The sequence below is a fragment of the Lytechinus pictus genome, chromosome 3 (genome assembly GCF_037042905.1).
Source record: "Lytechinus pictus isolate F3 Inbred chromosome 3, Lp3.0, whole genome shotgun sequence".
Taxonomy (NCBI): Eukaryota; Metazoa; Echinodermata; class Echinoidea; order Temnopleuroida; family Toxopneustidae; genus Lytechinus; species Lytechinus pictus.
In genome coordinates, this window is record NC_087247.1 from 78,334,129 (window position 1) to 78,406,217 (window position 72,089).

At 35.9% G+C, this 72,089-nt stretch overlaps 1 protein-coding gene across 1 annotated transcript; it reads right to left on the bottom strand.

Annotated features, from left to right (window-relative positions):
- Nucleotides 1-23,691: 23,691 nt before the first annotated feature.
- On the bottom strand, nt 23,692-49,363 carry LOC129256667 (heat shock 70 kDa protein 14-like). Its single transcript, XM_054894830.2, has 13 exons — nt 49,352-49,363; nt 48,960-49,040; nt 45,083-45,320; nt 38,152-38,242; nt 36,958-37,062; nt 35,530-35,691; nt 35,111-35,266; nt 34,622-34,724; nt 31,824-31,952; nt 31,152-31,241; nt 30,497-30,670; nt 27,921-27,991; nt 23,692-25,626 (listed from the first exon to the last, which is right to left on the bottom strand). The coding sequence occupies exons 1-13, from the start codon at nt 49,361-49,363 to the stop codon at nt 25,539-25,541; spliced, it is 1,500 nt and encodes a 499-aa protein (XP_054750805.2). The 3' UTR covers nt 23,692-25,538.
- Between the last annotated feature and the right edge of the window lie 22,726 nt (nt 49,364-72,089).

The following is a 72,089-nucleotide window of genomic DNA, read 5'->3' on the forward strand; positions in this document are numbered from 1 at the left end:
CCCAAACGTTACCTTTTATGTTGTAATTAATTGATAGTTTATTGAGGAGAAGATCATGGGGCATACGATCGAAAGCTTTACTGAAATCTAAGAAAACAGCATCTAGCATAGGGGTGGGGGAGGTATCAAGAGAAGAGAACCAGTCGAGGGTAAAGTTAAGTAGTTGTGTAACACATGATCGTTTAAGGGTGAATCCGTGTTGTTTGGGAGAAAGTAGACCATATGAGTCAATATGATTTACTATAGATTTATCAACGAAAGATTCCATCATTTTACAAGTAATTGAAGTAAGCGCCGCTTGGCGATAATTCCTAAAATCAAAGGGGTTGCCAGATTTATGAAGAGGAATCACAATTGTTTCCATTGTCTGGGTAGCTGCCCTTGAGAAAGTGAAATGGCGAAGAAGAAGCATTTTTAAATTGTGGACGGACGACAGACGACAGACGCCACGCCACGTCATAAGATCATTTGGCCCTTCGGGCCGGATGAGCTAAAAATGAAAAGAAAGGGAAAGAACGAAAGAACATAAATAGGGAGAATGGAAGGAAAGTGGAAAAATTATGCAAAGAAGAACATGTGAGGAAGTACACAATATCCTGAAATATTTTATACATTAGCATAATAACAAGAGAGGGATATAAAATCAAAAGATATGACTCAATGGCACGGGCAAGAATGACGGGAAAATTTAAGAAAGAGGCAAAATGAAATGGGAAATGAAGGTATAGAGCCAAAAGCTAAACTGGAAAATAGAATATTAAGAAAAGGGACAAGAAAAAAAGAAAAGAACTTAATAACACGACCGGGCTCCCGATGATTGACAAATATAAAGAACGGGAACAAAGGTGGATGGTTTATTATAAGCCTGCTAATTTTTATGCAATAATGGTCGCAATCAGGATAAAAATCCTTAGCCAAGGGTTTGCCAAAGGCTAGTTATATCCCCCTACATTTTGTCTTTATCTAAGTAAAGCTTTACGCTGACTAGATATACCGCAAAAAACCTCTTGATGTTTACTTTGGATAAATTTCCAAAGCTACTAGTACATACATAGAATTTGATTTTTTTTTAGAAGCCAATTTTTTCTGGCTCGATTTGCTCGAGACTTTTACATTTTTCCCCACATTTGCTGTGTTGTGCTGCCTAAAAATATTTCGTTTATTATCCACAACTGCATTGAAGTTAATATGTGTTGTGTATGTACCCGCGATTTGATAAAACAGTGGCCATCTGCAATGTTTAAAAATATCACGAGGTTCCGGGGGCTCCGCCCCAGACCAGTGGCGGCACCAAGGGGGAGGCACGGGGGGTATTTGCCCCCAGTGAGTTGGCCCCACCCCCGAAATTTTGAGAAAAACAATGTAAAGAATATGTTGTCATAAGCATCCTACTAAAGCTGCAAAGTGCTCCGATATTTATTCGTTCTTTAAATTTTGAAAATTTTATCATCAATTCACTTTTAGCTCCCAACAATTTTTGTCACTAACATAAATCTTTCGGGTCATTATATAAAATTCAAAATGTCGCTCGCGCCTCGTGATCGCAGTAACTGTTTACTGATATAAGTAAATTATCTGTTCACATGGGGCTTAAAAATCCAATGTAAAAAGTCAATTATTATTTTTCTTCCGGGGGTCATGTTCGCGAGACTGAGTCAAGTTGTGCAAGGCCCTGGCATGGAGGATCATTATATTGTTACTGAGAATGCTGGGCATTGTCAGAGCACCCCAGTAACAATAGATAATCCTCATGACAAGGTCTTCGAAGTGGTGTGTGTATATGTACATTACATGTAGAATTTAATATTAATGTTTAAGTCATTATCACGTCAAAATACGTTAAGATATCAGAATTGACTATAAACGACGTCATATTCATTTCAATATGCGACGTCAATATGATGTCTAGTACTTGTCAGAAATATGTTGCAAAGTCGTCATTAAGATGTCGTAGTTAACTTATAAAGACGTCATAACTACATCAATATGATGTCTGAAACTGGTCAGGACTACGTTGCATGGATATCATTAAGACGTCGTAGTCGACTCTTGAAGAAGTCATAATCACGTCAATGTACGACGTCAATCTGACCTTTGATACTGGTCAGGAAAACTTTGTAAAGACGTCATTAAGACGTCGTAGTCACTCTTGGATACGTCATGATGACGTTATTCACGGGTGCAAGATCCCGTCTTTAGGACGACGTTAATATGACGTCATTTTTACCAGTTTCTGCTATCAGGGATACTACACAAAATCAGTACATTCCAGCTTCACTTCATTAGATATATATAATTAATAAAATCATTCATTCAAGATCTATAGGCTGATATACAATTTGATTGAATGGAGTATTTAATGGTACTTACATCAACCTAAAAGGGCAGTACATCCTTGTTTTAAAGATAAACACCAGTTGTAATAATGATCTCAACACGAGTTCGAATAGAATCCAATAAAATAACTACCCAAGTGTTTGTATGTATTCAATTCAATTAATTTATTCACCATATAAAAATATTTAAATACAATGTAAAATAACATAATATATAAATGCATAAATATAACAAGACATACAACAAATAAATATACAACTAATAAATATAATTTATACATTTATGTAAAAGAAAAATCAACATATGGTAAGAGGCAACCAAAAAGATTAGAATCTTGTAAGCAGTTGCCCCTTTACAAGTACTCAAATAATCATTAATAATCATAACGTAATCAAATATACATTCACACATCAAACACAGAATCACCCACACTCAACACACATCCATGACCCATTGCACTCAAAAAAGGAGAGAGAGGGTGAGAAAGAGAGAAGAGAGAGAGATGGGTGAGATGAGGGGATATTTAGAAAACAGAAAGGAAATCAAGATGAAAAAACTACTAATTAATTGTCTTTTAAGTAAAATTTTAAATGAGGAGGCAGTTGAACAGGAACGAATTATAGGATCTAAATTGTTATAAATTCTAGGTCCTGCATGTTTAAAAGAATTATGAATTTGATTATTAGAGGTCAGTGGAAGATTAAAATGTTTGTATGTATAAATAAACAAATATTTGCCCAATAACTCTAGAAAACAATGTGTAATTGCTGATAAATGAGCAAAATAAGCACGGAATTCCATAAAATGTGGGCTATTTTTCCAAGCAATATTAATACACTGTCCCACGTATACTTTTTTGTAGTAGTTATCATTGGAATTATCGGTTTTCAGCTAATATTTCATAATTTCACAAATATGAGTCGATTTCAAGGTACCAGATCTCGATCTATGATACAGTCAGACCGCAGGTCCCTATGCTAATGAGCAAAAAGGCCAGATTCATCCAAATCATCTCGTGGCTGAATCCTCCTCCTTGCAAAATCTCGTGATTCGTGAGATTTTCTTTCTCTAAGAATTTACCTGTTTTAACCTCAAGTTAAATGAAATATTATTGCACCATCAGATAGAGTAAAAGTTACTCTTTCATATTGGTCATTTATTTTGTATACAATATTTTGTTAAATAAGTAAATTTCTGGCCTGAAATTGTGCCTCAAAACTGAATTTTCTTCCTCTGTTTTCTTTTGCAAATTGTGCAAAACTTTTTATTTTGAGCCTCAATGATATCTATATCACCATAAAGCTGAACTTCTGTACTTTCTCACAATGCCACTCTTGATATGCGGCACCTTTTAATCGGGTCAAGATCACACTTTTCCCACCAAGGTACAAGACGAGATTTCTGAAATTTTGTACTTGCATGAAATCCAGAGTTCTGATTGGCTGGATAAGGTTCACAGAACAACAGGCGCGGGGTATTTGAGGAGATTACCACATGGGAAGTGTGACCTTCCCACGAACCAAAGCACTGGAACCGTTGGAATTTGCCATTGTGTGGTCTTTTTGACCAATCAGAGTGCAGTATACTTGTTTTCAAGCTGCTTTATGTACTTGGCAAATGAAAAGTGTGATCTTGACCCGATTAAACCAATTCTTATTTTGAAACCTATATCATTTCAAAGCATACATATTCAGCTTTATCATGATATAAAAATCATTTGGGCTCAAACAAAAATAAAGTGTGAAAATAGCAGCTTTTGTCAGGTGAAAATATTTATTTTGTAGCATATTTTAGATCAAAATTTTAACCTATATTACAAAATCTTTGAATAAATCCAAACACATGACCTAAAAGAATGATTCTTCTTCTTTACAATGGTACCAAATTCATGAAATTCGATGCATAATTAGAGCAGCAATGACCGAATGAAAAGAGGTGTTTTGGTCCGCATCAAGCTTATTAAATATGCAAAACATCTCAAGTCATGAATATCACTTGGATGAAAGAAGCCACTTTCTTGGGACATGCAGTCTGACTGGATAATACGGTGGTAATTAAAGGCTTTCGCATGAAATAATTGTTTACTGCAACTACTTTTTTACCATTACGATCTAATTTGGACCAACTTTAGATCTACTGAAATTGAAACAATACTATGCAATCCTTTGTCTTTTATTACTTTATCTTTTTTTTCAGTTACCATCATACTAAGTGAATGCTCATTTCATTAACTTTATTATTTTTGTACTGACTTAATTCCTCGCATTTTATTCACTTGACAGAACAAGATACATATTTTTTTCTTGAAATTTGATTTAGTCTTTGTTTTATTTGATTGTATTTTGATATTCATTATATCAATTTTTTTTTAAGGACAGCAGTATAATTAGGTCACCCTGATTTAATAAAAGTGAAAAGAAAACAATAAATAAACAATAAAAATTATTTGCCTTATATGGTAAGTAGTAATAAAGAAACTTACTCAGAACAGTGTCATCCTGTTAACAGCAAGTAAACTAGGTGCGAGTGTATATCTGTACACTGATCAAAGACTAATAACGCTGAGAAGGGAGGCAAATAAACTCGATGCATTACCAAGTCAAGGTCCGTAACCATGACAATACCTTGAACTATAACTAATGTGCTGGAATCCCTGCTACAATAATAACCGACAAACAGTCAAAACTACAACGGGTGTTTGCAGAGCTATAGTTTACTCACGACCTATTCACACGTAAATCTTGAATCATCATTGTAGTGATGATTGCAATTCGTCTTTAGAATCATCGGACCTCACACGATTACTCGAAAACTGATTTGAACTCGAATTCCCGAGCGAAGGCGGTATGTGTCTTTGGTCTATCAAAGCACTGCATCGCAAATATAAACTACGATGAGTGCATGACAACTGCATTATCTACGGAAGTGCTTGAAAGGTCACGTAAGCTCCCCCCCCCCCCCCCCCCCCAAAAAAAAAAAAAAAAAATTGTTTTGGAGGTGAAGCCTTTCACACGTAAAATTCGTATCGTAATTTGAGTGAAACTTTACTGGCCGCCCTTTCACACGGTAAAACAAATCGTAATTTGAAGGATGATGTGAAACCAAACTAGAACATGATTGGAATCACGAACGCTAATCACTATCACGAATTCAAATTCTGCTCTGGAGGTGAATTCCAGTTAAGTTTCATTCAAATTACCGTACAAATTTTGCAATTGAATTGCTTGACCTCCAAACATCTTTTGGGGTGGAGCTTACGTAACAAGTAATAATAGTAAATTACATGACAGATAGCGTGAACAAAAAAAACAAAAAAACACGCACCTCCATTTCTAACCAATAATCTCACTGCCTGTCCATATCACCAAGCAACAGAAAACAATTTAATTGCATTCCTTTTTGGGGGAAGGGGGCATAAAATTACTGTGAACTATTACCTAACAATGCAGCGACCTCATTTTGTGTCAGCTCTGTGCAATGTAGCAGAAAGGAGAAGAATTAAGCTGAAAAGAATAGTGTGCAATGCAGCAGCCCTTTTTGTGTGCGAGCTCCCTACACTAGCTACAGCACATAAGGAATGTATGCAGCTGATTAAACGTTATAACAAAGGAGTAAGATTAGGAAAAATAAATGTCTTCACTAGTCCGAAAAACAATATCATGTCCAAGGTGACATAAATATATTTTTCATCATTAAAATCAATAATGTGATCGCAAAGCGCGAGCTGAAATATTTGATATTCCTATCTGAAAAGGGGTCAATTTAAGCACAATTTAAGCACTTCTTGAAAATCAATGTATAAAATTAAACAAAATAATGAAAGCTCGATGTCGGAGCTGAAATATGTTTTGTATATTGACTTCAAAACTTGATATTTTATGCTCCATATCAGCCTTTTGATGAAGAATCTCCTTTAGGCCTATCTCATCAAACATGCAATGCGAACGCGAAGCGCGAGCAAAGGCACAAAAAATTGCATCAACAATTGAGCATTCCATGCATCCGTTATGTTAGCAATAATAATTATACATAATAATGTAGTATTTTACATTAAGGAAGGCAGAAGAGAGAGAAAAAAGGTTCAATAGTTCAACTTATAAGTGGGCTATCACACCAAAAACAAAAAAAAAAACAGATGGGTTGAATATTGGGGAAACAAATTATAACTTAAGATTGTGTACCTTATCCCAATGCTGATCCTTCCTACTGTAAAAAATAACAAAAGATGATAAAAGGGCATGCTTACTTATGATCTTTGTCAAATTCCTTGGTCTTAAGGTACAAATACACATCCGAATCATTGTCTTAACTCTTGCTATGTTCTCATTAGATATATGACCTCTTGCCCCTATTTCGATGACTTCAAAAGGAATAGAGTAACCGGTTTCGTTTAAGTCAGATAGCAAACATTTGTAGCGTTCGCACGTTTCATGTGAGTCTTGAACATTAAGTCTCAGTCACATACAGACCCCGGACCACCCCGGACGACCACGGATCTGATCCGGGATGGTCCGGGGAGAGATCCGTGTTGGTGCCTTGGGCATCCTTGGTGGTCCGTGTTGGCCATTGAACGTCCGGGAGGTCAGCCCAAAACTCACAGGAGCTCTAGCAAAAAAGGGGACTAGCCCTAATGGGAAGCTGGTCAGACCAGCGAGTGATAACAAAAGATTTAGAATAACAACAAGAATTATAAATCAAATATAACTCTTACAATTTTTTTGCCATATTATCAGATATAATAATACATACATAATATAAAGAGGCATATAGGCCCATTTGTATGCATAAATTATACTTTCCAAAAAGCCTATGTATCAAATGGCGTATATATTAGTGGCGTAACAGGCGGGGCCGGGGAAGGGCGTATTCACCGGGAAATTTTTATTAAAAAACGGGGGAAAGGGAGAAAAGGAAATAGGAAAATAACGAAAGAAAAAGAGAAAAGGGGGAAGGGGAAAATTAAAGAAAGGGAAAAAATGAAAGAAAAAACAAAATAGGGAAAATGGAAGGAAAGCGGGTAAGGAAGGAAAGAAGAACATGTGGAGAAATACAAAATATCCTGAAATACTAATACATTAGCATGATTAGCAAGAGAGGGATGTAAAATCAAAAGATATGACTCAATGGCACAGGCAAGAATGACGGGAAATGGGAGAAAGAGGCAAAAGGAAACGGGAAATGAAGGTAGAGCCAAAGGCTAATTGGAAAATCAGAATATGAAGAAAAGAGACAAGAAAAAAAAAGAAAAGAAATAACATGACCTGAATGCCGAGGATTGAAAAATATAAAGAACGGGAAGAAAGGCGTGTGGTATCTATGAGAAGCTTGCTAAATTTTATGCAATGGTCGCAATCTGGTTAGCCAACGGCTAGTTATATCCCCTATATTATGTCAACCTATGTGTGTACACAGAGCTACTAGCACATAAATAGTAGTTAATTTCAAAATCATTTTAAAAGGCCAGATTTTTCTGGCTCTTTTCGCTCGCTGGCGGCTTTTACAACTTTTTCCCATATTTGCTATGATGCGCTGCCTCAAAATGTTTCGTTTATTACCCGCAACTGCGTTGATATGTGTTGTGTATTTGTAAAAAAAAAAATCTTGCCATCCGTTGGAAAACACTGGCCATTTGTCCAGGATCACAAACATTGCCCAGAATGTTCAATTTTCAGGATAAGATACATAAAATTTCCAAAAGGTTAGCTCGCGCTTCGCGCTCGCACTATTTAGATATGGCTTATGAGATTACTATGTTTTATAAAAAATAAAGCACAGTAGCGACTATTATGAAGAAACAAACAAAACTCATCTTTGAGTGGTCGATCGGGGAAAATATGGGTGAATTTTTTTCACCCTCCCCCAATATTGGCGAAACCTGCATGGATCCGCCCCTGAATTTCGGCCTACTTCAGTACTCCCAGCCAGAAAAAAAATCGTTCCCAGGGCCCTGCTATCCTTCCACTTTCATTCGCGCAAAAAGTTTTGAGCTGCACAAAGCTTTTAGAACGGATAAACTTTTCGCCGTTCATGATGTAAACCCGCAACATAAACGAGCAGCAAAAGTTCCATGTCCGTTATCATCCGTTAAACGTCTGCTGTATAATTTCTGCTTCCTCTGACGGCATCATCGCAACTCATACCCACTGCAGCTAAACAGCGGAAAGAGGGAGGAAAGATCAGGTACATGGAACGTCTCGCAGGACGTCTCGTCTATACATCATAAGTAGCGCGGAAATATACAAACTCTGTAAGCGTATGCATCTCGTATATAAAGTAATCAAAGCCCACAGTAACCCCTTCAAAGCTGCCATCCACTTCCATCCGCTAGGCTTCCGCTGAACATCCGTTTTAAGGCCTAGTCACACCGCCCGAGCGTTGTTGGAGCGGTCGTGGAGCGGTAGGGAGAGAGGGTCGAATTTCAACAACGCTCGTCACCGCTCACAAAATTGGGGGAAAAATCGAAAACATGGGCGTTGCCTTTATAGCGGTGCACCGCTGAAGCCAGTATAGCTTTAGCGTTGATTTAACGGTGGCGAGCGGTCGCGAGCGTTGGTTTAGCTGTGACTCAAGCGTTGATAGAGTGGAGTTCTGCGCATGCGGGCGTCGGCTCGACGGGGTTTAACCCTATGATCATGATGACAAAGAGAGTGTACTATTTATGCAGCTACTCATTGTACTCGCCACAATTACTCTGCCGGGTAGACAAAAGTACATCCCTTCATTGCTATTATTTAACAATGAATAGATGAATGCACCGTTCCAGCAACCCCATGTCCGCTCGGAAAACGATTACAACCGCTCCACCAAAGTTTGAGAACCGTTTAATCAACTGCCAAGCAACGCTGGCGAAGCAGCGGTTGTCCAGCGTTCAAGATTTCTGCGTTGGCCTAGCGGACCCAAGCGTTCACGAACTTTCGTCTAGCGGTGCCAAACTTTGACTGGGCGTTGTTAGAGCGGTAGTCAACTTTGCTGGAGCGAAAAATTGCCCGCTCCTCACCGCTCGCAATATTTTGAGCGGCTCAAAACTTTCCGAGCGGTAGGAGGGACCATCAGCGGTTATCGAGTGTATTCGGCGTTGCCTTAACGGAGGCCAACTTTGGTTAAACGGTGGTGAACGGTAGCGAGCGGTGATGATTTTTTTCTCTCCGCTCCACGGCCGCTCCAACAACGCTCGGGCGGTTCATTCATAACGGATAAAGGTCCCGCTGGGCGCTGGCCGACAGACAAAAAAAACGTATTCATAACGGATAAAGCAGACAAGCAAAATTTCGGGGTTGCTCCATCCGTTTGCATCCGTTCTTGACAATTGACAAAGTGGGCGAACAATGAAATAACAACGGACGGATGTTCGATGGAAAAAGAGCGTATGAAACACGTATAAAAAGAGTACACAGTGGATTCATAACGTTTTACATTGGATGGCAAGATTCTTTTCCGTTTTACATCCTCTCTGCATCCGTAAAAGTAGTGGGACCAAGCCTTAACATCCCCGCTAAATAATAATAATAATGAACCATTCTTTTATAGCGCATATCACAAAAAGTAGATTTAAGTCCCTATGCGCTTGAAAGAAGAAAAGAAAAAGAGAAAAAAAGAGAAATAGATATATGGTCAGTGTCATATAAAGATGAAAATACCTTGGCACAAATTCCAAAAAATATTATTATAAAGAAAAAAAGAAATGTGTCTTTAAAAGACTCTTAAAACTCTCAATTGTATCGGCAAGTTTCAGGTTAAATGGTAACTTGTTCCATGCACAGCTCTGCTGCAGCGTGTTGAAATGACCTCGCACCATAGAAATTTGTTAACACCGACTGGGAAGCCAACTGACATTTTGATTTGGAACGTAGATTTCTTGCAGGAGAGTATTTAGTGATCAATTCTTGCAAATAAGCAGGGCCCAATTCCTGCATGCACAAGAAAACTAACGTCAATATCTTAAATTCAATACACTGTCTCATCGGAAGCCAATGAAGCTGTCGTAAGATTGGGGTAATATGATCATCAAGTCTAGTGCGAGTCACCAACCTTGCAGCAGAGTTTTGGATTCTTTGCAATTTCTGAATTTCACTCTCAGGAAGGCCATACAAAATACCATTACAGAAATCAAGGCGAGACATTACTTGAGCATGCACAAGTCTCTCTGTTGATTTCTTCGAAAGAAAAGGTCGAATTGTCCCAATCTTTTGCAAAGCAAATGAAGTAGCCTGACAGATCTGTTTCACATGACCTGACAAAGTCAAATGCTCATCAAGTCTAACACCTAAGTTTCGAGCAGAACCAACAGTATGTATTACCGTGTTACCAAATGAAATGGACTCAATGGATTTACTTTGCCTAAATTTACTTGTAAAATGTAGTACCTCAGTTTTCTCCTCATTAAGTTTAAGACCATTATGAACAGACCAATTCTTAATATCTGTCATACAATCCTGGATTTGCAGAATTGCTTCATTCTGATGACTCTTTTGAACCAGCACATAAACTTGGGTGTCATCAGCATACATCATACCTTTTAATCTATGCTTACAGATTATATCATATAACGGTGCAACATACAGACTAAATGCTACCGGGCCGAATACCGACCCTTGCGGAACACCGTAAGGAGATGACTTAGCATCTGACATGGAATTTCCTATTACCACCTTCTGCGACCTATTTTGAAAGTATGACATAATCAGTTTAAGTGCAACACCACATATCCCGTATCTTTCCTGTAAGCGCGATAGGAATTTTTCATGTAAAATTGTATCAAATGCTGCTTTATAATCAAGCAAAAGTAGAATAGCCTCCTCTCCACGATCAAGATTCAGAAGGATGTCATTAACAACCCTTACCAATGCAGTCTCACAGCTATGGTACTGTCTATATGCTGACTGAATAGAAGAATGCAAATTACTTTCCTTAAGGTACGCATTAATTTGAATGACCATAATTCTTTCAATCGTCTTACTAATAAATTTTAGATGTGCTATAGGTCTGTAGTTTTTCAAGTCCTCAGAGTCAAGCCCATCACCCTTTATTAATGGTGTGACATGAGCTTCCTTCAATGAATCAGGGAAATGTCCACTACTAAGTACCAAGTTTACAATCCTGGTCATCACTGGAGCTAACGCCTTGATGAACTTCTTCAGCAAATCCGTTGGCATTGGATCTAATTCACAAGTGGATGATTTGGAACCTGAAATGATTCTTTCTACTTGCTGTGAGGATACTTCCTGAAATTCATCAAACACATGGTCAGTTTTCTCAAACATGACATCAGCAACATCAGGACACTTCGAGGGATCAAGTGATGATACAATAATTTCGGTTTTACGAGCAAAGAAGGTACTAAACCGATTTGCAAGTGACGGGTTCTTTTCATCATCTTTAGGAAGTGTTTGCTCAGACTTTGCGCACAGGTTAGTAACTTTCTGGAAGAAGTCTCTTGGGCCACAGTCTTCAAGTTCCCTTGAATAATGAGCCCTTCTTTCTCGCTTTAAGACTTGATTATAACGTCTGGCTTCTTTTAAGAATATCTGATGATCAATCTCCAACCTACATATCCGCCAACGTCTCTCAAGCTTACGCAATTTTTGTTTTGCTTCATGACATTTTTCTGAATACCACGGTGAACGGGGTCGAGCTGTAATAGTCCTGACTGTAAGCGGAGCATGCTTTTCAAGAATATTACTCAGTGTCAACTCATAACTTTCCACTAATTCACAACTGTCGAGATCTGCATAGCATTGAAGCAACTTTGAATTAACTATGTCCAAACAAAAAGACTCAAGATTTATGTCCTTTATCTTCCGAAACTGAATGGTAGTTCTAACCGGATCAGGTCTTTTAATGGCAAATTTACATAGAAGTGCTGCATGATCTGATGGTAAGTAGCTGGTGCATGAAATCTGAGAGATGATGTTACTTGAAAGCCTGGTTATCAACAAGTCCAATGTGTGTCCTTTAACATGAGTTGGAAAATCTATATGTTGAAGTAAGTTAACAGATGTTATCAAGTCAGAGAAGGTTGCAGCATCACGATCATGTGGGTTATTTACATGGAAGTTGAAATCTCCAGTGATGACAAGATTGTTTGGTTCTGTCATTAAGTTTTCAAGAAGAACATAGAATTCTTCAAAGAATGTAGGAGTCGTGGACATTCGATTCTTTTTCCTTTGAGGTCGATAAACAACTATCAGACGGAGGGGCTTCTGATCCTTACAAGAAATGAGTAAATCAATATACTCGAACGATTCAAACTCACATAGTCCATGCTGTTGTAGAACAGTAAAATTCCTATGAAGACAAACCCCAATCCCTCCACCAGCTCTATTCTTCCGAGGTAAATGAATGAGCTAATGACTTGGTAGAGCCAAGTTTAATTCGGCTAGACATCGGTTGTCACGGGCATCACCGGTTAGCCAGGTTTCAGTTATTGCAAGTATATCGATGTGGTGTGTACATACAAGATCAGATATCATATGACTCTTATTTTTCACTGATCTTGCATTCCATAATGCAAATGTTGAAAAAGTCTTTTGGTCACCCCCTTTCTCTGATATTTGAGATGACTGGAGTCTTCGCCTTAGCACACGACGTCCACCTTTCACTCCTCTATGAGTACGTCGCTTTCGTGATATTCCAAGGTGCTGAATTGCTTGCCAGGTCTTTGAATCAATTCTGGCGTTTGAGTTGAGGGCAAGCAGTTCATTTCTAGTATACACTCGAGATGCAGAACGGTTCAGATCTCTGTCCTCCACTTTATCATTTTTTACAGGAACAGGACCTGGATTTGGATGGATATCGCCATGTTGAATTAATTCTATGCGGAAAGTGCCTGTACTATTAGGATAGTATACAATTCTCCTTCCAATAAAGTTTCTGCTGTAATTCTTAGTAGGTCTGCCACGGCCATGAAAAGATCCATTTAAAGGAGCTCTATTGAGTGAAACAGGAGAGCACACAAGAAGAATGAGACAAGTTGTAATCCTCCAGATTAACATGGTGGATGTTCAAGTCTGCCTTTGATAGCCAAGCTTGAGTGAACATCAGAAGCTTAAGGAGAATCAGTGTACTGGAGATATGGCTACCTTCTCAAAAATTACTCACAATCATGCAAAAACTTGAAGCTCAAAATTCAGGAACACCACTTCATAACTTTCCATCAAAGAAGTCTAGGTGATTCACAAGAATATCAGAAAAAGACCAGTACAAATATTATGTTGTGTGCCAAAGTATATCACAATATATTAACAGAATTCAAGAGAGAGAACAGAGAGAGTGTGGCAGCTGTTAGGCGCACACATCCAAACAAGTACTTAAAGGTCAAGTCCACCTCATAAAATATTTGTTTTGAATCAACAGAGAAAAATCAGACAAGCATAATTTTGAAAATTTTATCAAAATCGGATGTAAAATAAGAAAGTTATGACATTTTGAAATTTTGCTTATTTTTCACAAAATAGTTACATGCACAATTTATTCACATGCATATGAGAGAATCGATGATGTCACTCACAATTTTTTTTTTTTTTTTATTGTTTGAATTATACAACATTTCAATTTTTACAGAGTTGACAATAATTAGGACCAACTTGACTGAACCATATAATGTTAAGCAATGGTAACTCCGATGGTAACTCCACTTGTTCAGTGAGAAATGAAACTTTGTTTCACAAGACAAAGAGGAGAAAATTAGAATTTTTCATTATTCAAATAATGAAATAAAAAAGAAAAAGTGAGTGAGTGATGTCATCAGTTTCCTCATTTGCATACCAACCAGGATGTGCAGATAACTGTTTTGTGAAATTAAGCGAAACTTAAAAATGTCATAACTTTCTCATTTTACATCCGAATTTGATGAAATTTTAAGTGTTGTACTTGTTGGATTTTTCTCTTTTTATTCAAATCAACTTTTTGTTGGGGTGGACTTGACCTTTAACGTCCATTCTTTTCCGTTATGTTTTCGCAAATTTTGTCCATTTGTGGAGCGGATGAAAACGGATGGAGCCACCCACCCCTGCATTTTTGTTCGTCCGCTGTGTCCTTTTACGTTTTGCGTCCGTCGGCCAGTGTGAGGCCACGGCCTTTTGTAACACCCCACGTCGTACCTATATTATTACTCGAAACAAAAAAATAAATCGAGACACGATCTAGTTCCAATACATAGGTTCAAACTAGCTGGCGTTCCGTTATGTGGCGATCCTGGGGGGCTGAAGTTCACAGTGCCCCCTCCCCAACTTTGAAGCATAAAAAGGTGCCCTTTTATCGCCAAAAAAACAAACAACAAACTTGTATTATGCCCCTGTCACATGAGGAGCTTGGACCCGTTTTAGGTTTTTACCAAGTGCCCTTTCTCGTACTATGTGTCCATTTTTACCCCCAAAAATGCCGCGTCTCGAACGTGTCCTTTCTCGAATCACTGCCCCTTTTTATACTTACGAAAGTATTCTGTGCCCCTTTCATACTTGAGAAGGACCCGTATTATGCCGTTAGCAAGTGTCCCTTAGCCTTCTTATATGTACCCTTTCTCGTATCAGTTTCTCTTTTTACCCACGAATAGTGCCCACGAACGCGTTCTATGCCCCTTTCATACCTGAAAATGATCCGTTTTATGCCATTAACAAGTATCCTTTGCCTTCTTGTAGGTGTCCTTTCTCGTGGGTGCCCCATTTACCCACTGAAGAAAAGTGTCCCTGGTCTCACGAGTGTGTTCTTTGCCCCTTTCACCTGAGAAGGACCCGTTTTATGTGTTAACGCGTGCCCCTTTGCTTTCTCGATAGGTGCCTGTTCTAGGTTGTCCTTAAAACCACTCTTTTCGTGCCTGATTTTTAATTAAGCATTCTGCTTCCTTCTGCAAGGCTAGTGCATCCTTTAATCGCATAATCCCTTTCAAAATATGATTTGCCCCTTTCGCTACTTCTTTTTCTTTTGATAATGAAATGAATTCCTTTAACCTCTAATTAAATGCCTTATTTTAATATAACCTTATTTACTTTTCCTTAATGCACCTTTTCTAGTTTGTTCATAATAAATGGTTCAGTCTGTTATTGGTTCTAAGATCCGGCGGTCCCGCGCCCCTGGACTAAACCATTGTTAATCAAAAGAGTATTCTACAATTTCCATTTATATATGTTGTTTTGCTGCCCCAAAAGAGTATTGTGGCTATATGAAATCTCCACATAAAAGGAGCTTCCGATTACACTGTAGAAGTAAAGTGTGTAGTTCGGAATCTAATAGCGTGTAAACGGGTTGTAGAAATTTACTACCGACAGAATATATTTTTTCAAATAAATATCAACTTCTTGAAACTCTTCCTTAAAGTCATTATTTACCGTTCTGAAGAGATTGATTTATGTATATATATGTAAAGTACATCCACCACCATTCGAATTTCTATATATTTTTTTGTTGTTGTTGTTACAACATGATATTTTGAAATGTGAACAATGTTTTGGAAATGTTTTGACAGTGGTCCTAGTGATAAAAATGTCGAAGAAATTAATAAAATAAAGACAGATATACTAGTAGAAACATTGCATAATCATAAATGCAGAGGAGCCTACATAAGATCGAGAGAGAAGTGGATAGAGAAAGGAGAAAAATCAACAAAATACTTTCTTGGCCTTGAAAAAAGAAATGGAAGAAAAGAAAGTTGATTGCCTAGAATACAAGGGTAAAACCATCACTGATAATGTGAAAATATAACAGACATTTTGTGAATATTATGATAATTTATACAAAAACTTTGAATTTAAAAGTGATTTGGAGTACCAACAGTATTTATTTGATACAAATATGCAAATGTTAAATAAAAGTGAAGCGTCAAGTTGTGAAGGCAGTGTAACGTAAAAGGAATGTGCTGAGGCTTTGTCAAGAATGCATAATAATAAATCACCAGGCAGCGACGCACAGTGGGCCGGGGCGAAACAAAAGTGCGCCAAAAGTCATTTTGGGCAATTTCAGATTTTTAATTTTTGTCATGCCCAGCTGAAAGACAACACTTTGAAGAATACTTCAGCAAAATATTTCATTCCGGAATTTGCATAAAGGTTGTTAATTTCCTACCTCAAATCGTAAAATGTCACATTTGGCGAAATCTCGCGTATATGACAACCTAGTTGAAAAACAGGCCATTTCACGGGAGGTTTTTCATGTAGGAATCTGAAATGGCTCCCACATAATCCTGATATATTCTTTTTTGTGTGTGAAAGGGTTCAAAGTAGATAAAAGACATCTTTCATGAGGTTTATAGGATGATTATTCCTCGAAATAGGCTGAAAATCCATGTTTTTTGCATTTTACATTAGAAACGTTTGAATTTCCGTGGATTTCCGTCTAAATTCTATAAGCATCATTTTACCCGATGTCTAAGCTTTAAGTCGATACCAAATTTAGCTGCCCGTTTTTGCCCGTTTTCATGTTAGAGCCGATTTTACTTGACACAACACCCCAAAACCTGTTTTAAAAAATGTCATTTTTATACCGCGCAGTCGTCGTAGCGCACCGTATGGGTGTACATTGTCGTTCGCTTTTGCACGGCGAGGAATCTTCCATGAAAATGACATGAATTCCGGGCCTAATGTAAACAAAATAAAGGTTGCTAACGCAAATAAGGGCTATACCCACAACTCTTCTAGAGATAAAACTTACTTGTAGAATAATTTCAGCCGAAAACCCTCCTCATAGTGATACATTCGTGGTGTTATATACTCTGCGTTTTACACAAGTCAACACAGCTTGATAAAGCACGGTTAATATTTTTCTGATTTTAAAGGTTTTTTTTATAAAACTAATTAATGATCATTTTGATGCCATAAAATTATTTTCGGCATCTCGTACACACTTTTTAGGCATGTGAGAAGCATAAACCAACATTCACTCTGGTCAATCTGAAAGTAGCACATAACACAAAGTTTACATACTAGACATTGTTTAGCGTAATTTGTCTTTTCACAGATAGGTTTTAAGTAGCTTATCAAAATTTGGTATCAAGGTGACGTCACATCGGCTTTAAATTATGTTCAGTCGATTCTACGCCCAAAATTACCCTTAATCAACATGTTAAAGTAAAAATATAACTCGGAATATAATTTTGGCGCACTTCCAACTCATTCTGGCCCACTGTGCTCACAGTCGAGTTCTATAAATGCTTTTCCAGCAAACGAAAAGACATGTTGATAGATAGCTTAAATGACGGTCACAGAAAGCAACGTTAAAAGTCAGAACATGGCAATGTTTGCGTTAACGGTTTAAAGAGGGAAATAGAAAAAAATATTCAAAACTGGAGACCGATATCAATCCTTAATGTGGATAACAAAATTCTTGCACAAGTTCTTGCCAAACGTTTACAAACTGTAATAACGAGCATTATATCTCTTGATTAAAGTGGTTTTATAAAGAAAGGTCTTCTGCCGAAAATGTACTTCTGGTGCAAGATATAATTTATTATTATCAGGGCATTAAACCCCGGGGATCATTATGTTTTTGGATTTCGAAAAAAATAAATTTCTATTTTACCTTAAAAAGATTACATTTTGGAAATTCTTTCATTCAGTGGATTCAATCGATGTATAAGAACGCAGGGTGATAAATCATGGCTGAATTTCTAGAACCTTTCAAATTAAAAGAGGTGTAAATCAGGGGTGCCCCCTCTCATCACTACTTTTTATAATTGTTGCAGAAGTTTTGGCAAGGAAAATTTAACAGAATCATAAAATTGAATGTCTCAATTTACCCTTTTCGCAGATGAATAATGATCAAGTAAAAGTAAAAATAGCCCAATCTGCCGATGATACGGTAATATTCATAAAAAAAATACAAATTATGAATTCTCTTTCTGTATTGAGTGAGGAATTGACACTTTTTGGTTCGAATGCTGGGCCAAAGATTGATTTGCAAAAAAAAAACCAAGCTGCTGAAGCTTAATATTTATATTCAACCCGCGTGAATAGAATGTACTGAAAAACCGATAAAATATTGTGGTATATATGTTGGGAAATATGAGAAAAAAGTTGAAAATTATAATTGGCAAAATAAACTAGATAAAATACAAAACATTATTAGAGTCTGGAAACTAAGAAATTTAACATTTTTCGGAAATATCATTATTATCAAAAACTTGTTGGTGTCTCTAATTGTTTATCCTGTAAAAGTATTTAGAGTTCCCCAGAAAATAACCAAGTCTCTAAATAAAATGTTATATACTTTCAGTTGAAATTCTACAAAAAAAAATAAAAGAAATGTTTATATTAATAGGAGTGGGCTATTATACATGGGTCAAAAATACTTTTTTGTCAATTTAATATGCCAACAGTTTTTATCTATTCCTTGTAATGTATTTAACATGAAATGACAATATTTTTTGTCTCGGGTCCGAGAAAAAAGTGTGCCGGGCCAAAATTCAAAATGGCCACCAAAACCCCCCAAAATCACAGTTTTGGCCATGTTTCTCTGGTTTTTGTGTCTATTCATATATGTTTTTGGGGGGCAGACAATCTGTTTTACCTGAAATTAGTTTTTAAAAAACATTAGTTGTAGAGTTAAATGGTTATTTTACCTAAATTTACACATTTTAGACCCATTTTTCAGCCAAAAATTAGGTTTCATCGTCTTGTGGTTCTTGGATATTGGACATTACGAGTTCCACAATAGCAAGTAGTTTCATAAAGCTATATTGCTCTTATTCCGCTACTTTGGGTTCTACGGATATTTTCGAAATATATCTTATTGAATAAAAAAAATGTTATTTATCAATAGGGGCCATACAGTATAGGCATACAATGTATTATACATACACTGTACTGCTCTGCATACATGTATGTCCATGCATTGACCACAATGGCAAGGTCTACAAGTAGATCTATATAAACTATAGTGTCATAGAAATGACCTCTTGAATTAGATGCCTCAGAAATTAAAGATACTGTACGCTTTGTCTCAAAAATTGAAGAAATTTTTTGTAAAATATGCTCATCCAGGGGGCGGAGAGAGAAAAATATCATTAACAATGGACTATAGTCAACCCCACAATATGGCATTTACACTGTGGCTATTCTGCTACCATTATGGTAACTTTGCCATTCAATTGTAACTTGCATGGAATCCTTGATTCTGATTGGCCGTTGATCAGCGTTACCATGGTCGTTAACTGACAACATAAACATAGGGTTAGACACAACCAGGTAAAAACAAGCCTCCAAAAGAAGATACATGTATGGCTATAATGTGCATACATGTACATGATGTTTTACACTGTATGTGCAATTTATGTTTGTCATCGGGTTACAATCATGTATATCAGCTAACAAGCAATCAAATTCACACGTCACAATCTAATTCTAAACCTCAGGAGCTCACTTCTATGACACTATAGTTAATATACAGGACTTGTTATATGTCATGGTGTTCAATGCATGGATTTATGCAGTGTAGTATGTACAGTACATTGTATACCATACAGCCCCTATGGACAAATGACATTTTCCTTTAATTGATATAATATATATCGCAAATATCCGTCAACCCCAATTTAAAGATATAAAAGCTCTATATCTATATGAAGCTGCTTACTACTGGTCAACTGGTATCGTCTAATATCCAAGAACCATGAGACAATGAAACCTAATTTTTTGCTGAAAAGGGGTCTAAAAATTAGTAAATTTAAGTAAAATCACCTTATAACTATACAAATAATGGTTTAAAATACTAATTTTACGAAAAAAACAAATTGCCTGCCCCCAAAAACATACGAATAGACACCAAAACCAGAGAAAAGGACCACCAAATAAAGAAGTTGTGGCCAAAACTGTGATTTTGGGGGGTTTGGCGGCCATTTTGGATTTTGGCCCGGCACACTTTTTTCTCGGACCCGAGACAAAAAAATATTATCATTTCATGTTGAGATAAGGTAAAAGGAATACAAAAAAAAACTGTTGGCTCAGTGAAACCAAAAATCACCCATTTATAGCCCATTCTTAATATAAGGAATACCAAAAAAAACTGTTGGCACAGTAAAACCAAAAATCACCCATTTATAGCCCACTCCTAATATAAATAAAACTAATGAAGGTGGTCTTGGTATGGTCCACTTGGAATCAAAAATTGAGTCGCTAAAGATTTCCTGGATAAGCAAGTTATTACAACACAGCGAACGTAGCTGGAAATTTCTTTTTAATTATTTCTTATCTAAGAATGGTGAAATTCCTTTATGGTTTGAATATAAATATATCCACAAAAGATATGAATTTTCTTTGTCTAAAAGCAAATCTACCAAGTTTTTACCATGATTTTTTTTTGTAGCTGGTTAAGATTAGATACATTGGTTTATTTGATGTAAAAAAAAAACATTTTAAATGAAATAATTTGGAATAATGGTAATATATCATTTAATAACGTATGTTGATATTTGAGAAATGGAAGCATGCAGGTATACTTTGAGTAAAAGATGTTATAAGAAATCGTCAGTGGTTAGCACCAAATATTTTGAATAAATCTATCTTTTCTTCTCAACTTTTATTTGATTTAGAGTATGCTAAATTTAAATAAGTATTTTCCTGTATATTGGTTGAATAACATGTTTGGGAAAAAATTATATACCCAATTTTGTTTAAAAAATGGACCACAACTAACTTAAGATTATTTACCTACAAGAAAGATATATTCATTATTATGTACAGAAGTATCTGAAGAACCAGTCATTGTATCCTTTTGGTCTAATATTTTCTCAATACCAGTTTCTTTTATTTGGAATCATGTATTTTACTGAAGTTGCATTTAATTGTAGATAACAGGATTAGACAATTTAGTTTGAATTTTTTTAACAAGATATTACTTTCAAAATATAATTTAAGTGGTGTGTAATAAATAACAACACATGTAACATTTGTGGGGAAGTTGAAACCACTTTTCATTTCTTACTGTATTGTAAACGTGTTCGTTTATTTTGGAAGATTATACAGTGCGTATCAAAAGAAAGTTTACACTTTGAAAAAGACATGGGAATTGAAAAACATACACGTTGGTAATTTTTTCACATATATTCTTGGGTTTGGGTCTTATCTCATCTATCCAATGGAAGTAAAAGTTTTGACAGAATGTTTCACTTGAGTGAGCACTGTCCATTTTTGTAAAGCTCGCAGAAATCTGTCTGAGCAGAAATGCTTGTTTTTACGCTGTGTCCAGGGGAAGGGCAAAATCAAACTTACCCTGCGAAACATTTCTCATACATTTCCCTTGCCCTTTTAGTCAGTTGAAATAAAACGAATACATTCAAGCATTTTGTAACAATTTTGCCACCCAAACTGACATTTCAACACTTATAGTAAGCACAACCTTTACCCTTTGTGTGCCAGCTGGATCTGAGGACGTAACTGAATCTGAAGAAAAGTTTATATCTGACATTTCCAGCATTTTTTCACTAGGTTTTTATCATTTGAAGTGGGTTTACATTTAATTTTGCATTTAATATTTGTTTCTCCACACTTTTCCCAAGCTTGACAATGATTAACAAAAGGAAAATCAAGCCTAACCCATTTCATGTAAATCACAGCTCAGTGTAAAGCAAATATCTTTTTTTTTTCATGATTAACATCTACTTTTATTCGCATAACTATTTCAAAGTTCGGCGCAAATTAATTTTTTCACTAACTCTTCAAAAGTAAGCAGTGCTCACTCAAGCGGAAATATTTTTCGACGGTTATATCATCATTTGCTTAAATGGATCTATACCAATGTTAAAATGTGGAAAAATCACCAGTATTGCCAATGTATAATTTTACAGGATTTATTCTTAGTGTAAACTTTTTTTGATCTGCACTGTATTGTTATTTTCAAGATTACTTTTTCTATAAATGAAAAAACGTTAATTATAGGTTATGATCTACAAAATTCCAGCCATGCTATGTATAATCTATTTTGTGTTATTGCTCAATTTGTTATTTATCGTAATTATATAAAAAAGCATATTCAAAGGTAAAAATTTCTTTATGGGTTGAATTCAAGCTTACTATGATTGTTTATTTAGAAACATTATGTAAAAAAAAAAAATTGGAAATTGGAAAAAATGTGACTCAAAAATTCATTGCATTGTTAAATTGAATTTCACTTTTTGTTTTTATGTATGTATGTTATTGTGAATAAATACTTCGATTTGAGGATAAAAGACAAAAAATATGGCTCAATGGCCTGAAATGAAGCTTAAGATATCAAGTTTTGAAGTCAATATACAAAACATTTCTTGGACATCGAGCTTTCATTTATTTTGTTTGAGTTTCAAATTGATTTTTTAAGTGTTCTGTAAAATGTCAGTTTTATGGTCTGAATATCAATATTTTCGGATCGCGCTGTGTGCTTGCATTATTTGATTTGTGAAGTACCTATTTTCTTTGTGTATTCCATAAAGTTCTCAAAATATCCCTTTTCAGGTCAGATTGTCAAAATGTATGAGCTAGCGTTGTGCGCTCGCATTTTGATTGGTGAGTTATGTACCTACATACAAACTACCTAAGTGACAGTTTATCAAAAATTTCGGCTCGCGATTTGCGCTCGCATTATTATTGTTAAAAATATATGAACCATGCATTCTCTTCATAATTAAAATAGTGCTTGATTGTACAGTTTTCTGACCTTAATATTCCGCGCACTCATTAGGCTCATTAGATTAATAAGTAAGATAACAACACTATCATGAATTCCTAATAATCAAATTGTCCCTTTTTTCAGAGGAAAAGGAGAGGAAAAGGAAATGTCCTTAGAATTTCCAGGTCGTAGGTCAAAATGGCGATTATAAAAATCAGCTCGCGCTTCGCACTCGCATCATTTATTAAGTTTGGTCCATATCCACTTCAGAATTTTCCTACACAGTGCTTAGGGCTTAAATTCATCCCTTTTCGGATCAGAATATCAAATATTTTAAGCTTGCGCTTCGTGCTCGCACTATTGCTTTTCCTAATTAAAACAAATGTATTTAGAATGCCCAGATTCTAGGTCTAAATCTGAACACGCGCACGCATGATTATAGAGATACGCAGCTTTCTTTTTTATGTAAAACAAGTTTAATTTTAATTATCCAGTTTCAGATCAGAATATAACAAATTTTCTGCTCGCGCTTCACGCTCACATTGTTAATGTTGGAAGATATCAAATTACTAAATCCTTAGAGTGTCCCGTCTTTAGGTCTAAACTTCAATTTTGTTTCCGCTCGCGCTCTGCGCTCGCATCATTATTGTGTAGTTATATACCTATCCTGTTCATGATTTCAAAAAGTGCTTAGAATGTCAATGTTTTGTTTTGTAAGTTGTTCTTTATGTGTTCTTGGGGTATGTTTTGTTTCACCATGAACTCTAATAGCAAGTAGACAAACTAGAATTCAAAACTTCAACAAATGTCTTTTATTACATACCACTGCTCAAAATATATTTAAATACTTGTACAAAACTATTTGCAATGGTAGTTATGTTTATAGATTACCCCACTCAAGATTTGAAGCATCACATTTGTTGTTGAATAGCAAATAAAAATGTCGCATGAACATGCAGCACAAGCCATTGTTTTGCAGACAAAAATGGAAGCTTACACAGAATTTAAATTATGAATGGATGGTGTATACATATATGAGCAATAATGCCTCAATGCAGATTGGATATTGTACAAACACTTCACATATTAAACCAACATTATAAACTCATTCACTGCAACTGAGTGTACGTAAAGAAAATCAGGAATCTCCTTTCAATGTTTCAATAACTCTTATAGCAATGTTCAGAATTTGCTTTGCTTTTAGAAATTTACAGATAGGTCAAGTTCATCTGAAGGAAGGAAGGAAACTAGGAGGGGCCATTTTAAATATGGCAATTTCATACAGGCAAGTAGTGTTCGATTAATTTTTTTGCATATCGAAGAGCGATGTCAAATCTTGAGGAGCATTGAATACGCCTCTGAAATGATGAATATCATATGATTTAAAGATCTGTAGGGTGATAATCTGTGATATAATGATCAAACATCAAGAACATTGCTTTTTGCATATAAATTGGCATAAATCGTTTGCAATGTAGTAAATAACCATGATAATGACATCTTGGGCTTGTTGCAGAAATAGTTAAGTTTAAACGCAACACAAGAAATCAAGTGCAAGTCCAATATGAATGTTTCACTGGTTAAAATTAAGTTGCGTTTGATTTTTGCGTTTGATTTTTGCGTTTCTGCAACAGTCCCCAGTGCACATAAATGCAACACCTGCATTGCATATATTTGTTCTGCCTAAATGTGAAATAATAATGATTGCACTTAATAACGAGAAATGCTTCAATTTAAATGACTTATTGGCTTTGTTGAGCTCTTAAAAGCAATAAACCATCTTAACACAAACACTTATTGTAGTCAAATATACGATAATTCAGATACAGAATCTCTTTGAAGAATGATATCTATGAATACCCAAAGCATGCTATATTCAAACCAAAAGCATGCATCTGATATTCTAGTATATTCCCCAACCAGTTATCGGGAGGAGAGACCTGCGGGTCACAGTTCTGTGTGCGCGCCCTTCTTGGCGACCCAGATTGGCTGGCTCCTCCAATGCGCCTTTGAATGTCTTTGACAGATATATGGCGCTATACAAATGCTGTGCATCATCATCATCATTATATCATAATAGTATCAATATCGATTTCTTATGTAGTTACTTCTTTTAGGCAATACCTCTTTTATTCCTGTATGACATTTAATCAGATTTAGCCTTAAATTAAATTGCAATAAGTTGTAACAACTGAAAATAAAAATAATCATGAATTCAGAATATATCAACCATCAAATTTGATTTGCATACATAAAACCACACTTTTTAGCTAAATTTTGATCTTAACGTTATACACGCAATGTTTTATCACAATGACCATGGCATCTTTAAGTTGATCTCAGAAACTGTCCAAGAAATTCCAGCAGATAAGTCATAAAACCACGGTTGGTGATTGTGTTAGTTATAAGGAGAGTTTACATCAATGCATTTTGGGGTTGAGCTCCAACTAATGGACAAATTCATGCCAGCATGTAGAATTAATAAGATCTAAAGCAGCAGATGTCTCACACATTTTATGACATGTTAAACCCATGTCACATATCGCTATCCATATGATCTTCACAAGTTTAGATGAGATCAGCGAGCAGTACTCTCCAATATAAATTGAAGACAATCAGAGTGGGAGTGTTAGTGTTTAAGAGTTCTTGATAGAAGGTGATATCACAAGGCTATCCATACTTCCTGAAACGCTCTCACTACATGTGACTTCAAGAGTTCCATCCCTAAGAAAAAAAAAACCCAAAAATTATAATTTGTGAACCAAGTTTCACAATCTTAATGTTCCCTTTTGAACTCTCACACAAATAAAAGTACAAGCAGTGATAAATTGCCCAACACAAATATACTTTGATGCTTTTACAAGGTGCCTATTTATTTGTTACTGAAGTATAACACTCTGTCCTAGCCCCTTTTCTTGACATCAAGACTTAACTGCCCCTAAGTCAACCTGTACACCTGCTGCAGGTCTATTGCCAGCACTATTTGCAAATAGCCTAGATTCTAGTCTGGCTTTACACATTAAGAATTAATAAAGGAAAAAGAAACCCCAAACCCAATACAACATAATATCATTGATAGGAACAGGATGATCAAAATGAATCCACTTATACCCCAGTCTGATTTCCCAGTAAAGAGTCCCACCTCTTTAAAGATGGGATTCTTCAAGTTCTAAGTCTCTGGATGGAGGTTGCCATTTTCGCGGGATTAGTTCAAATTTGTGACATCAGCAACGAAATACATCTGTAAGTAGATATCTATGTTTACATGCTTTACATTTTATTTTACCAATAAAAAATAAAATATACACATAAAACTCAAAAAAATATTGCTAGAAATGAAACTTTAAAAAATATGGTTAGAACTCATCATATACAAATATTATATGATGAGTTTTAATAATTAATCTTTCACCCAATATTCATTTCAAAATGGGCAAATAAGCTAGTGAGAATAAATCACTATAGCTTTGGCCATTAAGAAAATTGTAGATTATATAATATAATGTTAAACACATTTCTTACAACATCCTAAATGAGCTTTGTGTGTATATTTGATTTATTAATGGTAAAATAAAATCTATAATAGGCAAATGTAGATATCTACATAGAGATAACCCTACAAAAAGGTTACCTCCATCCAGAGACTTTGTTGTAAAGTAAACTTGTAGGCCCGAATTCACAAAGGTGGTTTCATTTAATAGAAACCGTGGGTTTTAGAAACCATGGTTTTGAAAAACCCACGGTTGATAACTCCCCAAACAGTTGACTCAAAATCGTGCCTTAAAAACCTCTGGTAAAACCATGGTTTCATTTGAAACCACCTTTGTGAATCACAAAATCAGTAAAACCCATGGTTTAAACCATGATTTTTTTGCAAAAACCACCTTTGTGAATTCAGGCTGTAGTGATTGGTGGATTTTATTGTCATGTATTAATTCAGTGCATTACAAATGAAATAAAGCATTGCAAATAATTTTTTTTCCAAACTTTTATCTTCTTCCATTTCTAACAACAAGAGTGTCGCTAAGGCGAGCACATAATACGCCCGTCTGTAACACGGAAAATGGAGTTATTGGTCAAGCCTAGGTTAAGTTAATGTAAAGTTATCGCGTTTACAAGGACTGCAGAAGGGTAAGATGAAAACATGTCACTCTGACCTTGACCTTTGCCCTTTTGACCTCAAAATCTACAGGCTTCCCGGGATTCTTGCTAGTATCATACAAACCAAATTATATGAGCCTAGGTTAACTTAAACTGAAGTTATCGTGCTTACAATGACTGCAGAAGGGTAAGATGAAAATGTCCCTGTGACCATGACCTTCGACCTTTCGACCTTAAAATCAATAGGCTTCATGGGATCCATGCTAGTAACATACACACCAAATTATATGAGCCTAGGTTAAGTTAAACTGAAGTTATTGCGTTTACAAGGAAAAGTTAACGGACAGACACCGAGCGTGATACCATAATACGTCCCGTCGAGACAGGTGTACAAAAAGTGTACCACTTTATTTTGGTCCTTTATGGGTCAGTGGCATGATTCTTTTTAGTATTCACCTGGGAAGTTCATCACACAAATAAATCTAATATTACTGATACATGTAATCTGACAAAAATAGACAATACTACAGTGAATAAAGAAAAGAGAGTTTCTCTTTGACTAGTCAAAGAAAAAAGCACCTCTTTCATACAGGTGTCATTAGTCCTAACTGCTAACAATGTACCTGACCATGGCATTGTTTGTAAGGAGGATTTTATTGATTCTTTTCTCTCCTTTTTTTCAATGAACTTCCAGGGTCTGCTGGAGGATTGATATTTTTACATCTAAAGAAGGTAAACAATCTCCCACTAAGTGGTTTTGAAAGTGAATGTATCCAAAACAAAACAAAACCTCTTACAACTGCAAACTACTGGGACAAAGGGGCATCAATAGGGAAATGTGAGGTTGTGCAGAAATGTGAACGGAACGCATAAAGAGTAAAGTACAGGATACAGAGAGAAGATGAATTGCATCTCACCTTTTCAAATGAAGATCTAAAGTGACCTTGCCTTCTTGTGGTTCTTCAGACACAAGATCTCTGAGAATTATCTGAAGAAAACAAAAAAAAAACATTGCAGTGCATATTCATTTCAAAGATATAATGAAATTCAAAAAAATTTCTAGAAGAGATATATCATATACTGTATCACTTTTTAATTCTATGGAATTGCATAGATTTACTGGATGTTTCCTTTTTAGAATTAGATGTGTATTTCTTTTTTTACATGAAACTAGTTTACACTAGTAGGATGATACAAATGAATCAAGCTATTATACAAAAAATAGAATAAAACAATCTTATCAAACAAGCAAGGGCATGTATAATTCAATAGAGTAAAAAGTTGCTGACAGGCCAAGTCTCTTGCAAAGACTGGGATTCAGATATATTTATCTTTTCATGTCCACATGCTTTTTGTGATTCCAGCGCATTTGCTCCAATAGACAAGAGTGTCGCTAAGGCGAGCACATAATACGCCCGTCTGTAATGCAGAAAATTGAGTTATTGGTCAAGCAAAAAAAGTTGAAGGTGGCGACTTCACCTTTCACTGTCTGACCTCATAATCAATAGAATTCCTGAGATCTATGCTAGTATCATACACACCAAATTATATGAGCCTATAGGTTAACTTAAACTAAAGTTATCGCGTTAACAAAGACTTCAGAAGGGTATGAAAACATGTCACTGTGATCTTGACCTTTGACCTTTTGACCTCAAAATTTTTAAGTTTTTCTGGAATCCATGCTAATATCATACACACCAAATCATATGAGTCTAGGTTAAGTCAAATTGAAGTTATTGCGTTTACAAAGACTTCTGAAGGGTAAGATGAAAACATGTCACTGTGACCTTGACCTTTGACCTCAAAATCAATAGGCTTCCTGGGATCCATGCTAGTATCATTCACACCAAGTTATATGAGCCTAGGTTAAAGTAAACTAAATTTATCACGTTTACATGGACCATCAGAAGGGTAAGATGAAAACGTGTCACTGTCATCTTGACCTTTGACCTTTTGACCTCAAAATCAATATGCTTCCTGGGATCCATGATAGTATCCTACACTCCAAATTATATGAGCCTAGGTTAAGTTAAACTGAAGTTATCGCATTTACAAGGAAAAGTTAAAGGACGGACAGAAAGACAGACGGACGGACACCTAGCGTGATACCATAATACGTCCTGTCTAGACGAGCGTATGAAAATGTTTACTTCAAGCTTAACTGTGTACCTTAAAGCCAAACTTGGCCCTTACCGTTATCCTACTCCTTGCTTTAAACCTAGCCCTAACCCAAACTTTCACCTTGATCATAATCCTCATGCTCATGTTGTATTAGGCCAAAATCTAAATGGCAAACCTAACCTTGTTTATATCTGCTAAGAAATGAAAACAGGAGCAAAGGTAGAAACAGATGAATACACTGTTACCATTTAAACCTTGAGTCGAATTGATTTTAAAGTTAGTGTGTGATCAAGATTGAGCATTGGTATTTATTTGGCAAAGTAGGTGCATCGATAAACATGTATGAAACTGAGTGACAATACAAATTACAGGTATATGGCAGTGCTGTCCAGTACACATAATGATATAATGAATGAGCAGAGAAAATTACATTTGATATTAATTTCCATCAATTTGGGGTTGATTTTGATCCAACTCTGTCTCTGGCGAGTTTTGAGATCTCCACCAGTACACTAGATGATAAAGAGTAGAAGGTACAGGAGATTGGCCTGATGAAAAATCTTAGTGTGTCTGTGTTTGGGTCTGGAGATGATGGAGAGGTGACACAACATTTGCTCCTGTGACTTTTGCTCCAGACTTTATTTTGCCTATAAAGGGTTAGGTTTAGGGTTGCATTAGGGTTTGATGTTAGATTTAGGGTAGGGTATAGTGTTAAATATAGGGTTGAAGTTAGTAATTTGGTTAGTTTGTACAATTAAAAGCAGAGCAATTGTGGCCGGAACAAACGTAATGAAACCGACTGAAAATCATTCTGACTTTGCAAGATTAAAATCTTTCATATCATTTTATTTCAAACATATATGTTGTCATTTGCAAACATTTTTGTTGGAGATATTTTGGAAGAAATATTGAATGCAGTCCCTTTGGTTAATGATATTTCGTAATCATGGAAATACATATGATGGAAATACATATGATGGTTATGTTGACAGTTAACTTGTGCATTACTAGCCTACACAATGAGAGCTCCACATGGACTGACAGGGGGTGCCCCAAAGCTGGAATAGCGCTAGAGCATCCCCACCCATCAATTCATTAATGCATCAATGTTCAAACACCACTTTATAAAATAATACAAATGGCTATGACCAAGGCTTAGTCCTGATGGTAGCTTCATGGAGAGGAAAGTCACCCAGCTACAGGAATAAATCCAAGTTTATCACCACTGCACACCTGAATAAGCTATAGTATTTATAAGAATAGATCAAAGAATGATAGACTTTGAGGGTCTTTTTTTTTATCGTAATGCTCAGCTGTCATCACTAGAATAATGAATAATGATAACAGAAATAAGTATAAATGTTGAACTCACTTTTCCTAATTTTGTTGTTTCATCTAAAGAGCTGGTAGGCTCTCCTTCCACAAGTTGAAGTGATAAAGAGTCTTGGTCTTTAGGGACAGTAAAATAATGCTGCTGCCTGAGAGGAATGTAGCTGTGTTTGGGCACGATAGGATGAAGAAGGGATGATCCAGCCTCGTCAACAACCTAACAACAAGCAATCAAAGTTACACATTAGATTCAGCATTTTGATATGTGGTTTACAGGAGTAATATTATCTGTATGTACAAATGCATCAAGTGAAATCTTGAGTAAAATTAGGGAGTCTATGATATTGGGGCTACAGATCTTCCTCTGTTACAGCCCACATCTATAGAATTCACTCCCATTAGACATCAAATCTTGCAAGCCACCAGAACTCTTTCACAAAAAAATTAATAACTCATGGTCAACTACTGCGTGCCTCCTTTTCATTTTGACTTTAAACTTATACATACCTGCTATTGTTTTGTTTTATTTACCTGCTATTTTTTAAATTACTATGTAATTATTACATTGTCTGTATTGTGTAAGTTGTCAAATGAGTATTGCAAGCCCTGGGTATCATTATCACCAGAGATGTGCACTATATTAATCTTAAATTATTATCATTATTTTCATCGAGTATTACAATTGGATAATGACCTACCTTAATGAATATTGACTTTGCAGTACATGGTGTTTGTAAGTCAGATGGACTACATGATAAACTATCTTCTCTACTTGACAACAAAGCAGCCTGTAGATGACAATCAAAATAAGTCAGAGATAAATGAATATTGAATTGTACTTACAACCATCGTATTGCTAACCCATAGACAAGAAGAATTGTATCAATAGATACTGGTAGATCTATATGGTAGAAACCATATAGAAATCAGTGATTTCAGTTGTAAGCAGTCAGAGAAAAATGATTTTAGAAATAGGGAAAATTTACAGAAAGTAATAATGCAAATACAGTGTACGTTCTAAATATAGAATATAGTAGCCCTGCAACAAAATACACAGCAGACTTTGATGGATTCATTGGAAACAGAAACAGGAAGATAAATGCAGCATTGTATGCAACATATTGGTTTCCATTGTTATTTATATTCTACATATTACATCTGATAATAATAATCAGTAGAAATTTGAATTGGTATGGCAAAGATAAAATTATTATTTTGATATCATCAAATTCCATATAGCTGATTCAATTTCAATTCTATATATGCAAGATTGCAATATATTTAGGCAAATTATTTTAATTAGCTAAATGAAATCAGATAGTGGATGTAAAAAGACATGTATCTTTGTGTTGAGTAATACTAGTACATACCTGTACTGCAGCACCGATTGCTACCACCTCGTCTGGTGAAATGGATGAGAGAAGTTCTGATTCTGGGAATCTATCTTTCAAGAGATTCTGAAGCTTTGGAATGCGAGTTGATCCTCCTATAACAATAACCTGCAGACATAATAGATGTTACTTGATATATCAATTCATTATTATTATAATAATCAATTAATATGATAATCATTAACTGCTGATTACCATTTGTTTCTATGTGATACAAAAAAAAGGCAAACGCCAAGCGTTGTCTCGCAAGCATATTGCAGTCATGAAGAGACTGCATGTCAAAACTATGCTATATGACTTCTGAGGCTGTCAGCAGTTTAGGGGGTGAATTGTGGTTCTGACAGTTTACATATGCATTAATGGTATAGGCCTACTTTATCCCTAGAAAATCAGATAACACTAAGAATGCTGTTAATACTATGAAGCTATAATTGTTTCCATGCAAGTAAGGAAATGAATGTTAGTGAAAAAGAATGTAATTGATAATAATGTGAGTAAAATTGTAAAATTAAATTAATTACTAAGGTGTAATGAAATGCCAATCTTTAGCATTATGTTGGATGATGGTAGGGGCATAACTTTTCTTAATTTGTTTTGTACAGTCTACAGTATTACCAGAACATGCACATACAGCAAATCTGAAGGGTAACATTTAAGAAACTTTGACAGCTTTTCTATTGTACCATTGGCAAATTTGTGTGAATATTATAAATGGTGCCAAGAACTATAGCTCATTAAATAAATAACTACAACAGTTTTTAAAGGACAAGTCCACCTCAACAAAAAGTTGATTTGAATAAAAAGAGAAAAATCCAACAAGCATAACACTGAAAATTTCATCAAAATTGGATGTAAAATAAGAAAGTTATGACATTTCAAAGTTTCGCTTTATTTCACAAAACAGTTATATGCACATCCTGGCTGGTTACAAATGAAGAGACTATGACGTCATCCACTCACTGTTTCTTTTGTATTTTATTATATGAAATATTCTAATTTTCTCCTCATTGTCTAGTGATACAACCATTAATTCCTCTCTGAACATGTGGAATTAACATTATTTAATACTATATGGTTCAGTCAAGTTGGTCCTTATTGTCAAATCTATAAAAAAAGGAAATATTGTACAATTCAAACAATAAAAAACAAAAGAAATAGTGAGTGATGGACATCATCGACTGACTCACCTAGTTGTGCATATCACTGTTTTGTGAAAAATAAACGAAACTTTAAAATATCATAACTCTCTTATTTTACATCTTATTTTGTAAAATTTTCAGCACTATGCTAGTTTGATTTTTCTCTATTTATTCAAGTCAGCAGTTTCCTGGGGTGGACTTGACCTTTAAAGAATAAACAAGTAAAATACAACATTTGGTTCAGGTATAGAGAGTACTGAGTTCTGAAGTAAAATGTTAGTGTTAAAAAGTATAAAATTATAAAGTTCATGTCATTAGAGGAACAAAGTAGTGTGAAAGTTCATTGACCTTTGACCTTAATCAAATTCAACTCACATTCGAACCTGACCTGCACCTTCAAGAGATGGACCTCTGTTACGAGTTTGGCGATCCCACCTCGAAACTATAGACAGTTATTGTGTGTACAACACAGCACAGTGCCAGTCATGGAAAGTTCATTGACCTTTGACCTTAATCAAATTCAACTCACATTCGAACCTGACCTGCACCTTCAAGAGATGGACCTCTGTTACGAGTTTGGCGATCCCACCTCGAAGCTATAGAAAGTTATTGTGTGTACAACACAGCACAGTGCCAGTCATGGAAAGTTCATTGACCTTTGACCTTAATCAAATTCAACTCACATTCAAACTTGACCTGCACCTTCAAAAGATGGACCTCTTGTATGAATTTGGCAATCCCACCTCGAAGATATAGAAAGTTATTGTGTGTACAGCACAGCACAGTGCCAGTCATGGAAAGTTCATTGACCTTTGACCTTATTCAAATTCGGCTCACATTTGAACTTGACCTGCACCTTCAAGAGATGGACCTCTGTTATGAATTTGGCGATCTCATCTCGAAGCTATAGAAAGTTATTGTGTGTACAACACAGCACAGTGCCAGTCATGGAAAGTTCATTGACCTTTGACCTTATTCAAATTCGACTCATATTTGAACTTGACCTGTGCCTTCAGGAGATGGACCTCTGGTATGAATTTGGTGATCCCACCTCGAAGCTATAGAAAGTTATTGTGTGTACAACACAGCACAGTGCCAGTCATGGAAAGTTCATTGACCTTTGACCTTATTCAAATTCGACTCATGTTTGAACTTGACCTGTGCCTTCAGGAGATGGACCTCTGGTATGAATTTGGTGATCCCACCTCGAAGATATAGAAAGTTATTATGTGTACAACATAGCACAGTGCCAGTCATGGAAAGTTCATTGACCTTTGACCTTTGACCTTATTCAAATTTGAGGGACATTTACGGCAGATACCGGTAGTCATAGTTGCTTCCCTTTTATACCCGCGGCTCATACCCCTCTAAACGGGATTGCCCCAAGCGGCTACGCTCGGCCACCCGACGCGAGTTGAAAACTGGTAGTGGTATCGGGCTGAGATTGGCTTGGCTCAGACCTGTCACTGTGTATAAACCGCACCCCCGACTTTTGATTCTGTCCCGCCGAGAAAAAGGTGCGGTTAATACACCGTTACTTATGGTAACTGTTCGTGACATGCCAGAGTTTGGTTAAAATCAAGATTTACAAAAATTGATGTTCCTAAAGATAATAAAGTCAGTATAAATATAAATTACCTTATGTATATCAGCTGCACTCATACCATTTTCTTGGAGTGTTGTTTGAATAACCTGCAAACATCTCTGAAGAGGTACATTTATTATGGATTCAAACTTGGCCCTGGAAAGAGAATAAAATATAAAAAATATTGAAAATAGTAACATAGAACTCATATATGAATTTTAATGAAAATATGATTTCCCTTTATATGCATACATCTTTTAATAATTATGATTTCTTTCGGAAGAATTGTAAAAAAGAAAGCTACAGATTACTTCAGGATAGAATCATGAAATCAGGATGAGAAATTCACCTTGTATATTCCATGACTACTGGTAGATGGATCTTATTTAGGAAAAGTTCTCAGCAAAAAAATGTACCATATAACATTATATACCATATCCAATCACCTCCAATATCAGATAAATTTAAAATATTCATGCCCTTTAACTTGCCAAATTATAAATATCATATATCTAGTTTAATTTTTGAAAAAGTGATTTTACCTGGATACATTACTATGGAAGTCAACTCCTTCATAGAGTGAGTCTACCGATATACTTGCTGAGTTTATTGTAGAGAGAACATGTTTACCCGTTTCACAGGCATTATAGAGTTTACCCATAGCTCTTTTATTATCGGTGATATCCATGCGCCATTGTCTAAAAAACAAAGGAAAACAAAACATAAAGATCGAAATATTGAATTAATACAGAAGTTTCCGTTTCAAATCATGATTAATGATAAATATTCTATTCAGTCACAAATATTCTATTATCAAGTTTCATAGAATAGAGTATTGAACAGATTCATCATTTCAGCTTGTGCAATTTTCATCAATTTCTAATAACAAAAACATGACAATAATACAAGGAATCAGATTCTATTTAAGTACTTGAATGTTATTTAAAATCTATAATATTACCTTTTAAAGTCAGTAGCACATGATTCAGCCAAAGCCTGTGTGAAATCATTACCAGCACACTCTCTACTTGTATTAGAAGCTACAACCCTCTGAAGTCCATTTGTAATGTTGACCAAAGAGACACTAACCGATGACCCTCCTAACCTGTACACTAAAGCATTGCTGCAAAGGAAACATAAGAACGAGTATAATTGTTCTTTATTCAAAACAGGAGCATGAAAAGGACAAATTGGTATAACTTTCCAGCACCAACAATTTTTTTAATTATCAATAATGCACTTCCTTTAAATAAGGCCCCTCCCAACTGTCTTCACCCCCTCCCCAAAAAATAGTATTTTTGTCAACATTATACCTTCTACAGAGGTTATAAGTTTTTTACAGATTTGCAAAACACATTTTTTTTAAATACACCCTTCCTATGGGTTTTTTCAATAATCATGAAATTAAATGGAATTTAAAGAAAATGTCGGTTGTGGTAATGATCTCAATACGAGTTCTAATGGCCCGAATTCTCAAAGGTGGTTTTTAAAACCATCACTTATTTATCGCGTATATTAAAAAATGTTCAATGCTCATGCGCGCTTTTGTCACAGTGTGCCTAATTGATGCCTGTTGCCATGGTAATCTACACTATTTTATTCATGAGTCCACCGCTTTGAATTAATGAGTCCACTCTTCAAACAGTGGACTCATGAATGAAATAGCGTATTTAACAATGGCAATAGGCGTCAATTTGGCGCAATGTGACAAAGGCATGGATCAGCATAGGACATTTTTTAATATGCGCAGTAAATAAGCGTAATTTAAACAGGAAATCTACATAAACCATGGGTTCAAAACCACCTTTGTGAATTAGGGCCAAGGAGTTTGAACAGATTCAAATGAAATAACCAGTGTTTGTATGTATATCGGTAAATAAAAATATGTGCCAAATGCTCTGGAAGAAAATGTGAAATTGCTGAGAAATTACCAAAATAAACATGTATTCCCATCAAATGCCTGGTATTTTCCAAGCAATACTAATACACTCTCCCACATTTGGTTTTCTGTGTTAGTGATCATACGTGACAGTTTTCAACTAAGATTTCATGATTTCATAAAAATAAGTTCATGTTAATGTACCAGATCTAGATCTTTGAGTAATAGGGTTTTAATTTAAAGACTTTCTCAAAATATTTGTTTGCTACAATTACATATTTTCTTTTGACCAAGCTTCAACTATCAAATTGCGATTCATGGTTTTGTCAATCTTTCAATCTGTGATGAGTTTGGGATATTTAAAGCACATAACAAAAAAAGGTCAATAAACAGGAGAGCAGTTGAAGAAACATCTTGGCAATGATTTTTTTTTCCAAACCGAGCCAATAGAGACTTGAGTAGCTTTTAATGCCTGTCAGTGAATGACATGATATGAAGGAGTGCACATACCATGGATCATGTGGTTTTGTCACTCCTATTTCATAAGCTAAGACAGCAGCTGACGGATCACTGATCAAACGCAGTACATTGAAACCTGCCGATTCAGCAGCTTTCCTGAAAAACAAAATGATTAAAACCAGCTCAATGTTGGCCTTACTAATCTCAGAATAGCGTGCATACAATACTTGTAACACTCACCAACATTCATTTATATAAACATGGGTTAGATTCTTTGTCATCAAAGAAGTCAAACACCCATATCCACTCTAGTACAGACTGTTAATGAACAAACCAAAATACTTTGATACCTATCATTTTTATTGCACAATGGGATAACACATTTTCCTATTACTGGCGAAAATCAAAATACTAACAAAAGAAAACTAAACAAAAGTGTCGCTAAGGCGAGCACATAATACGCCCGTCTGTAATGCGGAAAATGGAATTATTGGTCAAGCAAGAAAAGTGGAAGATGGCGACTTCACCTTTGACCTTCTGACCTCAAAATCGATAGAATTGCTAGGATCTATGCTAGTATCATACACACCAAATTATATGAGCCTAGGTTAAGTTCAACTAAAGTTATCGCGTTAACAAGGACTTCAGAAGGGTAAGATGAAAACATGTCACTGTGATCTTGACCTTTAACCTTTTGACCTCAAAATCAATAGGCTTTCTGAGATCTATGCTAGTATCATTCACACCAAATTATATGAGCCTAGGTTAAGTTCAACTAAAGTTATCGCATTTACAAAGACTTCTGAAGGGTAAAATGAAAACATGTCAGTGTGACCTTGACCTTTGACCTTTGACCTCAAAATTGATAGGCTTTATGGGATGCATGCTAGTATCATACACGCCAAATTATGAGCCTAGTTTAAGTTTACAAGGAAAAGTAAACAGAAAGACGGAAGGACGGACGGACAGACAGATGGACACCGAGCATGGTACCATAATACGTCCCGTCTAGGACGTGCGTATGACGGGCATACAAAAATGAAATTTGAACTTATTTGCTGTAACTTGATGTAACAACTGTGTATCAAAACAAGTTTTTGTTGATGAAAAATCTTTGCAACATCCCCTTCTTCTAAGCTTCATAGAAAGTTCACCATGATGAAAGACTGGTTTCCATTGACATATATCATTAATTCTATTATTCATAGTCTACTTAAATCAATATTAATGAAAACACAGAATTACCTGATTGCTTCTCTCTGCTCATCAGAAAATTCAACTGGACATGTAAGTACTGTGTCTTTCACATCTTTCCCTCCCTGGTGTACTGCAATTTCTGTTTAAAAAAAAATACAACAAAGACTTGACTTCTAAAACAAGGCATAAGTGATGTTGTGTCTCTCCCACTTGTGAAAATGACCAGAAATATCGCGATTTGCAAGGGCATGCAACACAATTGTATCAAAAGTTCATTGTGAAATAACTGGGATGGAATAACATTTGTCGTAAGAGTCTTGCATGTAGACTTTAATGTTGACCTCAAAATGACCTTTGACCTTACCATGTGACTTACGAACACAATGCAGGTCTCTTAAGTACAGCTACAACCCAAGTTTGATTTGAAATTGACTTACAGATGCAGAGTTATGTGTCATAAGAGTCTTGCATGTAAAATTTAATGTTGACTTAACAATGAACTAGTGCTGCAAGTCGGGCGGCATGTTCGGGTTCAGTTCGGTTCGGCGGGGTTCGGCAATTTTTTTCCGAACTTTGGTTCGGTTCGGGGTTCGGCTATTAATGCCAAAATGATATTATTAACATAAAATAAGGAAATGCCGACACTCGAACAATTAATCTTGACAAAGATCTGTCATATATTTATAATAAATTTTGTTTCTAAAAAGAATAGTTATAAAAATTGTTGCATAACTTTCTTTTATTTATTTTAATCTTTAAACAAAAATAAGAGTCATTTCTACTTTCATTTTTAAAATGAAATAAAAAAAAACCAAAGAAAATATATTGATAATGAGAGAATCAGGTGGGTGTTTCATAAAGCTGTTCGTAAGTTAAGAGCGACTTTAAGAACGACTGGTGAACCTTTCTTACGCGCGTAACCACCGCCAATGAATATACCATTTACCACAAGAAAGGATCACCAGTCGTTCTTAAAGTCGCTCTTAACTTACGAACAGCTTTATGAAACGGCCCCCCGGACAGAAATGGAATTACAAAGATCATTTTTTTTTTTCATGATTATTTCATGTAGCTATTAGTCTGGATGATCCGTGCAAAAATTAGCAAGAATTGTTCAAATCATGGTACAAGCATGAAATTTGGCTGACAGGTAGAGTAAACAGTACTGAACATTTCTAGCAGGGGGTGCCAACCTGATCTCTCCTCGTATAGCAACAGTTGCTAAGTAACATATTTACCGTAGCAACCACCATTTTGGGGGTGTTTTCTACATTTAAAAAACTATATTTTGACTTCGAAGTGCCAATTTTACAATCACATATCAAGCAACGTTCCAACCATATACAGCAACAGTTGCTAAGCAACACGTTTTCCATAGCAACTATAGATAATATTAGTAAATACAACATCTGGTCATAAAATTTGAATGGAAATGGTAAAAAATTGGTCAAAGTATGAAAAATACATAGCAGTCAAAATAATATTATATATGCATAATACTAATGGTGTCTAGGTAACAAACCTAATTTCTGATGTGCATGATTTTATTAATTTGATTTTTTTTCTTCATACTATATATTCCTACATGACACAGCTAACACACCGACAAAAATCATCACTGCGTCATTGAATGTGCTTATTATTTAATGATTATATAGGATCTCGCCTGTTATAAAAATGAGACAGGGTATTGCAGTGGATGAACTTTTAGGGCAAAGGGAAGCTGAAATTTGATTGATATGAACTAATCGCTCCCAAATGACAAAGCGCCATTGGGAAGCAATGGCGATTAATGCCCACATACTTACCTGTCGGTAAAGTTTTGATATTTTTGACTAATTTGAAGAGCATGTACAGTTGACCTGAAACAGCCTCAAGCATCATTGACTGTATGTGTACTGTACATAGCATGCAGAGTAGACCTGAAACAGCCCTAAGCAGCATTGACGGTATATTCACTGTACAGCATGTATAGTAGACCTGAAACAGCCTCAAGCAACATTGACTGTATGTGTACTGTACATAGCATGCACAGTAGACCTGAAACAGCCCCAAGCAGCATTGACTGTATGTTCACTGTATAGCATGGACAGTAGACCTGAAACGGCTTCAAGCATCGACTGCATGTACATGTACCACTTGTGAATACATCACGAAGCAGTACATTTGTCGATTATACAACAACACATTTTAATAAAAATGGTTATCTCTGTAATTGACACTAATCATTAACATCGCATCCTATCATGAAGATGAAGCGGTAATATGCAAGATATTGTATGCTGTACCAGGACATCAAAAAGTTTGGCTGGAAAATGGAAAGCAATGTAAATGTGTTGGTACAGAGCTTTCCAACCTACTTGAAATGACTTCTTTCATCATTCTTTCCCATTATATTTCAGCATCTTTAAACAAAACAAAAACTAATGATTCTAATCAAAAGTTTACTAGAAGCAATTGCCACTGTATGTATCTCTTTTATTTTATCATAATTTTGAGCAATCAATTATATTTACACTGTAAGTTTCCAATAGCTTGGGACTTTGGGTATAATTCTAGCGAATTAATCGAACATACAGTTTATGTGTCGCACATGCCTTCTCAGAGTAGGGCATATATTTAGTCCAAAATTTAAGTTAAGACTGTCTGGGTTAATCATAAGTGCGGGAAAGCAAGACCACTGTCAAACATGCAGTATGCTCGACAAAGAATATCAGATGCAACAGAAGAATATATCAAGAAAGTTACAGTCATCATCCTCTTCGGTGGGACAATTACTTGTTCATCATTCAAATTGTAAGAAACATTTCTCTCCATGAGGAAATTATATTGCGCGACAAGGTGGTAGTGCCATCAGCAGAATCATTTCCATCTGAGTTGGACATGCCAAGAAGTATTGGAGGTATATGGAAGGAAGAAGCATATCAGAACTTCATGCTAATGTTTTGTGGCCGAGTATGGATCGCGTCGAGACAACCTGATATCATAAGTGCTTCATATACGTAGGTGACAAAATCAGATGCGCATAGTCCTGCAAGATCTATCAAGTCATGATCGATCTTGAACCTGCAAGATCCCGGCCAAAATACCTGCAATTGGAACTAACAGGTCAAATTAACTTCTGCACGCGCTTTCGAGCTAGTCATGGATCCTGGGGCTGCAGGATTGATCCAGGTCAAAACACCTGGAAACAGAAGAGACAGGTCCAAATCAACTTCTGCAGGATCGAGCCATGATATATCAATCATATAGCTGCAGAATCCAGGTCAACATGCCTAGAAACGGAACTGACATGTCCAAATCATCTCTAGCAAGATCTTTCACGTCATGATAGATCCTGCAGCTGCGCAGGATTGATCTAAGTCAAAACGCCTGGTCAAAATCAACTCCTGCCCATGACATTCGGTTTGGGAACGGCATGGAGAACTAATATGATCTTCATTGCAGGCTACGGAAGGGAGTGGGTAAACCAAGGCAAAGTGTGTTGACTTTCTAGCGAACGACTACTGTTATCGAGGGATAAAGTGGTATCCAAGCACTCATTTGAAAATAAACTTCTGGCAAGATTTTGGTGTTTGAAATAATTCTAAACTTAGTTGACTCAATCAATTCTTGGTGGTCATCTCTTCGTGGTTATCTCTCTAAGATCAGAGATATTTAGGCTGTAAGTACCCATGACCTCCTGGGGAGTTCTTGTAACCGTTCTTCTACAAGAGTGACCTCTTGCTAAGGCCCCCATTCCACAGAACGAAGACCATTGAAAGACCACTGAAAGACTTAAAATTGGTGAGGTCTTACAGCGGTCTTCAAGATCACTGAAATTTGTTATCTCTGTGGAATGGTTCAGAAAGACCCCTCAAAGAACTCTGAAAGACTGATGGACTTTTCTTGTCTTACTGGTCTTAGACTAGTCCTATAGAGATCTTTCAATGGTCTTTCAGAGATATTTTATGCAACAAGTGATCTTTGAGAATTCTTTCCGTAGACTTTGCCTGGTCTTTCAATGGTCTTTCAATGGTCTTTCAATGATCTTTCAATGATCTTTCATGAGTCTTACAGTGATCTTCGCAAAAATCTTGAGAGACTGCCGAAAGATCATTGAAAGACTATTAAGTCCTTTGAAAGTTCATCGAAAGACCGCTGAAATACTGCTGAAAGACCACCGAAAGACCATTTTCCTGAAAGACCATTTTCCTGTAAGACTGTTTTGAACCGTTTCAAAAAGTTTTGGAGCCCATGAAGACCACGAAGACTTCTGAAAGATTGGTCAGGACACGTGCAAGACCTCAAAGACCATTGTAGGTTCATTGAGAGTCCTCCGAAAGATCAACCCGAATTCATGGTCTTTCAAAGGTCTTTCAGCGGTCTTGTTCTCTGTGGAATGGGGGTATAAATGTTGATAGTGTAGAATTCTTCCAATAATCGATATTTTACATATGTTTCAGTTAATTATGGTTTCCAAATGGACAAAGATTGGTGTTAAAGGTGAAGTTCTTTTAACCTGCAAGAAGTATTATTATACCAATAATATGGAACCCATAGACATCGTCTTTGGAACTATGAACCATATCATGATGTAGTTTAATTTGTGCAAGGTTTTACATTTTAAGCATCTATTAGGACCTCTATGATTTACACATTAATAATCTTACCATACGGCCTTTAACCATTGGTTGCTACAGAAAACATATTACTTAGCAACTGGTACTTCGCATGGGTTTGTATACATTGTTCTTTGTTTGTTGTGATTAATGCATTAATGCTTCAATAGAAAAGATGTGATTCATAGAAATTATAATCCTAAAGGATACCCTATATTAATTGTTACCGTGGAAAATGTTACTTAGCAACGGTTGCTATGGTGCTCATTAGGTCTACCTATGGAAACATTCACCACATATCTATTGGCCAGATTTAATTTCTGAGCTATTCTGAGTAGATTATAATAATCTGAACTAAGATAAAGAATTTGTTGCTACGGAAGAGAGTCCCTTAGCAACCGTTGCTATGAATAAATGGATAAAAACTGTTGTGATACAAAGAAACATGCTTTAGATTAAAATTTGTATGACATATCGCTTGTGAAAATGTTACTCAAGCCCAATTAAGCTCAGTTACTTAGGTAAATATGTTACCTAGCAACCGTTGCTATGTTTGGTGAACTCACGTTGGCACCCCCTGCTAAAAATGTTTAGAATTACTTACTCTACCTTTGTGCCAATTTTTATGCTTGTACCCTTTTCTGAACATTTTTTTCACCCATCACCTAGACTATATGATCATGATCGATTACAATGTCATTGCAAACGCTGCACGCAGCTTCTCCGATTGGAAATTGTTGATCGAGAATGTCGAAACAGTAGACAAACAACCTCCACTCAACTGTTATTATACTGGTAAAATTCACATTCCAAAGAATATGAAATGTTTAAGAAAGTCCCTATTTTCTAAAAAGTGGTTAAATCTGGTCAATCAATTACTTTAAAAAGATAAAATATCAGTCCATTCTTGGTCCAGAAAGATCGACGCTACGTGACTTCAAACATATTTCCAACACGAAAATGAGTACATGGGACTGTACTGTGTATTTCAGTGTTGTGAAATCACTCGCCGTTGATCTTCAGAACCAAGATGGAACTGATAATTTATCATTTCATTTTCAGTAATTGACCAGATTAAACCACTTTTTAGAAAATATTGATGATGGAAAAACGTTTCGAATTCGGAATACAACTTTTACCTGTATAATAGCAACTGAGAGCAGGTTGTTTGGACTTCCTGTTTCAACTTTCCTTACCAACCATTTCCGGAACGCGATCAGGGAACATGCGTTGATTTGGTTTGAATTTTTATCTTTTCTGTTTTTTCTACCCTCATTCCTTCATCTCTTATTTATTGATCTTTTATCTTAATATGAAAATTTCAGAAGGTGAAATATACTTTACCATTACTTTGTCTGTCACAAGGAATTAATTTATGTATTGTCTTTTTCTTTTTTTAAATACAAAACAATTACATCTACGTCCAATTACAATCACGATCGATTACAGCAATACGTAATTCAACTACACTTTTGAACTGTGTTTAGCTTAAAATGTTCCCACATTTTATGAAGAAAAAAATAAATTCATGTTTATAAAAATATTGAAACTGATAAAAATTCAATCAAAGACGAGACCGAAGCTGTCATACTTTGTCATTTATGAGGAATGAATTTATGTCTGGTCCTTTTCTTTATTAAATACAAAATAATTAGGTCCGATTACGATCACGATCGATTACGACAATATGTAATTAATCACACTTTTATACCGAGTTTAGCTTCAAATGTCCCCTCATTTTATCAAGAAAAAATATATTCATGTTAATAAAATATTCTTAAGTTGATAACAGTCCAATCAAAGACGAGATGGGAGCTTTCATAGTGGATTTTAAAAATATTTTGGGTGGAATTCTTATTGTGCACAATCACTAACCAATAATTTTTTATTTATTTTACACATAAATCTATGTAGTCCCCGTTATTATGCATTTTAATTAGCTATATTAATGAGCCTTTTTTTTTTTACCGAACTACCGAACCAGGCCATTGCGTTCGGTTCGGTTCGGTTCGGTCCGGTTCGGAAGTGCCAAGTTCGGCGAACTTCCGTTCGGTTCGGCAGTTCGGCTACAGCACTACAATGAACTTTGACCTTAACATGTGACCTCTGACTGCAGCATAACATGCAGGTCCCCTAAGTACATCTACCATCCAAGTTTGGTTGAAAAGTGACTAACGGTCGCGGAGTTATGTATCATAGTGTTTGTGACACGGACGACATTTGGATCCGTAAGTCTCGCCTCCACATTTGGTGGGCGAGACAAAAAATAAAAGACTGAAAAGAAAAATTGTTACATATTATGTTACAGAAATCATTCAGTAATTCATGAGATTGAAAACAAAATTATGATAGAGCATATAGGAAAAAACCGTCCAAACCTTTTAGCTTCCTCAAAACATGGACAGCCACTTCCATAGAAGAAACAATGATTTTCTTGTTGTTGAGTTCAATTTCGAATCCAGCAAGTCCCTTGCTCTCTACAACCTTGAATGGTGACTGTCTCTTCAGGCCTTGAATAACCTTATCTTCAAACTTTCTGCCGATGACATGCTTTACTTGAAAGATAGTATTGACTGGGTTACGCATTCTTCCTTGCTTGGCAGCCAAACCAACAATCTGAGAGGGACAAATATAGGCTATACATGTATATTTGTAGAATGTAGATGAATTCAAACAATGTCTCATAATATAAACAAGTGAAGCGCCTCTGGCAGTCTCGCCTGCATTACACAATTCGATATAGCAGCAGAGCTGACTTTGAAAATGACTATAAAATGATTATTCACAAAAAACACCATTCATATCATATGCTACGTTCACTTACCCTAAATGACATATGACCTTGATCATGTGACCTACGACTTGTGCAAGATGAGCAATGATACTGGATTACCCCTAAGTCCACATTGCAATAACTATATCCATAATGATGGCAATTCAATAATTACCTACAACATGGCCAAAGTTCATTTATCTAAAATAACCTTCTACCTCGTTTATATGAACTGAAACTCGCACAGGATCATCTGGATGTTCAGAGATACTTGATTTAAGTTTAATGAACTAGATCCATAAAAGTTATGATGGTAATTCAACAAATACCCCAAATATGATCAAAGTTCATTGACCCTAAATGACCTTTGACCTTGGTCATGTGAACTGAAATTTGCACAGGATGTTCACTGATACTTGTTAACTCTTAGGTTCAAGTTTTATGCACTAGCTCCATGAACATTTAAAGTGGCTTATTATATTCACTCGCGTTCGTAATCACTCGCGTCGCGTTGGTAATCACACACGTTTTTGATTTTTGGCGATTTTTTTTCATTTCGGTGCGATTTTTTTTCTAACGGTGTCTTCAATGGGACAAACACGCTGGGAAAATAAAATGAAATTGAAATTCGAGTTTCGTTTTAAGCCGGCAAGTGCCTTAAATAAGATGTACTCGACTACTGTTTTAACATAACAAACAAGCAAATCAGCCATGTGGCTCAACTAACTTAGAAAGATCCGGGCTTCTATACTTTGTCTTATACGAGGACTCCGAGTCGGAACTTGCCATATCTGCCACATCGATATTACATCGTATCATTCCCATATGCGGACATGCCTGCATGCAATGGCCCCAAAGACCCGGCCGCGGTACACGACGTGCATCGGTAGCATGGAGCAAGCTAACGTGAGTCGAGCTGAGTTAGATCCCACATTATGTATGAGGCGCCGATTGTACCAATATTATATAGAACAATTATTTGTTATATAATCATTATTCATTAAATAATAACTATTATTTATATACTGTATAATTTACATTCTAATTGTAAATAATTACTATTATATAAAATAACATTTCTAATTATTTATATATAATTCCAAGTAATACTTCATTATTTGTAAATAATAATAGTTCGACATTCTATTATTTATAAATAATGATTATTTGTTTTTCATTATTTATAAATACTGATTATTTGTTTTTCATTATTTATAAATAATGATTATTTGTTTTTCATTATTTATAAATACTGATCGTTTGTTTTTCATTATTTATAAATAATGATTATTTCTTTTTAATTATTTGTAAATAATGATTATTTTTTTTCATTATTTATGAATAATGATAATTTGTTTTTCATTATTTATGAATAATGATAATTTGTTTTTCATTATTTATAAATAATGATTATTTGTTTTTCATTATTTATAAATAATGATTATTTGTTTTTCATTATTTATAAATAATGTATATGAATAACGATTATTTGTATATGATGGCAAACTGTAAAAATCGTTTATAAATAATGATTATTTATAAATAATGGGATATTCAAACAAAAATGTTATTTATAAATAGTGAAACACGATGAATTTTCATTATTTATAAATAATGGGAAACTCAACAAATTATTTATAAATAAAGAAATGTGCACTGGCATTGTTAATAGATAATTATCATTTACAAATAATAGAAAACTCGACAAACTTATTTATAAATAATAAAAAAACGAATTGCAATTATTCATAAATAATGAAGTATGCAGTGTCGTTATTTATAAATAATGAAACACAAAAATTATTATTTATAGATAATGAAAAACAAATAATCATTATTTATAAATAATGGAATGTCGAACTATTTTATTTACAAGTAATGAAGTATTACTTGGAATTATATATAAATAATTAAAAATGTTATTTTATATAATAGTAATTATTTACAAATAGAATGTAAATTATATATAAATAATAGTTATTATTTAATGAATAATGATTATATAACAAATAATTGTTCTATATAATATTGGTACAATCGGCGTCTCATATATAACGTGGGATCTAACTCAGCTCGACTCACGTTAATTAGCTTGCTCCATGCTACCGATGCACGTCGTGTCCGACCGCGGCCGGGTCCGGCCGCCTTGGGGCCATTGCATGCAGGCATGTCCGCATATGGGAATGATACGATGTAATATCGATGTGGCAGATATGGCAAGTTCCGACTCGGAGTCCTCGTATATAAGACACAGTAGAAGTCCGGATCTATTCTAAGTTAGTTGAGCCACATGGCTGATTTGCTTGGTTGTTATGTTAAAACAGTAGTCGAGTACATTTTATTTTAAGGCACTTAATTGCCGGCTTAAAACGAAACTCGAATTTCAATTTCATTTTATTTTCCCTGCATGTCTGTCCCATTGAAGACACCGTTAAAAAAAAAATCGCACCGAAATAAAAAAAATCGCCAAAAATTCAAAACGCGAGTGATTACGAGCCCGCACGCGACGCGAGTGATTATAAACTGCCTTTAAAGTTATGATGGAAAGTTAACAAATACCCCCTACATACCCAAAGTTCATTGACCCTACAGTAACACGACCTTTAACCTTGGTCATGTGACCTCAAACTCAGGCAGGATATTCAGTAATACTTTATTACCCTTATGTCCAGGTTTTGATGACATTTCAAAAACCTAACCTTAGGTTAAAACCTTAACCTCGGGTTAAGTTTTTGACTTTGATCCCAACATGGTTTTAAGTTCATTGACCCTAAATGACCTTTGACCTTGGTCATGTGACCTAACACCAGGGCAGGATATTCAGTACTACTTTATCACCCTTATGTCAAAGTTTCATGAGCTAGGTTCATATACTAAGTTATAATGACGTTTCAAAAACTTAACCTTAGGTTAAGATTTGATGTTGACGACGACGCCATCAGAAAAGAGCCGCCTACGTTTCACTCTGCTGTGCAGGCAAGACAAAAATACTGAAAGTTTTGCACAAAATTTACATGAAGCTAATGAAACATACTGTTTTCTCATATTGTCTGGCTTACAAGGTTACAGAAGGATGAATCTGTAATATTCCATGCATGATTTCTGGTGGATTCAAGTGAAAATATTGAAATAAGCACAAATTATGACAGCTTTTGTTTCATCAAACACATGAAAATACCCATCTAAAATGTCTTCATGGTGATGACTGCACAAATTTACCATTACATTTTAACTTCATTGTGTGTGTAATTTCGCTCAAATTCAATCTGGGTTTTGTGCTAAAATGTAATAGGTCATTTATATTTCTTTTGATAAGGACAAACACGCATCAAACACTAACTAAACACAAAATACAATAAACTTAAAATGTGGAATGTGAATTCTGATGCATAAATACTACATGTACATTTTTAATCACATTTTATTTTAGCAAGAAAATGTTTAAAAAATGCATTATAACCTTAACTTATGTACATATTTACTTTTTCATTGTCCCTGAATGCAACTGCAGTAGGTGTTGTTCTGTCTCCAGCATCATTGGCAACAACTTCTGTCTTTCCATCCTGCAAAAATAATAATAAAATAAACCGAAAATAATGGATAAGAAATGGGTTTGCAAGCAAAGGATATACATGTACATGGAAATAGTACACACAAAATTAAAACAGTAATCAAGGAGGTTGAGGTAGCTCACCCTCTTCCCAATAGGTATACACTCTGTAGCTAGTATCAGGCCAGACACTGTCATCAGTCTATTGAGGAGATTGAGGAGATCAGACAAAGTCTTAGCGGAGCATATCCTGACCGAAATATACTGATTTATTGGTCTAATAGTACACAAGCAATTGCGATCCCTGAACATATGCATCCGTACCTGTTTGGCCATTTTATGCATTGAAGAGATCAAACGCCGATAAAGTCATCTTTTTTTCCAGGGTATTAAGGTAAACCCACTCACACTAATGCGAGGTTAACTATAAACTACCTTGCACACCCAATGTGTTTTTGGTGTTGATTTCCAAGAAGTTGGCAAACATCGCTTCATATCAGAAGAAAAGTTTGCCGAAACTCGGTATTATAGCTACTCATCGCCTCACTGGGACTCTTCTGAGTAGAAACTACAATGATTGTAATTTAGATAGATAAATGGTAGTTATTAAAATTCTCCACATATTGCAGTTAACAAACTGAATTGCATGTGAATTACAAAGTTAAAAATGCAAGTATACATTTCATTGATTACATTTTACAATACAATGTTCAAGTGTGCAAAGTTGATAATATACTGTATACCATTGATCTTATGATACAATTAAAACTATCAAAATTACATTCATGCATAATTGCATAAGTGTATATAAGAAAGATTTGTGGAAAGGAGAAGGCAAGGAAAGAGTTCAGAGTTAGAGAAGTTAGATAGAAAAAAAGAAGAAGAAAAACCATTAGAAAGGGTAAGATTAATCCTGACAAGAACATGTGACAAATACATAAAAAGAAAAGCAAGTTATGGGCAATGAACATGACCAATAATCCGAACAGTAATATACAATACAAAAAGCATCATCATTCAAGGGTTTTTGTTGAATAGATCAGATCAGGGATTGGGATATTCCAAATACGCTTAGTTTTACATCTTGGTTCGTATATCTTTCTTTCTTGTCTTTCATATATTTATTGTTTGCAATCTGCAATCATTGAGGAATGAATTGTTCAAACTGAACTGTATATAATAATGTCTTTTAAAAGAGGGCGACACTCAGATCATTTCGACGTTTTTCTAAGTGTTATAATTTTGACAAAAGTTAGAGCAGTAGTGTAACAATCAAAATCGTTTCTAAAGATGATACTTAATGTGCGCTTTTGAATTCTTTCTAAACATTGTCTTTGGAAAATTGTGAGACCTCCGCTCCAAACTTGGGCAGCATATTCAAGTATTGGGTGAATATAGCCAATGAAAATTGAAATTAATTTAAATCCTTGCAAGAAAGACGTACTTTACAAGAGTGCGGAGCATATATAATTTTGCATTTGCTCTCTTAAAATGTCAGAAATATGTGCTTCCCACTTTATATCATTCTGGATTGTAACACCAAGTAATTTCACTTGGGTCACACTGACAAGGACACAATTATCAAGGGTACGTGGATAGTGGTTAACTGGATCTCTAGAGAAACAGATGTCTATTTTGATACACTTTGTAGGATTTAATTGCATTTTATTGGATTCAGCCCATTTATACAGACATGTTACTGCTTCTTGCATGTTTGAAAGTTGGTTTGATTTACGACATTCGACCAGAGTTAAATTTTCAACATATTTAAGCATATGCATACTTCGTTGGTTTTGAAGTCATTTATCATTACGAGAAAAATCAAGGGACCAATTTTTGTATCCTGGCACACCTGCCTTGATTTGGCATCATTCTGAAGGACCAACTTGATAACGAACACATTGTTTAACTTTACGCTCAGACGGAAAACAGATATCCAAAGAACTATCGATGGGCGCACACCAACTTCAATTAATTTATTCATAGCAATTGTATGATCTATTCTGTCAAATGCCTTTTTAAAAAATCGGTGAGAAGTACAGTTAATATTTTTTTTGTGTTTCCGCATTCAAGAAAATATGGCAAAGAATGTTAATTAAACACTGTGAGGTTGATAAATATTTTTGGTTTCTAAATGACAAGGATCAATACCATGTTTGAAGATGTCTTGATATATCCATTTTGATATAACATCTTATATAACCTTAGCTAAGTGATCTGTCAGAGATATAGGTCTAAGTTTGTCAATACTTGGAGGGTTAACTTTTGGAATCGGTACCACGAAGTCCAAGTCCGAAACTTTACCCTTGCTAAAAGAAGCATTGATTATGCATGTTTAAGGATCAGAAAAATCTACAGAAAAAAGACGAATCAAACACACTGAAATACTGTCAGGGCCATTAGCCTTTGAACCTTTGATTTTTTAAAGGGCCTTATTAACTTGCCATGGGCTTACAACAGGAAGACTTTGTGATGGTAGATAGGGGAGATCGGGGTTAGTTGGAACGCGGGGTAAGTTGAAACATTGTAATATTCTTTAATGCTTGTAAAATAAATTGAGGGCAGTATTGCATAAATTCATTTTACAGGCGTTAAAGAAAATTACAATGTTTCGACTTACCCCGCATTCCAAGTAACCCCGATCTCCCCTATGCAGAAAGACAAGCCATATTAAGTGGCTCTAAGTCAGAAAGACAGATATGAAATGTTCATTGACAGCATTTGCTATTTTAACTCTATTACTTGGATCAATACCTTCAACCCGGATATTTAGGGATGCTTTGTTTCCTTTTGTAAGGATCTTTATTTCTTGATAGCATCGTGAAGGATTACTTTTTTTAAGTCTCTTGATCCTCGACGATTAGTAATTTATTTTATTTTGATTTCTTTATAAGAGAATTTATTTTGTTCTCAGCCACTTCCAAACATTTTCTTTCCCGAAATGAAATGCAATCTGACTTATGTGACTCAGAGATTTAATTTCTCCTTCATTCAAGATTTATTGTTAATCCGAAAACGAAAAAGGGTTCGCTAATCCAAACATTTGTGGCGTTATTCCGACGGTTCGTTATTCCGAAGGTTCGATAATCCGAAAACGAAATAAGGTTCCTTGTTCCGAAGGTTCGATAATCCGAAAACGAAACAAGGTTCGTTGTTCCGAAGGTTCGTTAGTCCGAAAACGAAATAAGGTTCGTTGTTCCGAAGGTTCGTTAATCCGAAAACGAAATAAGGTTCGTTTTTCCGAAGGTTCGTTAATCCGAAAACGAAATAAGGTTCGTTAATCCGAAAACAAAATAAGGTTCGTTAATCCGAAAACAAAATAAGGTTCGTTAATCCGAAAAATGAAAACCGGGAAAGCACAGGCAGAGGCAAGGGGGGGGGCGGGGGACACTGTTGCCGTTCAATTGTTATGAGGATGGGAAGGCAGGGCGGCCGAACAAATTTTCGTTCGGGGGGGGGAGCCAAAAAATGAAACTCATAGGTCAAAATGGGCACTTTGGTGATATAATCACTTTAAGATTATCATCTGCTTGAAGTCATTGTGTGTTTGATAGTGATTAAGTAGAGAAAAACTTTTTTGAAGTGACTTCTTATTATGGGAAAATGTATATTTAGGCTTTATTTTTCGGGAGAGAGTATAATGAGCGAGCGGCTTGGTAAAAAAGAATTTAAAGGTGAAGTTGTAAAACTCGTTTAGGGGTCAATTATTCTTAAAATGCCATTATAACGAGGTGTTGCGAGCGTAAATCACAAGCTAAAACTTCAATAAAAAATGAAAATAAGTTTTTTAAAATCCGAGCAGATTTCTGCTGTCATTAAAAAGATGTGCATCTAACTAAAGAATTAACACGAGCGCAAAACGCGAGCTTAAATATACTGACCAGAAAAGGAACCTGTTAAAGAAAGCATTTGGTGACCTCTTTAGGATACATATTTCTCCAATCGAATAATTGAGAGTGCAAAGCGCAAGCTGAAAATTTGCAATATTCCAGCCTGAAATTTAACTTGTATACTTTAAAAAGAGTATTTTATTTTGAAAAACATGAAAAACAGCATATTTATTTTTGAAAAAGGAACTTTCCCATTTTGGAAAAATATGCATTTCCCTGTTTTTTATTTCATTTTTGGGGTGCAAGTGCCCCCTGCCTCCCTCCCAGCGGATCCAACTTTTGTCAAATAGGGGGGGGGGCAAATTTTTTTTTCAGCCATATTTTCCTCGATCGGCAGCTTAAAGTTGATTTTTGTTTGTTTCTTTGAAAGGGTAGTCCTAACAGTCAATAATTAGCTTTATATGTAATAACATGATAAACCCTTTTTAAATAATGCGAGCGCGAGCTATATATTTTTTTTAATATGATGGGCAATATGTTTGTGATCTTCAAAACGAGATGCCTATGTAACTAGATATTAACTGCTAGCAAGAAGCGCGAACAGAAATTTAAAATATAAGCTCTGACCTGATCTAAAGGGGACATTTTAAGAACTTTTTGCAGTTAGCCATGAAGACGATGCATGTTTTTAAACCTGTGGCGGCGGAACGTATTTTCCTTTTTTGGGGGGGGGGGGCATAGCCAAGAAAGGGGCCAATAGAGTTATTTTGGTGCAAACGGATATTTTCGCCATAAGATTATCATCTGTGTAAAGAGGTTGTGTGTTTTGTAGTAATTAAGTTGAGCAAAAATGTTTAAGTGATCTCTAATTGATAAGTTATATATTTACGTTTCATTTCTGCGAGCGTAGCGAGCAAGCGGTTTGGGGAAAAAATCAAATCTGAAGATGTAAAATTTCATGTAGGCCTAAAATGATAATAATGATAATAATGATATGGATATCCAGGGAAGCCACTACAGTTCTGAAAACTGTTCTCCCAGCTATTATTATTATCCCGGCTTTAGCTGGGCTACCTAGGTGCCCAAAGGAAGGCATTAACGAATTTCTACTGGGTACCCATTCACCTCACCTGGGTTGAGTGCAGCACAGTGTGAATAATTTCTTGCTGAAGGAAATAATGCCATGACTTGGATTCGAACCTACGACCCTCTGCCTTAAAGTCAGAAGACTTATCCACTGGGCCAAAACGCCCCACATAAAAAGTAAACGTTCCGATTTTATTTCGTAAACATGAAAAAAGGATGTGAATTTAACAATAGAATCAAACGCGAGCGCGAAGCGCGAGCTAAAATTTTTCATATACTGACCAGGAGAGGAACCTTTTGCATTTGGTGACTCATGAATGGGATATGTGCTAGGCCTACATATCTCACCAATCGATTAAGGCAAGCGCGAAGCTCGAGCTGAAAATTTGTGATATTCTATCCATGAAACTGGACATTCTAGGAATTTTATTTCACCAGGATCAGAATGACTACCTTAATGAGCAATAATTAGTGCGAGCGCAAAAGGCGAACCAAAAATGTGTGATATTCCAACCTTAAAAGTGGACATTCTATGCATGTTTTGTTACCAAGAACTGGACGAATACCTAAATACCAAAAAAAAAACTGATGAGGAGCGAGCTTCTTTTTTTGTTTTTTTTTTGTTGAAATTTCATGATGGCCAATTTCTAGTCAATTTAAACAGATTATTGCGCTCACGATTCGATTTTTGTAGCTTTCAGCGAGATACGCGATTACGCATTCTTTTCATTATTACAAAAGTACTGAATATGGAAAAAATGTTTAGCTTGCGCTACGAGCTCCCATTATTTGATTAGAGAGATTTATATCCCATTCCTGAACTCCAAGTAATAATCTTTGAAATATCCACTTTTCTTGTCAGTCGGCCACTCTGCCTATATATATATATATATATATATATATTCAAATATTTAGAACGCCTTGCATTCGCATTAATTGTTTTGTTTAGATGCTCACCCTATTCATGATTACAAAAGGAGTTTAAGTTGCTAGAGCTAAATCGCCCATGCTCCAAAATCTTGCTCGCTTCACTCAGGGATGGCGGAACCGGGGACAGGGGGGGGGGTGGATACTTGACCCCAAAAAATCCTGTCGGAAAAAAAGTGACATTTTTCAAAATGGAATACCCTTTTGGGCTCGCGCTTACTAGCACTTGCATCAATTATTATTTTTACAAGAATGCTTAGAATGTCCAGTTTTCAGGTTGGAAAATCGGAAAAATTTGGCTCACGTTTCTCGCTCGCATCAAGTATTGTTTATTGAGGAACTCATTCTATCCCTGGTTACAAAAAAAATGTATAAAATGTCCAGTTTTCAGGTTAGAATATCACATTAAATATCACATATCATTATTAAAAATGACATCCCCTCCAATACAAATCCTATTATCTGGAGGTTACTCGCACGCGATCAACAAACTTAATACCCTGCATCCAGTGGCGTACCTAGGATTTTCCACAGGGGGGGCAAAATCGGCCGCCAAAAAATTTGACAAGCAAAAAAAAAAGGTCTTCAATCAAAATTAAGGTTTTCGTACTGGAAAAAAAAAGTCTTCAAGCTCGTTGGGGGGGGGGGCAATAAAGGTCTTAAAGCTCGTCAGGGGGGGGGGGGCAAAAAAGGTCTTTCAAGGGGGGGCAGGGATATGTTTTTTGTATGGGTTGTGGCTCGTCAGGGGGGGCAGATTGCAGGGGGGGCAAATTGCCCCCCCTGCCCCCCCCCCCCCCCCCCGTAGGTACGCTAGTGCCTGCATCCTTAAACCATTTGCTAAAGGCAGCAATTGCTCAGATAAAATCTAAATTAGCCTATGCTTGATCCGGGCGCCTATTCTTAATGAAATACATGCTTTTGGCCACAACACACGCATGTATTATCGATCGTTATTACTATCATTGCATAATATCGTGTTATCTTGTAATGACAACACCGTGTTTGTTACCAAAATGAATAATTTTCATTTTCGGAAATACGAACCTTATTTAATTTTCGGATTAACGAACCTTGATTTCGTTTTCGGATTAACGAACCTTCGGAATTACGAACCTTATTTCATTTTCGGATTGACGAACCTTCGGAATTACGAACCTTATTTCGTTTTCGGATTAACGAACCTTCGGAATTACGAACCTTATTTCGTTTTCGGATTGACGAACCTTCGGAATTACGAACTTTATTTCGTTTTCGGATTAACGAACCTTCGGAATTACGAACCTTCGGAATTACGAACCTTCGGAAATACGAACCTTCGGAATAACCGAACCTTCAAAATTACGAAGCTTCGGAATTACGAATGTATGCAATTTTTTTATGAAGAATTAAGAGTACTGTGAAATTTGAATAGGTGTGTAATTTGGAATACAATCCAAACCATAGAATCCAGTTCGCATACACTAATTGTTGCTATGTCAGTCACATCTCTGACAAGCATTCAGGATGTCAAGAGCAGCCATTATTTAATAAGTATAAAATATGAATATACATGAGCACATGTACAAATGTAAATGTATGTGTTATAGCTAAAGGTCTGTTTGCAAGCAAACAAGCTAACAATTTTGAGGGGGCTAGATAGTACAGTGTATCGGGCAAAATTTATCACAAATTTGCCAGTGAGCCAGCAAGCAAAAATTTGATTTTGTTTTTGTTAAAATATCCACTTTTGTAATAGATTTTGACATAAAATGATATCATATTTCACTCTTCTATCGTTCCTTTCTATTCCTATATATTTTTTTTATTGGTGGTAGTTTTGGGGGGCAAGCTTCCTCAGCCCCCCCCCCCCCCATCTCCGGCCACTCATTTCGGGATGATTTGTTCTTTCTCACATGGCTTTCCTTCTTTTTTTCCATTTTCCCTTTTTATGGTCTCATATCCCTTTTCTTATCACTTTTACGTTTCTTTCTTTCTTTCTTCCTTCCTTTTCTCTTATCCCATATTGTGTTTCCGGTGAAATCCACTAGGGGGAGGGCCAGCCTGCCCCCGCCTGTTTATGCCTCTGAGATGTAAGCTATACTCATGATCTTAATCTTCATTATGATTCCGACTAGGAGCGCATCCACGATTTTCTCAAGTAAAATTTTACAACCCCAAAAAAAAGGTTATCACTAAAAAAAAATGGTCATTTTGTCCGTGTAATATTTGGCAAGCTCCCCCCCCCAAAAAAAAAAAATGTTATTAAAAAAAAGGAAGGTCATTTTGTCCTGCGTGAAATTTGACAAGTAAAAAAAAGACGGTCACTAAAAATGAAGTTCATTTCGTCCATGTAATATTTGGCAAGCCCACCCCCCAAACAGTTTTAATTAAAAATGATCGAAGGCCATTTTGTTTCTTGAAATATTTGTCAAGTAAAAAAAAATTGTCTCTAAAAAATGAAGGTCATTTTGTCCCACATTTTGTCCCACGTAAAATTTGGAAAGCCCCCCGCCCCCCAAAAAAAAAATGAAAAAAAGGTTTTAACTAATACTGAAGTTGTGAGCATTCCCCCCCCCCCCCCCCCCCCCCGGATCTGTCACTGAATCCAATCTATATATGACTTTTCTCTGCAATACTGATGATTTGAAATCAAGATACTAAAGATTGATATGCTGTATAAATTATGAACGTCTGACAAAAAGATAACCAACCGATCACCTGACCGATCAGCTGACCAGTATGCGAATCACATTGGAGTTGATCAGTCGTCAGTGTTTGGAACGGTAACCAAGAATTCAAGAAAAAAGCCTGGAAATGTTAGTTTAACCTTAATCCATAAAATGTTTTAGTCTAAGTAGGGAGTTCGGTGAAATGCCACTTTCAGAATTTGTATCTGTCTGTGCACCCAAATATGAAATATCCACTCAAGGGTTAATTTCTATTCTGCCTGTGGGGAATCTACAGGTAGGACTATGGTATGCCAATGCTGTACACAGCACACACTTTAAAAAATCATTAAAATATCACTTTTGTGACCAAAAATACTAGTTTCCATACAGTTGCAATTTATTTATCATTAGTAACTTGGGGGTAATTTTTTTATTCACCAGGGTGCTCGAAAAGTTGAATTTTGGGCATTTTTGTATACGCCCTCTATTGGTGGAAAGTAACATGGCACTACAATTTTAGTTTTTCAATCTCTATTTTTACGTAAGACAGGGCTCGACACTAGCGCCGGTCCGACGGTCCCAGACCGGTAAAAATCGCTGTCGGGCCAGTATATTTTCAGAAATAGCAAGATTTACTGGTCCGACATGACCAGTAAAAAATATCATTGTCGGGCCAGTAATTATTCCAAAAATAGCAAGTCTATTGGTTCGACATGACCAGTAATAAAAACCATTGTTGGGCCAGTAACTTTTCCAGAAATAGTCAAATTCACTGGTCCAACATAAACATAAAAAATATTCCATGGCTCAAATTGCAAACCATTTTCTTCCCGTTAAATTATGTCATTCACACACAGAATACACACAGAATGAATCGCATGTAATTTTTACTAGGGTAACATACATGTACAGTGTACATGAAGCCAGCCACACAGCCCACATGGTAAATTTTCTACTGGCTGCACGAACGAAACTTGGCTAACCTCTGGCAGAAATCTCACACAGAACTGTCAAAATTCACAGTTCACACTCATGAAAAGCTCTTATAATGTCCATATTGTTTAAAAATTGGGGTAACTCTGTCATTTTTAAGCAGTAAAAGGAGAAATTTTCACTTCTGTTTTAGTTCAAACAGATCGGGTTTCGAGTGATATCGTCTGAATACATGGTAGTCCCATATATGCATTTGTGTGTGTGTTGATACACTTGGTTTCTGACTTTCTTTCGTAGCTTTATTTTAATTTAAAAAAAAAGAAACTGACAATTTATTTATGATAGTTTTAACTTTCTTCCTCTGTTTTCTTTCTATCTTTCTTTCCTTCTTTCTTTCTTTGTTTCTTCCCTCTCTTCTTCCATTTTTGTTACTGTCTTTCTTTTTTAATTTCCCTTTTTTGTTCTTTCATTCTTTCTATCCTTTAAAAAATATTTTTCTCTATTTCTTTTTCTCTTTCTGTCTTTTTTTATTTCTTTCTTGAGTCCATCCATCCTATGTTTATCTCTTCTTTCTTCCTTTCTTTTCTTTTCTTCTTTTTACCCTTTCTTTCCTTCATTTTTTTTTTTTCTTTCTTCCTTCCATCCATCATTTCTTCACCCTTGTTTTTTATTTCTTCCTTCTTTCTGCCCTTTCTCTCTTTCTTTCATTCATTCCTTCCTTTCTTCTTTTTCCCTTCGTTCAATCTATCCTTTTACCTTTTCTTTCTTTCTTTCTTTTTTTTACTGCTTGCTTCCTTTCTCTCCTTTCTTCTTTTGTTCTTTCTTTCTTTCATTCCTTCCTTTCTTTGTGTCTCAGCCTTTTTTTTCTTCCTTTTATCTATTCTTTTAGCTTTTCTTTCTTTTTTATATTGCTTGCATGCTTCCTTCCCTTCCTTCTTTATTTCTTTCCTTCATTATTTTTTCCTTCTATCATTTTACCTTTTCTTCATTTCTTCCTTCATTCCTTTCTTTCAATCCTTCCTCCATCTCTTTCTTTCTTTTTCCTTCTTTCCATCTCTCATTTTACCCTTTCTTTCTTTTTTATTGCTTCTTCTTTCTTTCCTTCACTACTTTCTGTCTTTTGTTCTTTCTTTCTTTATTGCTTGTTTCATTTCTTCCCTTCATTCCTTTATTTCTTTTGCTCTTTCTTATTTTTGTTCTTTCTTTCCTTCCTTCCTTTCCTTCTTTAGTTCTTTCTTTTTTTCCTTCCTTCACATCTATCCTTTCTTTACCATTTCTTTTTTTCTTCCTTCCTTCCTTGCTTCCTTTCTTTTATTCTTTCTTTGTTTGTTTGTTTCTTTCTTTCTGTCTTGCTTTCTTTTTGTCTTTCATTCCTTCATTTTTTTTGGGGGGGGGGGATAACAAGAAAGGACAGCAAAATAAACTCGCTTTTTTTTTAATGTTCTCTTTATTTTTGGGGACCAGTAAATTTTAGGTTCGGACCAGTAAAAAATTGAAAAACTGGGTATCTACTGGTCCGACATGAATAGGTTGGACCAGTAGAAAAAAAGGGTTAGTGTGGAGCCCTGCGTAAGAAAAAATAATTTAAAGATTCATATTTACTTAATAGCCAAGTTATATGATGAATAGCTATACTGGAACCCGACAGTGTAAAAAATCAAGCATTTGTCTCAAAGGAAAAGGGAAAATAAGCCAAACATTGCCAACCTTATTTCACCACACAGGGAGGAGTAACAGGAAACAAGGTTATATCATAACCTTGTTCACAGAATGAGTGGAAATATCTTAATACATAGAGTAGAATTCACTGAGCAAAATGCCTAAAATTTCATCAAAATCGGATAACAAATTTAAAAATATCGAAGTTAAAGTTTAGCAATATTTTGTTAGGTGGAGCTAGCGGTAGTGAAGCTGGAGTGGAGCTAGACCAAAAGCTTCAGTCTCTGTATTTTGGTTGTTCCGCTGAACTACGTTGGCTCCACTCACCAATACATAGACTGAAGAGCTTGGAGGCCCGTACGTACAGCCAACGTATAAGTGAACTAACGTTTTACAGGTCGCGATTTAAAACTGTTTTTTAAGCGAAATTTACTGTTTCATGGTTTCCATTATCAGGGAAATATAAGTAATTGTGTACCTTGGACCGGAGTTATTGATAAAAATCCTCTGGATGATCCAGAAACCTTTTATCTAAGACATTTTCACCTGAGCTGACGGTTTTTCTAGCAAGTTGCCATCTTGAATGACGTCATTATCGTTAATGTCTCGATATATTGAATGTTGTCTGCTACCTGTGATCGTAGCGGTTTAGCTCACATGTGGAGCAGATCGCATCATAATTAATATCGAAAGCAATATCAATATCACATTCGTAAATTGTCGATGCACTCTCTGTTCGTTTGTAATTTTGGCTGCTATTTTGGAAGTGATTCGGGCGTCCAAGTCGCAAGAAAACATCGGTAAAGTACCATTTTCATACCTTTTAATATATATCTTTGAAATTTTTTCATTGATTAGAAATTATGAATTGATATCTTGTAGTTGATAAATCCTTAGAGTGTAAATTCGATGTAAAAAAAGCACATCGAAATCTGGACAGTCAATCGACAAAAGGGAGGGCGTGATAACACATGCGAGCCCCAGGGGGGGGGGGGCACTCAGTATATAATGCATAGTGGGTATGTGCCGCGGAGGGGACCCCCATTTTTACACTCAAATTTCCGTTCCGAGGCATAGCATTTTTGTCTTATTGAGAAAAAGAACAAAGAAAGCCGCTCCAGAGCATAGCATTTTCTTCTTCTCGAGAAAAAAGAAGAAAAAAATCCGCTCCAGGGCTTCGCATATTTTCCGTTACGCCGTTCCGGTCGCAATTTTGGTGAAAAGCGGCCGCAGCTCCGACCATCGCCTCTGCGCTAGCGCGCCCGTCAGTCGTGCTGCCGGGTCAGCTGCAAGTACGTTCCATAGGGATGCATACGCACTCGCACGCAGGCGACCCGTTCCAAGGACCCCCGTTTTCACAAACATTTGTAGTTCCGAAGCCCGTTCTGAGGACCCTGCTCTTTACAATGAGCCCGCTCAAGGCCCCCGTTTTTTTGTCTCGCCCGCATCACACCCCTACCACTTTTTTGGTCGAGTGCCCCCCCCCCCCCCCCCCCGGGATACGAGCTCACACTAACACTCTACCGTCGGTGAATGGGGATAGTAATAGTAAAATTTTGGGAGGCGCGATAGCTCAGTCGGTAGAGCGGGGGTTTCGGATTCCGGTGACCCGGGTTCGATTCCCAAGTGGTGCGCTAGTGCCCTTTGGTAAGGCATTTATCCTCATTACCAGGTCCCTCGGAGAGGACCTTAAGCCGTTGGTCCCCTGGTTGCTTGCTCACAGGCATTTGTGCTTTCTTAGCAGTCAGGTAAAACAACCTCGTTAGGCCGCTGAAACTCGATGTTGAGTTTCCCGTCGCCCGCCCGCGTTATGAAATTTGGCCCGCGTTTGAAAATCAAATTCTGAAAATAACACTGAACACAATGTATCTCGTAAAAAGAATAGTCCCAAGAAACCATGGATTTCATCAGCAATTATTAAATGTATCAGGAACAAACACAAACTGTACAAAAAGTACCGGTCGTCGAATTTTAATGAAGAGTATGGGAATAAATATAAAAGGTATAGAAACACCTTGGTGACAGTTATAAAAAATGCTAAGAGAATGTATTATTGCAATTCTTTTGATTATAATAAAAATGATATGCGAAAGACCTGGGAAACTATTAAAGAGTTAATTGGGAAAAGGAAGAATAAAAATATGCATACTATTGAGGAGTTGGTCATTAATCGAGGTGGATTAGATACAATTGTTACCTCAGGAAAGGATATAGCCGAGGAACTTAACGACTACTTTGTTACTGTTGGGTCAAATTTGGCAGAACTAATACCAAATGAGCCTCCTAATTCTTGTTTTAAAGATTACTTGGGTGCTTCAAATGAGATCTCTTTATTTTGGAAACCCATAATGGAAGAGGAAGTTAAAGATATTTTATGTAATTTAGATGCTTCAAAATCTCATGGGTATGATAATTTGCCAGTTAGATTGATCAAGGATGCAGCACCTTTCATTGCTTCTCCGTTGACTTATATTTTCAATTTATCATTAGAATTGGGCAAATTCCCAGATGCCCTAAAGCAAGGCTCCACATTAACTTTTTTTTGTGGTGGCCCGTTCGGGCCACCAAAACCATCAAATAATTTTTTTTGGTGGCCCGATATTAAAGTTTGGTGGCCCGAAAAATATAAAGAAAAACATTAAAAATGAATAAAACAAACTTCTGAAATATTAATTCTGCAGCCACTACCACTAAGTTACTTTCACTTTATACATCTTGTATGTAAACCTTGTTTGCTGTTATTTTACTTTGCTAATTGATAATTGTTTCTATCGTTGTAAAAATGAAATGATTGAAAGTGAATAAATGAATTGTATTATTCGCAGGTTGTGTGGACTTTTTTTAAATCTCTGTATAGAGATAATGGTAAAGTAAATAAATAGTGCATAGCAAACTCAGATAGATGTACAAAACAATGGTTTTTCCTTCCTTCCTCTTTGAATCCTAAAACCTAGATTATGCATGCCCCAAATCCAGTTTATTTCTGTGTTCTCTTTTGCAGCATATTATAGAAGGCGAAAATCACAGAAAAATATGCTGCAAAATCAGAATAATGCATGAAAGGGGGAAACAAACGAAAATAATTTTCAAAAAGTATATAGCAAAAAGAAAACAAAAATAATAAAAGAAATTAGTGAAATAAAACAAAAGAAAGAAAATGAAGAAAGAAAAAAACAAAGAACAGGGAAAAAAAGAAAAAAAGAAAAGAAAAAAATCAGAGAGAAAAAAGAAAAGAAAATGAAAGAAAAATTAATAAAACAAGGTTAATATAAAAATGGGGAAAAGGGGAAAATTAAGAAGCCATTACATATATTTTTTAACAGCTGTGGCAACAGTCTATTCTGACTGGAATATAATTAAAAGCCAAGCAAATAATTTTCACTTGCCTTTTGGGAATGGCACATTTCTATTTTTATATCCTTTAGTTTGTATTATTTTATTTTCAGTAGAAAAATATTTTTTAATCAGGCATATTCAATAGGAAGGGGTATAAATGGTTTAACCACTGTCAAAAAAAAAGGAAAAAAAAAAAAAAAAAACGGCAAAAACTATATCTGGAAAAAAAGTGTGAGAAAAGTCCTTCCCTATATTTGCCAAAATGTTGAAAAAAAAATCACATTTCATATCAATTAAATGCCTTCCCAAAGTATTTACTTTCTCAAGAGTGGTTTAAGAAGTCATTTATAAACAAGAAAGAAAGAAACTGTCTGTTTGTTTAAGGCTAGAAAATACACAGCTTCGAAAGAAACCAAGTATCAACATACATACAAATGCACACGTGGGACTGTGATGTACTTGCCTATGTGTTTTTATGTGTATTAATTCATGTGGAAATCGGTCTTTTTGAGTCAAAAGAGAGGTCATAATTCCTCTTCTTAATACTTGCAAATAATCAGGGTACACCAGATTTTCGTAATATAGACTGTAGAATTGCATTTCATTGGTGTAAAAGGTGACTTTGACTTAGATTTTCAAAGTTCTGTGGAAGATTTCTCAGCAGCAACATTTTTTATCGCAGCTCCCTGAGTCTGAATAGGCTGAGCTAGATCTAGAGCACAGCTGTATGCAGTGGCTTCATGCAAAGCTCACGCCAGCCGGCCGGCGCGGCTGGCTGGATAATAGCTACTGTATGCTATAGCTGTAGGCCTAATATGCAAACTTTGTGTGTGTGTATTTGTGTGTAGATCAACAAAAAGGGCGCATGACGAACTGGCTTGCAATTTGAGCTGTAGAAAGTTGATAAATGCGTGCAAAATTGGGAGAAAAATTGCGCTACTTTGAAAATTATTGGTTGCCCGATTCGGGCCACCAAAACTTAACATTTTATCAATAATGGTTGCCCGAGGTGAATTTTTGGTGGCCCCGGGCCACCGGGCCACCGCTAATGTCGAGCCTTGCCTAAAGGTAGCAAAAGTGACCCCCCTGTATAAAAAGGGTTCGAAGGATGACCCAGGCAATTATAGACCCATTTCAGTTTTACCAGTTATTGCAAAAATCTTCGAAAAATTAGTTAATATGCGTCTCATGGCCTTTCTAGAGTCCAGTGATATTTTGTATAGACATCAGTATGGCTTTCGTAAGATATATAGTACGAAATTATCAGTAATAAATTTGGTAAACACATTATTGAAGGCGATTGATAAAGGTGAAATAACCATAGGTATATTTATAGATTTCAAAAAGGCGTTTGACACAATCAATCATAACATACTCTACGAAAAATTAAAGCATTATGGAATAAGAGGTATTGTATTGCAGTGGTTCCAGAATTACTTAATGGACCGATCGCAGGTTTTATGTTACAAAGATGAAATGTCCAGTAGTAGAAGGATAACATGTGGTGTTCCCCAAGGATCAGTCCTGGGGCCAACACTCTTTTTATTATATATTAATGACTTACCAAGATCAGCTGATTTTTTCCAGTTTAGACTTTTTGCAGATGATTCAAATATTTTCCATACTTTCCCCAAATGTCAAAAAGATATTGATATGAACTATGTAAGTAAGAAATTAAAAGAGGTGTATAGTTGGTGTATACTTAATAAATTAACCATAAATTTGAAGAAAACTAATTATATGATAATAAAAGGACCAAGACGATCTATTGAAATTGAAGGTGTATTAACTTTATGTGAAACAGTTATAGAAAAAGTACATGTGGCATCTTTTGTAGGAATTCAAATCGATGAATCTTTGTTGTGGAAAAACCAAGTATGATATTACTCCCTAAATACGAGTTTTTTCCTCGTTTGTTTATCATTTATTAAAAGATTGCCCATTAAATATCATCCTATTCCTACTTAAAATTTAATAAAATAAAGGGAAACTTACATTTGAGTCCTTTTTCGATCTTTTCTTGGCAGTCAGTCCGGTCACCGTCGAGTGCGATCAAAGCGGTATGAAGCTGATTATCAGATCACGTGATACGTGTAGTCATCACCTGATCTATCGACTATCCTTTTTTAAAGACCGCAACAATTATAAATTTTATCATAAAATATATATTGAATAAATTATTGCATGATATTATATATATCTCTACAATTAAAATTATTTTGTGATATAAATTTAATATTTGACGTAAAAATCGCTATTTAACAAAATATTTATTAAAAAATAAAAAATCAAACAAAATAAAAACGCCTTGGACACAGTGCAAAAAACCTAACGATTTGGCCGCGTTGTTAACAACTATCGTAAGGGGCGCTCTATTTATAAATAAAAAAGAATGTACAGCTGTCTACCGCGACGTGGTTTGTCGCAAGATTTGGGACAAATCCGTGGGAATTCTGGAGAAAATACATTAAAAGAACTGGTGAGTACCGTTTAAACATTATCAAAGTAGTAAATAGATTATACATACCTTATAGATATATTTTGTAAAGTGATATCAATGCTTAGTTCTAAGCTAGGGCGGCCCAAATGCGCATGAGTGGAGTCCCAGTTTATTAACACGGGTAGCCAGGCGGCTTCTTGAGAGTAAAAATCATTTACTAACGTAAGGTTACTCTCATACGAAGCCAATCCTTCTATCTCATAGACCCACACAAAGGAAGCCAAAACCTGAAACTTTCACCCCCGAGATTTCTACTTTCCTTCTAAAAGATCTAGACCTAAATCATGTACATGGGATAAAACTTCATTTCCGACATTTCTACGCTCTCGTTGTTATTTTTAAACAAGAATTCATTAAAAAAAATGAAAAAATATTGTGAAAAGAGACTTCCCCAACGTTACGGACGCGAGCGTCGCGTAACGTTGGGGAAGTACAATAAGAAACAAGATGGCGGCGTAAACATCGGGCAAGTCTCTTCCGTCTTTTCACAATATTTTTTTATTTTTTTTTATGAATTCTTGTTTAAAAATAACAACGAGAGCGTAGAAATGTCGGAAATGAAGTTTTATCCCATGACCATGTACATGATTTAGGTCTAGATCTTTTAGAAGGAGAGTAGAAATCTCGGGGGTGAAAGTTTCAGGTTTTGGCTTCCTTTGTGTGGGTCTATGAGATAGAAGGCCTGGCTTCGTATGAGAGTAACCTTACGTTAGTAAATGATTTTTACTCTCAAGAAGCCGCCTGGCTAAACACGGGTCACCCATGGTTTCAATACTGCCGCCGTGCACAGTAAAATCAAGGCATGTCGCATGCATTTCACTCTATGAGCTGATCCTTCCACAGAATTTGGAGATTCCTGGAGACCAGATTAACTACTTGCATGCACATAGCCGAATCGATATTGCTATTATTATAAATATTCCATAAAATTATTTCATTTCACTTACCAATCCATATGAAGTCCATTTGGAGACTTATTTGAGTACTCTATTCCCCTCTGTTCCTCGTCTTTTCTTGCTCTTGACGATCGCGCGGCTGTACGATCGCTGATAAACGACCACATCAATTTTTGGCCTAAAGAGGGCGCGCGATTTATATTCATATCAAAGACATGACAAGGGCCAAGACTAGGCACCTAAATTATTTTACACACAAATCGACGCAAAGCACTACGCGAAGTCCGTAAAGTGACCAATCTTTTCGTCGTATAGACTTCTTTTGTTTTAGCTTGTACTGCTGGTTTCGTTCCAGGTACGTAGATTTTTTTCTATTTTTGTTAATTAGTCATCGTTTTAAATTATTTGCAATAAAGTGTTATCATCGCCAATAATAATCTTGAATTATGTTTATGAAGGTATTCCATTTATTGGTGCCCATAATTAGTCAAGTAATCATAAGAATAGCGCATTCAAAGAATTTGGACACGGTTATGAAATTACCGAGGAGCTGAATCAAGGTTGTGAAATTTATTAGCGCCACCAACGGGCTTCCTTGTATTTCCGTAGAAGAGACAAGCGAAGTCACTTTCCAGGCCGAGGTAGGCGAATTTGCTCTTTTTGTACTATTATAATTTCCAAATAATGACTAAATTTTTTTAGTGTGTTGCTACTTACCGGAAAGAGCCCCGGTGGGTAGCGAGAAGGAGTTTCGGCAAATATTACTCCAGCAATGAAGCGATGTTTGCCGACTACTTCGAAATCCAGGGTCAAACGCGGTCCGGTGTACGAGGTTAGTATACAATACTAACCACGTACTAGTGTGAGTGAACACGGGTAAGTATTGGGGTGTCGCCGAGAGTGGTGGAGCCTGCCTGCACGAACTTCGCTCGAGGTAACCATAGTGCTACCCATAGATTTCCCACAGGCAGGATGGTAGCAGTGAACGAGTGGTCCATACATAATATTTGGACCTCAAAGTCATAGGTATGCGTATGGTACTAGGAGTGTCTTACCTCGAGCGAAGTTCGTGCAGGCTCCACTCCACTTCACTACCGCTACACTACGCTCCACCTACCCGAACTTCGAGACCATGAACTCGATCGGATATTCCGAGTGACAAAAGGTGGGATTTTATGGGGAGAAAATACAAAATTCATGCAACATCACGATCTTTAAAAACAAGCATGACAAGTGCAACTAATATTCTTACTTTACACAAAGTTTCACTTCTTTTCCATGCTTCTATCAGTCTCAAAATTGATGATTTAGAGCCAACATGAAGTTCCTCACACGTATAAATATTAATCTGTTAATGCGCTGCCGACTTCAAAACATCGCATGCGGGAGGTACCGGGTCTGGTCCGAGCTCGGACCCTCGCGCGCATGCGATGTTCTGAAATTGGCAGCGAATTATTACGTGTGAGGAACTTCATGTTGATGTTGGCTCTAAATCATCAATTTTGAGACTGATAGAATTAGAAGCATGGAAAAGAAGTGAAACTTTGTGTAAAGTAAGAATATTACTAAATACTAGTTGCACTTGTTTTTAAAGATCGTGATGTTGCATGAATTTTGTATTTTCTCCCCATAAAATCCCACCTTTTGTCACTCGGAATATCCGATCGAGTTCATGGTCTCGAAGTTCGGGTAGGTGGAGTGTAGCACTCTAGGCGACACCCCAATACTTACCCGTGCTAATAAACTGGGACTCCACTCACGCGCATTTGGGCCGCCCTAGCTTAGAACTAGGTCCTAAGCAATATTATCTAGAAATTGTTGAATTGTAGTCATGAAATATGTTCTATTAAATAAATTGATAATGTTTAATCGGTACTCACCGGTTCTTTTGTTGCATTTTCAGACCATTTCTCGCAATTCTTCGTAAATATTTGCGGCAAATCTTGTCGCCATAGACAGCTATACGTCCATCTTTATTGATAAATGGAGCGCCCTTTACGATAGTTGTTAATGCCGCGGAGAAATCGTTAGGCATTTTGGCCTGTGTTCAAGGCGTAGCTGTTCTATTTTTTTTTTATAGGTATGAGATCGAAATCACAGCGAGTATTTACACTCTTCCATAATGATTCCGAAAGGGAGGCGCAACACCCCCCACCCACAGGGGCGCAAATTCCAGGGGGACATGTCCCCCTCACCTAGAATAGTAGGGGGACACATTATGAAATGTCATCCCCCTACTATTTTGGGTCTTTTCATTCAAAATCGAAATAAAATATGTATTTTGGAAGAGACGATCTTACTTTTGGGGTGCCCTTTTTTTTTGCTTGTTTGCTTATCAAATTTCTTTTGGTCAAGATGACCTTCTTTTTGGGGTGATAAACCTTCTTTTTTGTTTTTGTTTGTTTGTTTTTTTCTTGTCAAATTTTCCAGCCCCTGGTCCCGGCTACCTTTGGGGAGAGATTTCCGCCCTTGCCTAACAGTACACTTGATATTGTTTGCGAATCTGCGTGGGCGTCGGGGGCTGGGGGATGAGGAAAAGCGGTGAGACGAGAAAAAAAAATAGAAGGAAAAAGAGGACAGAAAAAAAGTGAACGAAAGAAAAATTAATGGAAAATAAAAGGGAGGAGAAAATAGTGAGAAAAGTGATGGGTAGGTCGAGATTTTATGTGTCCGTGCAAAAAGAAATGAGCAGAGGTTGAGATGTTGTCTGTTTGGGCAAATGTCTGTCTGTTTGTTGGACTGGCGCCTGTTGCAAAAATTATTAAGCTGATGGAATCAGAAAGTTCCAACTGCTTCATGTCATACCGACAGTGACAGGATTAAGCGGTTGTATATATAAATCACGCTCTAAAACTGTGTTCTTTATTAAAAAGTTGTCCTTCATATTCATTTTCGCAAAAGAATTGTCTATAGTTATCCTGTTTATGATAAAAATACTTAGAAATTGGGTTAGGTTAGGGTTATCAAATTATCGGGGCAGAAAATATATTTTTTCAGTTCGCGCGTCGAGCTGGCATTAGTGATCAGTGAGATTATGTTTTTAATGACATTCATTCTATTCACAGCAATATAATATTAAACATAGCCGCATGAATTATAGATAGGTCTATAGTTATCAGGTGAATAATTTACCGCTACACACTGATCATGCGGATACTGTTTTGTAAAGGGGAATTTCACCTTGATAAAAAGATTGTGAAAATATAGGCCAAAGAAAAATAATTTCAAAACATCGGTGAAGGTGTTATTAAAAAAAAATGGAGTTAGTAGAATTTCGAATGCTTGATTTGTGACGTCATAAACGAGCAGTTGCTCAATATTCTATGTAATACAAAATGCAAAAATTTCCCATTTTTAATGGTCCGTAATGACCCACTTTTTTCTTTTTGGAGAGAGTATGAAGTTATCTATTGATATACTGAATGTACAATAAAAGTCATTATCACGTATTTCTTGACATTTCATTTACTTTTTACCATAATTATATCCGATATAGCTGCTCGCAAAGGCCTACGCCGTCACAAATAATTATTTTAAAAATCTCACCTTTAATTTTTTTTTGGTGGGGGATGGATTTTTCCTGAACGCATACCAATTTTTCAAATTATTTTTTCTGCTATTTTCATAATTAACTTTAAATAAATTCACCTATGCACTACTTAATTTTTTCAAAGACAAAATAACAAAATTACATCTAGTCTTCATCATCACCATCTTCACCAACTTCATTCTCATCATCATCACCACTACCACCATCATTATCATCATCATCATCATCATCATCATCATCATCATCACCGCCACCATCACCACCACCATCATCATCACCAAGATAATTTTCATCATCATCATCTTTCTTTTTTTTTCTTTTTTTTTCCCCTTCCCTTCTTCTTTTTTTCCTTCCTATTTTCCTCCCTTTTTAGAGGGGCACACCACCAAATAAATATGTTTGTTGTTGTTGTATATAAGTTGGCGGATGCCTCATGAAATGAAATAAAAGAAAAAATAAGGAAATGGAAAAAGTAAGAAGAAGGATAAGAAGAAAAAAAGAAAGCCAAACAAACAAGACAAAATAATATCAAAATTTTGTAATAAAGTCAGTCAGTTTAATAATTATGTTTTCAATGAAATGAGACATAAAAGAATTGAAACAAGTAAAAAGGGCTACATCATAGTTAAAAGAAATAGAGGGAAGCTCCGAGACAATAAAAAGTGTTAAAAAAATCAGAAAAGACTTTGAAACACTCTGAACACGAGTATAATATAAAAAAAAAATTGGGAATAAGCGAGGACAAGTAGGTGAGGGACCCCCCCCCCCTCTCTCTCTAGTTATTTACTCAAACTCGCATATACAAGAGAAGAAATTCTTACTAATCAAAATATTGCGAGCAAAAAGCATGAGCTGACATTTTTTTTAATATTCAAAACTGATAGAGAGACACATTTTGAACAATTCATGAAACATAATAATCATTCATTATAGTTACCAATCGGATTGCGACAAGATCTGAGAATTAGAAATTCATTAAAAGCATAAAATTGTATAACATTAAAATAAGACGGGCGCAACGCATGAGCTAAAGCTTTATATACCAATTAAAAATTTGGACATTTTTAGCGCTTTCGGTAGTCATGAAAAAGATTCATATTTCATGAAAGCTCAAATCCCGAGGAGGAATATTTTTTATTAATTGACTTAAAAAAGGCTGTTCTAATTAAGCCCCATTTAATATTTGATTACAAGTCTCGTTAAACAGTAAAAGAGGAAAAAATAAAGCATATTGTGTTCCTCAATTCTCTTTCTCTGTAACCCTATATTTTTTTTTTTTTTTCTTTTTTTTTTGGGGGGGGGAGGTATTTTGGTTTAAAAAAAAAGAGAAAAAACGATAATTGCTGGCTAGTGGGTGTATAGTGGTAGGGACACCCCGCCCCCACCCCCCCCCCCCCCCCCCCCCCCCCGTAGTTACGCAAACATGGGACCAAATGATCCTACTTGTTCCAAGGCGAAACTTGTGCAATCAATTAAATGTTATTTTTGAGAAAATTAAAGCTTGCGCTGTTTAAATTCAATCTCTTTTACCTAAATTTGCGATGAATGCTAGCATTATGAAATATATAATTATCAACGTCTGGCGAAAAGAATAACCAACCGATCAGCTGACGAGAACGCGTATCACGTGATCTGCATATCAGCTTCGATCGCGAGTCAGAAGTGAAGAGCAACTGGCAATAAAATCTGGAAAAAGT

Excerpts from the sequence above, each read along its gene's own strand:
- LOC129256667 (XM_054894830.2), bottom strand. Across the intron at positions 38,243-45,082 it reads TGTTTTGAGGAAGCTAAAAG|AAATTGCAGTACACCAGGGA; the intron begins GTTTGGACGGTT and ends TTTTTTAAACAG. Across the intron at positions 37,063-38,151 it reads GAGCAGAGAGAAGCAATCAG|GAAAGCTGCTGAATCGGCAG; the intron begins GTAATTCTGTGT and ends TTTGTTTTTCAG.